Raw genomic sequence first — 72089 nt, 5'->3', positions numbered from 1 at the left:
CCCAAGTACGTGGGGATTTTCTTGCCTTTTGGGAGGTCTGACGTCTTCTGCCAGCGTTCAGTGGGTGTTCTGTAGGAGCAGTTCCACGTGTAGATGTATTTCTCATGTATCTGTGGGAAGGAAGGTGATCTCCGCGTCTTACTCTTCTGCCATCTTGCCCAGACCCCCAAGACCTGAATCTTCTGATTTTGAGTTGTGTATCCTTGTGAAAGTTACTTAACTTCTATGAGTTTCAGTTAATTTGCTACCAAATAAGGTTAATAATCCATGTAGAACACAGTTTTTCAAGGTTTAGCAATGATATCTGAGCTGTGCCTAGCAGGGTGCCAAGGCACAGGAGAGAGTGCTCAGTCAATAGCTGCTCATGTCATTAGATGAGTTAACTTCCTAGGTGTTAAAAATGAGTACACTCATTTTAAATTGGTTAAATTTGATAAATTATTTAAATTATCAGTACTCAATTACATATGGATATGATAGAGATTATCAACAAAATATTAGTAATTATACTGTGTAAATTAAAGTCATTTAGACTGTTTTAAGTATTAAAATTGCATAACAAAATTATTGCAATAATTATCTAATAACGTTTTTGAGATTGTCATTTTAATAGGGTTCTATTTTTCAGCCCCATCAATGAAAATGGGTAAATATGCCACATCAGGTATTTACTACTGGAGATGAAAAAGGGAGGTGAGTTTATAATGTTTTCAAATATTACTATTGAAGTCATAGATTTTCCCTGGATCCTTTATGTTATTTTTATATTTAGATACAGTTATATGTTATACAACTTCAACTTGTCAGGCAATCATTAATTCAAATAAGCCCTTAATCTCTACAATGCAATATTGGCACAATACTCTCTCTCTCTCACACATACACACACACACACATACACAACTTCATTTCCTCTGTTTGGTGTCCTCACTGACATACCAATTAAACAGCTCTTACAGTGATTTAAAATATACATGAAGTGAGCTGAAGAGAATACTTACTCTTCCAACCAACGTTCACATGATTCCTGTATTACTGCATTTTTTGTTCCTGAGAAATAGCTAAAGAAATTATTTTTAACACCCAGGAGGTTTTACATGTGAATTATACCGGGGTTGTAATTTACTTATTATAGCACTCTTTTCTCATCTGAAATCTCCGATCAATAAAATGTTTTGATCCATGGTGGCTAATTTATAGCTTTTAAAAGAGAAGAAAACAAGAGAGTGAAAATGACATCTTAGAATTTTTTTCATTCACTCAGTTGGGAACCAGTTGATTCAGATGCAATTGAACTGAATACACAAATGAACTGGGCCTAACATGGCCTATAGGAGTGCATTTAAAAAAATGTGTCTCAGTGTATTGAAAACCTTTTAGTGCAAGGTAGGGGGTTCTCTGCCTTTTTCAAACCATGACCCCACATTCAGGCACACACGAGCAGCTCTCTTCAGATGTGCCGAAGAATCTTTTGTTCTCCGGGCTTCTCCAAAGACCTGTTCATAGAATCCTACAGTGAGACACTGAGGATGTCATGGGAATTAGCACAAAGGTTATGGGGTGCTCCTGGCACATGAAGAGGTCCTCACTGCAAGTGACAGAACAAATCCACTTCAACAGAAGGGAGGTCAGTGCCTGGGAATGGGTTTCAGCCCTGTGACACCCCTCACCCTGATAAGTTGCAACCCAAGGACCCTGAGATTGAAAATCTCCATGTGGCACCAGTTCCCTGGTTCTGGCCCCTGTGATGGTCCCACAGTATGTGCTTAATTGCTGTTTGAGAAACACTTCGCAGCTGGCAACACAAAGTGTATGGAATGGTCCTCTATTCTCCTGTATTAACTATCTTCAGATTCTGAAGAGAAGTAAGCTTGGGCCTCTTGTGAATATGGCCCCAATGTGTAAATGTGCGTGATAGAGGCAGCCCAGGCCTGTGTTTGGGTTTCCTGTCTTCTTTCATTTATGTATGTATGTATATGTGTATTTATTCATTTTCTTTTCTAAATAGGATTTCTCCTGAGAATTAAGTCTAGCATCTGATGGTGTCTCAGTATTTCAACAAGATGTGTGGGAGTGATCAGGGCTCAGGCAGTAGGAGTGAGAGGTCAGCTCCAAATGCTTTTTCTGGAGGTTTGACTGCACATAAGATCACCCCAGGTTGCATCTTCACTGTACTTATCTCTAACCCAGTCATTTTATGGAGGTGTTAAAAACATGTCTTCATGTTAACTGGAGCTGGTAAAGCAGAAAACCTGTCTTGGATTCATTCTGTTTATGTAGTCAAAGCAGGTCATTACTTGGTGGTTAAAGCAAACCATTTTATTTCCCATATAGTTTATATTTTATACTGAGGGTTTCTCTCTCACTTTTATTTCCATAACAAAATTGTACCTCTTATCTTCTCTAAGAGTTAGGGCTAAAGCCTCCTTATAGTTGGGATGTGACTGGAAAGAAAGTTTTTTTAAAACCTGAAAATTTTACGTTAAGACTGTGACTCTGTAGAGCAGTCTGAGAAAGGAAGGTAGTTGCATTGGAGAAATGTTCTTGCTCCTCATTGTGGAAGGCATGGAAACAGCTTTAAAAATCCATTTTGTATGCATGTACAGATTAGTACCCACACTGCTTTTTTCATCTGATTGTTGGCTATTTCCTAGTAATGTTAGATGTTTGTGTTTCTTTATACTCAGGAATCTTTTTTTTTGATACATATTATTTCTTTCTTTATGGTAATAAATATATTGAGAATGGAAATATTAAATCTGTTTATCATGACACACACACTCTGAGCAAAGTTCTTTCCTCAAAGCATGACACTTGAGGAGAGGGGAAATCCCTGGGATTTGCTTTATATGGGAATACCTGCGCTGTTATCAGTGGAAGTAAAATAGTGGGCAGACCACATGGAGACATACTTACCTAGATAAGACAAAGGAAGGAACCAATGAAGAGACAGGGTTATTAAGAGATTACTGTGGTGCAGGCAATATTCTGAATTCAGAAACAAACAAAGAATTACTAAAGAACATTCTTATATTTTGCAGTTTGCCTTTTGTCTTTACATTGTGACTACATTCATACCTTATGAAAAACAAAAAATTTTTTGGTAGTCCTCTTTTCTTAACAAAAAATAAACATTAAAAAGAAATATGGTTTAACTGATGAGAACCTACTGTATAGCACAGGGAACTCTACTCCATGCTCTGTGGTGACCTGACTGAGAAGGAAATACAAAAAGAGGGGGATATATGTATATATATAGCTGATTCACTTTGCTGTACAGTATAAACTAGCACAATATTGTAAAGCAACTATACGCCAATAAAAATAAATAAATAAATAATAAAATAAAATAAAAAAGAAATATGGTTTACATGCCAAGTTATTCAGTGACTGAATTTAAGTGAGACTTAGCTAAGAGTCTATGAAAACTTGCTTTACCTACAGCAGTGGAGGTGGGATGGAATCTCTTTAATGTCTTCATTTACTAGTAGGTATGTACTGAAAGTAATATTCTTAATGCATATTGAGGCTCCAGTATTAAGGTGTATGTTCAAATCATTCTACATTCTTTCCATAGAATCTAGTATCCAAATCCAAGTCCTTGGAATTTTAACTTAGAAGTGGGGCTACTGTGTAAAAATGAAAAATGGATCAAAGCAAAATGTGAAGAGATACACAAATACAATCATCATCATTACCATCATCATTGCTATTGTTTATTTCTCCTCAATTACAAAGCCCTTTTCTATGAACATTTTCTTCCTTAGTAATTATTTACTTGATAAAATGATTTTGGGACTTGTGTTTGCAGTCAAGAGGGAGGAACTCAGATCAGAGTGATCCTCTCTCCCTATAAACCAAAAATAAATAATTGAATAAATAAATAAATAAATGCAAACTACTTTTAGCAATGGTTTTCAAGACATTGGACATCAGGCAGCAGAGGACATTTACCCCTGAGAAATGGTAAACGAAGGAGGTGAGTCCTATGATTGCTCAAGATCACTGACTTGAGAGAGTTTCTAGGCTGTGGCAAAGGGTGGTAGATTCCCTAAGTTAAGGAGAAGGACCTTAGAATTCAGGAAAACCAGTATAGTTAGAATTTTGAGAATCAAGTACTTAAAGGAGTATCCTTGAATATTCAGCAAAGTGCTGATCTGCCCATAAAACCAGGAGAAGATCCCTCCAAAGAGATTATAAGGAACAGGGCTGGGAGTAGTTCCTATTTCCATCAGCTACACAGGGCATTGGGTAGAGTATTCAGAAAGGTCTTTACTCAGTAATGGGAAATAATTAAGCACAGACTGATAAAACTCTGATCCCACCTAACAAATGTTAAAATTAAGGCCAAAAGGATCAAATGATTTCCAAATAACTTAATTGCATCCCACGGTAAAGCTCAAGAAGTTTATAAAAAGAAAAATATATATAAAGCACCAATAAAGGTAAAGTTTATAATGCCTGGCATCCAAACAAAGTTTACCAGTCATACAAAGAAACAGGAAAATATGGCCTAATAAAGAGAAAAACCAATCAACTGAAACTGACCAAGAACTGATGCAGATGTTAGAATTAGTGTACAAGAACATAAAACAGCTATTTTAGCTGTATTCCGTATGCTCAGAAGGTTAAGTAGAAACATTAAAATATAAATAAAAGACCCAAATCAAACTTCTAGTGGTGAAAACTGGAAGTGAGATTAAAAATATGCTATATAGTATTAACAACTGATTAGACACTGCAGAAGAAAAGAATAGTGAACTTGAAGGCAGAACAATAGAAACAATCCAAAAGGAAATTCAGAAAAAAATACATTGATAAATTTAAAAATAGCATCCCTAGCTGTGGGTCAACTTCAAGCAGCCTAACACACATCTAATTGGAAACCTCTATAGAAGAGAAGTAAGGGAGCCTAAAAAGATATCCAAAGAAACAATGGCAGAAATTTTTCTAAATATGATAAAAGTTATAAACCCATAAATGCAAGCTTTAAAATTACCAAGCACAGGAAACATGAAGAAAATGACACCAAATCATGTCATATTCAAATTGCTGAAAATCAGTAAAGAAAGAAAATCTTAAAGTATTTAGAGAAAAAGTCACTTTAACTTCATAAGTATATAGATAAGAATTACACCAGATTTCTCCTCAGGCAAAATGCAAGCCTGTAGACAGTGGAGAATCAAAGTACTAAAAGATAAAACAAATGAAAAAGACCAATTCAGGCCCTTTCAGAGTTATACACAATAAACCAATAGAGAAAATAAAGTTGAATTGAAAAACACACAATTCTCACACAAGAAGGCAATGAAAGAAAAAAATAATAATTAGAAGAGACCAATATAAATATAGTGAGATAATAGACTTAATCTAAACATGTCAATAATTAGATAAGTATAAGTGGTTTACCCATCCCACTAAAAGGAACAATGTGTGAGTGGATCAAAAAGTAAGACAAGTATATGCTGACTGTAAGAAACATACTTTAAATATAAAGACACAAATAATTAAAAGTTAAAAGTATAAAAAAGACATACTGTTCTAACACTAAGAAAAAGAAATCTACAGTGATTATGTTGCTATCAGATTAAGTAGACTTCAGAGCAAAGAGTATTACCAGGGAAAAAGAAAGCCATTCCATAATGATAAAGAGGTTACTTTGTCAGGAAAACATTACAATCATAAATATCTATGCACCTAATAATGACATTTTAAATAATCAAAGGAAAAACTTATAAAACTGCAAGGAGAAATAGACATTCAAAATAATAGCTAGAGATCTCAATAGTTTTCTCTCAGTTATTAATAGAACAACTAGATTTGCAGTCAAACGCTCTATCCCTGAGCTATACCTCTGTGGCCTAAAATAGATAGCTAGTGGGAAGCAGCCACAGAGCACAGGGAGATCAGCTTGGTGCTTTGTGACCACCTAGAGGGGTGGGATAGGGAGGGAGGGAGGGAGATGCAAGAGGGAGGGGATATGGGGATATATGTATATGTATAGCTGATTCACATCGTTATAAAGCAGAAACTAACACACCATTGTAAAGCAATTATACTCCAATAAAGATGTTAAAAAAAAACAAACCTCCCAGTGAAGCTCCCCCACCAAAAAAAAGAACAACTAGAGAGAAACCAGTAAGGATAGAAATAGAACAAAATTATCAACCCACGTATCCTAATTGATACTTTAACAGTAAAATACACATTATTTTCAAGCACATGGAACATTTGTCAAGGTAGGCTATATTTTGAGCCTTAAAAATCTAAATAAATTTAAAATAATTCAATGCTAACAAAGTATTGTCTTTGACCATCACTGGATTAAATCAGAAATAAATAACACAAAGATCTCTGGAAAATCTACCAAATATTTGGAAACCAAATAACACCCTTCTAAGTTACTCATGGTTAAAAAGAAATCAAAGGGGAAATGAGAAAGTATTTTTAATTAAATGAAAATAAAAACACAACACAACATTTTCTTAGATGTTGCTAAATCAGTACTTATGGGGAAATTTGTACCACTAAATCCCTAATGTAGTGTTTAATGATTAATTATGAATGATTAAATACTAAATGCTTCTCACTAAGACCAGGGACAAAACGTTTTTCATTCTTACCACTTCTACTCAACATTTGACTAGAGGGTCTTGCTAGTGTAGTAATGTAAAAAAATAAATAAATAATGAACATCCAGATTGAAAAGGAAGGAATAAAATTCATTTTACTAAGCAATTAGATGAACAACTCTATAGAAAATTCAATGGAACCTATAAAATAAAGTGCTAAAACTAATAATTGTGTTTAGCAAAGTTGCAAGATACAACATTGTTATATAAAAATCAATTTTATTTCTATATGCTATTCTATTTAAAGTTGAAATTTAAAAACACACCATTTACAATAGCAAGGCTCAAAGCAAAATCCTTAAGGATAAAATGAGACAAAGATGTGCAAAATCTATATATTAAAAAATACAAAACTCTGCTAAGAGAAATTAAAGAACAAATGGAAAATCAAGTTGTACACCTTAAATATATACAATAAAAAAAAGAATAAATGGGGACACATAAAATTGTTCATGGGTCTGAAGACTCAAAATTATTAAGATGTTACTTCTCCCCGAATTGATCTTTAAATTCAACACAATCTCAATCAAAATTCTAGCAGATTTTTTTTTTTGGTAGAAATTGGCAAAGTGGTCCCAAAATTTACAGGGAAATTTAAAAGATCTAAAACATCTGAAAAACTTTGAAAAAAAAGAAGTTGGAAGATTAACACTACCTGGTTTAAGACTTATTATAATGCTGTGGTAAATAAGACAGTGTAGTATAGGTATAAAGATAAACAGATACACCAATGGAACAGAATATAATCCAGAAATATACCACACATATATAGGGACAGTTGGTTTTTATAAAGATGCAAAGACAATTCAGTGAAGAAAATATAGGTTTTTCAACAAATGATTCTGGAGCAACTGGATATCTATGTGCAAAAATAAATAATGCAATATGGATAATAGACCTAAATGTAAAACCTAAAACAACAATACTTCTAGACAAAACCATAGGATGAGGGATGTAGTGGAGAGTGTTATAAACCAGAAATTACAAAGTACATGAGGAAATTATAAAGAATAATTATATTTTGTATTAGTCAATATAGATTTATGCAATTACAAGTGAGAGATCATAGCATGTTTACCCTTCAAATATATTGACACACTCTTCAAAGAAATTTAATATAAGATAATGTTTGGTAGTAAAATTCCAGGAAAAGCAAAGTGTGTTAGAATCTTTCATGATCCTCTTTGGATAATGGTGAAGTTTGTTATTATTTACTTTTTTTCTTTTTCTTTCTGTTTTGCAATTTAGTATTTGAAGGTGTCTGGGAAAATGGTTGCCCATGTTAGAGGTAGAAAGTTTTTATGATATATCAGATAACCAATGAGTTTAGTGTTCTCTCTCCTTCAAGACTGAGGAGACTAATGTTGAATTAAAGCGAAAAAACAAACCTTGCATGAGCCATCCTTCCTTCTCTCTATGTATATATCAAACCACAAGTCCCAGTTTGGGATTTGTGGAACTGAAAACCAACCCTAAAGATTTTCCAAGCTGCTTACTCTAGGGAGACCTGAAATGTCAAAATGTATGTCATCTCAACTGCCGTAGCACATCTTGCTACAGACCATGTAACCTATGAGGACTGCTGCCACGAAAACCCATAAATGCTCCTTCTCTATGAATAGCATCTCTCCAATTAAAGTCATCTTTACTAAGCCTGCTTATTTTCAGACAGAAATATTGATTAACTCACCTATAGTCAGTACATAGAAACATTCCTTAATGAGAATTATAATGACCTCTGAACTCTGCTCTTTAACCTTGTAATATACTCTCTCAATTTTTGGTTAAGCGGTCCAGTAGCATATCACCAGAGATAGAAAGACACTCTAGTTCTTTATTGTTGACAGAACACAGAATGCACAGAAGACATGCTCAAAGCCTCATTTTAATGGGGATAGAGTTGGGAGTGGTGAGTAAAAAGGTCACTTCTACAGAATGCTTTCTCCTTGTTTGACAGGGTCCTACTAATCAACTGAACATTATTGGGGGGCACTTGTCTATCAAATAATATGGTCATTAAGGAGAAACACTATCAAGAAACCACAGATTGAACTTTCAGGTTAACAGTTATTTAAGTTGCATAATTCTCTATTACAATGAATATATTATTTACAGTAATCCCCAGAATAACTTCCAGCTGCCAGGTATAACCCTAGATTACTGTTCGGGAACTGGATGCCATGCCATTAAATTAACACCAAAAATTCATGCACTGGACAATTAAGTTAATACATCAACCCACTGCATCCTTCTCTCATTTCACCTATTTCAAATTTGATCACCATTTTATATATAAGGCATTGCTGACACAGGTTGCTATGATGCCAGTTTACCAAAGAGATCAGAAAATTTGTTTAGAGAGTGTACACACTTCTTCAAAGATAAATGCACACCAGAGAAAATCCTAACAGCTTTTAATTTCCATGCTTTTCAGTTTTATTGTTGTAAATGCAACTGTTTATAGGACTAATGATACAGGCTGGCTCTGTCGAGTCAATTACACCAGTAGGCAGTTGGATCAAATTCTTTACTCATGTTCCATTTACACTATGTGGATGTCTGATATTTGACTAAATTGAATTGCCCCAGAGTGTCATGGTGCTTTCCATACTCTGCATCTCTGAGCACTTTATAGAACAATGAAATAAATGATAATATGCTAGATTCAGGGTGGTGAGTGTGCACAAGCACATGTGGGTAGAGCTACACAGTGAGTAATAGTCAATCGACAGCTTGGTTTGTTATATTAGATGCCTCAACTATGGCAGTATTCCATGGGAGGAACCTTATCAATGCGTGTGTCTTTGTGTGTACGTGCGCGCATGCACGCACTTTGATTTTTAGTTTATTATTGTTTTGTTTGTTTTTATAGGGTAGAGAGGAAGTGGGGTCAGTGAACAGAGAAAATGGAGAGATTTGTGATGTCAAATGCTCATATTAGTGACAGTACAACAGGATTCTGGTAAAGTGCGGGCAGATGCTGAGCCAGCTCCCCACATACTCCTAAATGCCAAAGCACTTTGCTGCTGACCCACATCTAAGCATGCAATGAGACACCCAATGTGCAGAGATCTTGATGGCCCCAACTGATGCCAAACTGTGGGAAGATGCACAATGTAGGGAGGGTTCTTTAGGAGCCTTCCTGTAGCTTGCTCACTTATTGCCTTCAGAAAATATGCCATGATATTGTTACCATCTATTGAATTCTGAAATGTGGACCAGAAACACTATGTAAATTATCTCCCTTAATCCCAATAGGAAACCTCAAGCAAGCAGTAACATTCACCATAATACATAAAGAACTGGAGATTCAGGGATATTCATTTATTTGCTGTAGAGCACCTGGCATTATAATTTGAACCCAGATCTGTCTAAATCAAATCATATTCTTTTACCACTCTTGTCACTCAGCTTCTCCTACAAGCGTATCATTGCTCAGAACATGGTTGTTTTTTAGGTCCAGAGTGCTTATAAAACTCACAACATCATTTTTAAACAAATATTCATTACATTTGGTATTTTATTATTTTATTATTTTATTTTATCAATGCAAATTAGATCTTATTTTTAAATTATTTTTCTTCCAGTTTGTTGAGATAAAATTGACATACAGCACTGTATAAGTTTTAGGAGTACAGCATCATGATTTGACTTGCATACATCAGTAAATAATTACCACAATAAGTTTAGTGAGCATCCATAATAATTTTATTCTTTAAAGAGTACAGCATCTCTGCCCTAAAGTATAGTCAAAGAACAGCACATTAAACCATGGTAAAATATATCCTAACTTATATCTTGGAAAGAATTAGATAATCTAGACTCAATTGGAAAGATCTCATTTGGGAACTGAAATTCAATGATCAATTTGGAATTAATACTACTAATTGGAAGAAGTCACTTTTTTTTTTTTTTTTTTTTAAATAGAACTACCATACGACCCAGCAATCCCACTACTGGGCATGTACCCTGAGAACACCATAATTCAAAAAGAGTCATGTACCACAATGTTCATTGCAGCACTATTTACAGTAGCCAGGACATGGAAGCAACTTAAGTGTCCATCAACAGATGAATAGATAAAGAAGATGTGGCATATATATACAATGGAATATTACTCAGCCCTAAAAAGAAATGAAATTGAGTTATTTGTAGTGAGGTGGATGAACCTAGAGTCTGTCATACAGAGTGAAGTAAGTCAGAAAGAGAAAAACAAATACAGTATGCTAACACATATATATGGAATCTAAGGGAAAAAAAAAAAAAGGTCATGAAGAACCTAGTGGTAAGACGGGAATAAAGACACAGACCTACTAGAGAATGGACTATGGGGAGGGGATGGGTAAGCTGGGATGAAGTGAGAGAGTGGCATGGACATATATACACTACCAAATGTAAAATAGATAGCTAGTGGGAAGCAGTCGCATAGCACAGGGAGATCAGCTCGGTGCTTTGTAACCACCTAGAGGTGTGGGATAGGGTGGGTGGGAGGGAGACGCAAGAGGGAGGAGATATGGGGATATATGTATATGTATGGCTGATTCAGTTTGTTATAAAGCAGAAAGTAACAAACACACCATTGTAAAGCAATTATACTCCAATAAAGACATTAAAAAAGGTATTGAAAAAGAATAGATACATGTATAGTATAACTGAATCACTCTGCTGTACACCTGAAACTAACACAACATTGTTAATCAACTATACTACAATATAAAATAAAAACTTTTAAAAAAAGTCACTTATTAAGTTTTCAGAATTTTATAATCCTAAGTATGTATGTAACTAGGTCATCAAGGTAAATGGACAAAAGCTGGGGATGCTAATTCTGTGTGTGTTCATCAATCTTGGGTTATAATTTATCTATTAGTTTGAACTAAAGGAAGAACAACACAATCATTTTTAACAATCATAGAAGAAAACCAAAGATATTTTTTTCACTCTGTCTCGTAAGCAAACAAGTGGTGTGACCTTGCTCCTTTCCCATTTCTATCTATTTGAGACCTTGCTAACTTTCTTTCTCCAGTGTATTTTCACCATCTTCCATGTATTTCCAGGAGACAATGATACTGGAAATTACCTGCCAAAAAGAGGAAGCAGTTTGGACCAGACTTGTCAGGCTCAGGATGAGCACATGTAGGGCGACACTTTCAGTGCCCACCCCCATCACCGTAAAAATAAGCTCAGCCTGGGGGACCTCACTCCAGACTAAACTTTCTTCCTCTTTGCTGACCTATCAGTTAAAGTTTTACATGAGGAAAATTTTAGATGGCCATGACCGCAGCAGTAGGTCTGTGTTGGGCCCTTACAAGGAATAATGTGTCCATAGCAATTTTAATACAACTCTCAAGGAAGTTGAGTTAAGAGCTACAGTTTTTGCACCAGTTAAGAGCATGGTGGAAAAAGTGTGTTTTAAATAAACACAAGATTTATCACCATTAAATTTTCAAAGGTATATAATGATGTGATTTGATGTGGGTTGGTATATTTTAATAACCACTTTCTCCAGTTTCCAACTGGAGAGTGATAGACAAAATATATAAAACGTATCTGAATTTTAATCTTCTGCAGTAAACTGCTGAGTAAATTTGTGATTGTGGCTTTATCTCTTTGCTTTCATTTTTCTGTCTCCCAGACTTAACACGGTTTGTGGAAGCTTCAAGATAGGTTAGAAACAAAAACAAAAACAAAAAACAAAAACCTCCAGTAAAAACTCTAGTAAAATTTCTAAATAGTAAAGCAATGTCTCAAATGCATTGTCATTAATCCTCAAGACCTGTTGCTCCTTAATAATTGTCTCAGATATTAAGACAATCTGGGAAAAAATTCAAAATGCTTTTTGCAATGCATTATGACAATTATGAACATCAATAATTTTAAATATTTTTTGAGTTCACAAAACAAAGACATGTGTAATAATATAAGATCTGAATAAAGCTGAGCAAATTGTCCTGAGTTCATAGAAGCCACGGAATTCAATAGCATTGATGACAAAACAACCACCAATAGAAATTGAGAACTGGCTTGGAGCCAAGCACCATGTCACGGCAACTCTGAAAAGGGAGCATTTCATTATTTTACAGATGAAGAGAATGGGTTTAGAGAGGTAAAGTACCTTCTCCAAGGTCATTTGACTAGTAAATTTAGGAGAAAGAATTTCTTTACTCATTCCAAGCCCATGTTATCTGTTCATTCATTCCATCCTCAAAAAAATGCATCTTCTCTACCTAAAAACTAATCAGTTTTGTTTCTTTGAAAAAGCATATAAATAAAACTTATGATCCAGTTTTCACCTCTAGTTAGTCTTACTGATGTCTCTCGGTTCCTGAGAGTAAAAGCATTGTGTATCTTTGCTCTTTCCAATATATTGAGGATGCAGTACTGACTCCTGTTCAAGCCAGTAGGCCCTGGGTTCAGATTGTCTGAAGTCAAATGTTGGTTTTACCGCTTACTAGCTGTGTCATGTTGAGCAACTTACTTAACCTCTCTGTGCTTGGACTACCATATCTGTAAAAAGGGGGTCATAATAATTCTTACTCTATAGGATCATTATGCAGATTGGATGAGTTGAATTTACTCACACACACGCAGTAACTACTCAATAAATGTCAGTAAAATTATTATGGATATCAATAGCTGAACAAACAGGGAGACATATGTTAGCAAAGAAGATTCCCACCTCAAAGTTTTCATCTTATTCTTTACTTTACAAACATTCGTGCTTTCTTTCACAAATATATATCTTTTAGGTTTTTACTTTCTTGATGTATGATCCTGGTGATTTTTTCAAATCAGTGGAAATAGTATTTTGGAATAGTTTTGACTATCATCAATCAGCTATGTGAGACAGGGAGTGTCAATTGCCCTTAAAGGCACCCAGGTATTATCTGCCTTATCATTCTAACCAGGGCACTTGATGGCACCCTAGCACCCCAATACAATTGTTTCTATCATAAGGTGAGCCTGATGTGTGGATCTGAGGGAAATTCACTCACCTGATCTTCCATTAGCACTGCTTCACAAACCAGAACATGTGTTATTTTTAGTGAAATGATGACCCTGCTCCAAAATGCAGACACATTAAAGATGCCTAATTATGTACGATGGCCCTGTTTAGTTGCTAACGGGAGTAAGACACGATAGGAATTTGTTAAGCTAAACTACTAAATAACAGGCAAATTTTTTGTACAGGTAACTTGTGATTTAAATATAAGCGATGATAAAAATTCAAACACACAATCATTTTAGGAAATTATTTTATGAAAGAACTAGAATTTTGCATACATCTGGCACATTCTCAGCTAAATTGACCTACTATATTTCCAGGAATATGTCAATTAAAAATGTGCCCTTTGGAGGTGAGGGAAGGAGTATGGATTCCAGGATAATACATACTGGGGAAAAATCAGGATATTGGCTTCCAGCTCGCATAGCAGAGGTGGTTATAATGAGAAAAATAAAACCGGGATTAGGCAGCCATTCAGTATAGTCAAGCTGCTACTGTCCTAGCACTAGACCAGGATGCCTCAAAATTCAACTTTCATCAGTTTGTTACATCTGTGGCCCCTATACTGCTATAAAAGAACCCTCCTCCCATCTCTGTATTTTCTTTATAAATGTCAGTTGCCTTTCTAGACTTCAGTAAACATCACTTTTTTTTCTTTTTCTGATCCAGATTTTTGAAGATTATTTTATGTGTCTCTTCACTAAAAGTCTATCAGGATGACAAAGTGAGAGTTAGGAAGCAAAAACCAATCAAATTCCTTCATGCTTAGTACTAAGATGTGCATACTCTAGATTCTACAACAGTTTGACAAAAGAAACTGGATTTGAAGTAGGTATTCATAAAGAAAAATCTCTCAAACACATACATCATTCTGATTTTAAGACTGCACTGGGAATTCCCTGGTGGTCCAGTGGTAAAGAATCCGCCTTCCAATGCAGAGGACGTGGGTTCGATCCCTGGTCAGGAACTAAGATCCCACATGCCGCGGGGCAACTAAGCCCGCGTGCCACAACTACTGAGCTCATGCACCTCAATTAGAGAGCCTGTGTGCCGCAAATTACAGAGCCCATGTGCCCTGGAACCCACGCGCCACAGCTAGAGAGAGAAAACCCCCATGCCACACCTAGAGAGAAGCCCGTGTGCCGCAAAGAACAATCCCACATGCCGCAACATGACCGACACAGCCAAAAATAAATAAAATAAATAAATCTTTAAAAAAAAAAAAAGAAAGACTGCTATTCACCCTCTGGAGGACTAGGGCCACTGTGGGCTTCTTTCTTTAACCTTACCATCTGTCATCAGGGTTTTAAAGAGAAGTCTCTTTGGGATCTTTGTTTGTCTACATACTTGCTTAATGCACGTACATTTATTTTAGAGACAAGAATAAAAGTTAAATTTTATCTTAGCCTGTGCTATTTTGAAAAAAAGCATCTGGCTGGCTGAAAAAGGCTATGGTGCCATTTTGTTTTATAACTTAGAAGGTGCTGAACTCCATTATAAAGGAATTAAATACTCATGGGGTAGTTTGCTGGTGCTGTCTTTCTGGGAAATCATCATCCCTAGCACTCTTCTTCATTTTCCACCAAAATCGCTTTTTCACCAAATGAAGTCAGGGGAACTCAGAAAGCCAGTGTTACAGAAACAAAGACTCCAATCTGCAACGCGGACCGTAATCTCATTGTTTCAGAAACTCTGAATTGGATCTGCTTGCTAAATTCCCTCTGTAATTTTGTCAGAGGGAATGCTGCTGTACATCTGCAGCTCTGTCTCTGTATCACTGTATTTTGACCATTCAAACACTGTGTGTCCTGTTATTCTTTTCTTTCTTCCTTTTTTCCCTTCTTGTCTTTCTTTCCCTGTTCTCTTTATTTTTTCTTTTCTTTCCTGTGTCTTTTCTTCTACTGGCAGCTGTTTCCCCTGACTTCTTACATCTAAAATGGCTGGGCTGTGTAGTTTCAGCCTACCTCATGGGGCTCCTGCAGAAATTGTCTTGTTTACCATCTCAAAGAAACACTGATTTGTCAATAGATCACACATAATGACAGTGATGATGCTAGAAGCTTCCTCCATACACTGACCATCTTCCTTCCAAGGATGGAAGGCACCTGAGGAGGCAATTTTTTTTTCCCTATGATATTGAATAATATAATTTCTATTCACATCTCAACTACCTGCACTTTACTTCCAGAAACACCCTGCTCCATTTTGAAATTTGGTTCATTCATGTGTTGGGGATGGAGTTAGCTTTTGTAAAGGGAACAGTTTGCATTTATGGGTCTTGCTGAAAGGGATGATGGTCTCCTTATTGCCGTCTCCTGTTAAAATGAGAGGCTTTTGAAAGCAAGCAGAGTTCTCCAGAACTCTGTGTTTTTAGGAAACAGATTTCTCACCATCTTGTGCTGAGCAGAGCAATGCTCACCCTGCCTGACAAGGCTGAGTTGTGGCCACTTCTCCAGAGGAGACAGAACACTGTTTTCACTGTAACAAGATAAGGCAGCCAAGCTGTATCTCCTAAAACACGCTTATTTTTTTTTGCCGCTGCCCTTTCGCCTCTGGTTGCCTCCCCCTGGTCTGCCCTGGATGCCCTCCTGAGAAGCGCACACACTTCGTGACTGCACTCCTTTTTGTGAATTAGAGCTTCCCTAATGCCTCAGCCACGGGAGAGCCAGTGAGGGGCCACAGAAGCAGCAAGGCCATTTCCTGCACTGCTTAGTCTGTGAGGTGACCTGATGGGAGAGGCATTTCATTCCATTCCAACCAATGCCATCTTCAAGGAAGGGAGACATTCTGTTAATTTTACTGAAGGCAAATATTTTATTTTCTTAACATAGTCCTGCATTTTTTTTGATACAGTAATTTTATTTTTACCATTTGAGCCTTCACTGAAATCATTCACTGCAGTCAGAATATTAAATACAGTGCAGCAGATGTATATTTGTACCCTTAAATTTTTAATAGATCAAAGGCTTGATTTTTATCAGTCTTTCTCCTCAACTAGTATCATTTTAGTCCTTAAAAATTGAGGAAGTCTCCTTAATTATTATTTTTTATGGTTTAGCAAGGTAAGTTGATAAGAATTTTTTAAGTAGACAAAGGATCTAATAAAATGTAGTATTTGTGTTAAAACATAATCAGGATTGGGGTGAGAAACCCAAAGGGACTGTTTTCTACATTTATCTCTATTTCTTTAACAGAAGGTGTAAGGAGCAAGGAATTTACAAACAATTTTTTATCTTTTTCCAGAATTCACATTTCCCTTGATCATTTTTTAATGTAGCAGTTTGCTCATTCATCACAAGAATAGATAAGTTGCTATCTAGTTTTAATTTCAGATATCCAAAAGTGTGTAGCAAGCTAAGCTGTTTGCTTCCAATTCTGCCAGGAGAGGATGCAATTCTTTTAGAGGGTTGTGGATGAAAATAAGCCACATTCAAAGGAACAGCCAATCCTAAAACTTGGCATTCTCCAGCTCTGCAGTAAAACCCTCTTACCACTTCCTCAAAGGGTTAATGGTGCCACTATACGGGGGACAATTCATTCTCCTGCTAAACGCAATGACAAATAACCATTATTCTTTCCAACTGCACTGATAATCGGGACAGCTTAAACATTTTCACGAGTATAAGTGAAACCATTAATCCTCTTGGATTTCCTGATAAGTGGTGACTGGGAAATAATGACTGTGTCATTGAAGGCAAGAAAAAATGTTAACAATTAAAATGAGTTAGCCATTATCTTACCGGGTACTAAATCGCTTTCACATTTCATTAGCAATATTGTAAATGATATGTACCTTATTAAAAAGCTCTTATTATCCAAGAAACCTAATTAGTCAAAAATTCTCAGTCACCACTATCATTTTCTAATGATACAAATGTTACCATGGGTATTGCAATGTGGGGAATGTTTCTGTTTATCCATAAAAGATCCACAATATGTAATGGTTTCCCCAGAAATATCATAGAGCACAGGTATAACTCAGTTTTTTAGAATATAATGATGGTTTATTTTAAGCGATCCACTCGGCTATTATTGGACAAAATCCAAAATCTCTTTCTTAGCTATTTAAGCCAAACATTAAGCTTTTTGTCAAAAAATTATAAAAATTTAAGAAAATAACAATTACAATTTTATATGGTGCTTTGAACATGTTTTTTCCTCTCCTCATGTTCAACCCTTAAACATCTCATCAATGAAACTGATGAACTGACACTGAGAATTGCTAAACTGACATGCCTGAAAGGAGGAGTCCCTACATTTCTCAAAAGAAATACCCAAGATCAAGTTTAAATCCAATAGCTTTATTCTCTAGACGTACAAAATCACGAAAGCAATACAACACTTCTGTGGGAAAGAGTATGAATACAGAAAGAGGTATCTGGATATTATTTACATGTGTACTAGAATGAATTAAGCATTTTCAGTCAGGATAATTCTACATTCAAACATGACTATATGTTTTTTCTTTGAAAGTCAAATTAGAAAGGGGGGATGTACGCAATGTATGGTACATATGGTATATCATTCAGCACATTAACATATCTAATACTAATTGAAATGATTCATGTCAAGCACTTAGAATCCCTGACATTTATAAGTGTTCAATAAATGGTAGCTATTTTATAATCATCAATATATCAGATTACTTCAGGAATATAAAATGGAACACTTCCGCATATATCTGAATATGTAACAGATGTAAACGGACTCTCCTACGGAATATGTGTCATGATAGAAATGACAGAAGTCAGAGGTCTTCTTTCTGGAGTCAAATTCTGCAATTGTGTGTATCACCTATCACTTTACAGCATTTTAAAATCTTGCTTTCTTTCCTCTTTCAGTTTAAATTGCTTATTTAGTACTTACTTTGTGCCCAGCTCTGTATTTGGCACAAGAGGGAGGGGAGAATAAAATAAAGCCTCATATGTGGCCCTTCCCCTCAACATAGCTTTTATTTATTTCATGGAATTTTCCCTAGGAGTCTTGTGTTTAAAAGTCTATAAAATTTTGTGCAGATATTTTTAAAAATTCTATAGTTTTAAAGATTCTGTATAAAATAGCTAGAAGCATTGAAAGAAATGGCAGAAAGCCTGGGGAAGGTGAACGCAGGATGAAGGTGGGTGGAAAGAAGAAAGAAGAAATTCAAGAAAGAGGAAGAAAGGCAAAAGGGAGGGAGGAGAGAAAGAAAGAAGGAAAGTGTTTATGCTGAGTGTTTGTGTGTTATGCCATCTAGATGGGTCCTTAAAATCTGTGAAGACAGCATTATTACCTCCATTTTACAAATGAAAGTAAATGCCTATGCTGTTCTGTTTACATTTGAGATGTGTTTTAAAATTAGTCAATTACTTGACTTTATTATATCAGTTCCAGTTGAGGAGATGCTAAGGTGATGTCAAAGACTAAGTTCAAATTCAATAGAGGGCCTCCAATGAACCTACAAAAGCCTGTTGTGATGCTTTTGAAGCCCAGGAGTTGAGAATGGATCTGACCACCTGTTGCAATAATGGTGAACATTGTTCACATTCGCTCTTGAGGAAGGGGTTCTAGATCTTCTGCCTCTAATTACCTTGAGACCAGTTCCCTTGTCTCCTTGATTCCCTAGGCTCCTGCTTTCTTTCTACCAGCACAAGAACTCGCGCTGCTTCCCTGCTAATTGTTACCTGCCACTCAATGCCTAAAGCCAGCTTAGAAAGAAAATAATTTTAAAAAACATATATCAAGGCAAAAAAAATGTATAACCTGGAATATCAAATAACAAGAGTGAAAATAATTCTATCAAGAACTCTTGACTTAGGAAATCTACAAAAGTTGAAGATGCACTTTGGAGCTTCCTAGTGCTGAGAGTAAACATGGAACCAATGCCATCTAGACCTTCTGATCAGATTTTCTCTCCTCTGCTGCTGCCAGGATGTAGAATGTCCCAGGTGACTCCTCTCTCCCTTCTCCAGAGAATCAGCTGACCATTTGGCAAATTCCAAAGTGTTCAATCCTTTGATGATAACAGTAAATATAATGGAAAAAAGTTTCCACTCTCTTGCCTATCCTTCCTTTCTCTCCTTTTTAAATTTAGATCATGCCAGTGATGGGTCTTCCAGGAGTCAAAAGACCACTGTAAATGAAGTCAATATCATGTATGTTTCATAAAAACAAACTGGTCTCACTGCCCCGGCTCCTCTGTCATAGAAATGGGGTGGGAAAAGGGGTCTGTATGGCTTGAATTGTGTCTCCTAAAATTCATATGTTAATGCCCTAATGCCCAATATGACTCTATTTGGAGAAAGGACCTTTAAAGATGTAATTAAGGTTAAATGAGGCCATAAGGGTGAGACGCTAATCCACGTGACTGGTATTCTTAAAAGAGGAAGAGACAACAGAGACCCCACACACAGAGGAAAGAACATGTGAGAACACAGGGAGAAGGGGCTGTGCAAGCCAAAGAGGGGGCCTCAGGATAAACCATGTCTGATGGCACCTTAATTTTGGACTCTCAGCCTCCAGAAATGTGAGAAAATAAATTTCTGTTGCTTAAGTTGCCCAGTCTATGGTATTTTGTTATGGCAGCTCTATCAGACTAACCCAGGGCCTCTTGCATAAAAGGAAAGAAGCTGCAATAGTGACGGTGATGCTCGAAAGAAGCAGTGATGCAAGGAAGAGGCCGTGTTTCCCAAACTGCGTTACTCAGACACTCTTTTCCCAGGATGTTAACAAGGACACAGGAAAAGTGACATCAAAGGAGTTCGATGAACAGTGAGTTGCACATAGTTCGTCAGATTTCTTTACTATAGTCATTTCCCAGAGTTTTAAATAGGCTAACATGCACTGATGTCCCCAGGATGAGGAGATCATGGACAGAGTTTCCCAGAGTGTAAGGAAAGTAAGGACTGATTTTCCTTGTAATATATTTGCATACCTTTAGTGTGCAGGTGGGGAGGAATGAGAGAGAAAGCAACAGCAATTGGTGGATTTGGAGAGAGTCACTTTGATTTTCTCTCCCATGTTTGCCTTCACCATCATGAAGACCTGATCTGGGAACATCTAAGAAGTGAGACCAAGGCAATGAAGGGGATGTGGGTAATATCCCAAGCAATTATTCAGGGAGGGAACTGAAGGTAGGGGTTGAGAACCTGGCTTTGGAATCAGCCATGGCTTTGACTGACTGCATCATGTTTTCTATGCAATCATTCAATTCTGTGTCATTGAGCAAGGGACTGAGCCTTGACTTCTTATTTTAAAAATGCAGATATCAGTGCCTTAGACATATTAATGTGCTCAAACCTTCCACCTGTTGTTTTGTCTTCCTGGAACTGCCATACCTCCATAACCTTCCACCTGCTGTTGGAACTGCCTCCTCCATGCCCTCTTCATCTGACACCTTCCTACTCTGCCTCCATGTCTTCACTCAAGCATCACCTCTTCTCTGAGGCATTGCAAGTTCACGTAAGGTCTGACACGGGTTCTCCCACTCTCTTCTTCATCAGGTGCCCTCCCTGAGCACGTCTTCTTGTAGCCTAATTGCCATCCTGTCTCTCCAATGCTGGACACACACAAGACAACATGGAAACATGAAGAATGCCTCGTGCTCCATGTCCTTGGGGTACTCTGGGCACGTAATAGACATCTGTTGAGCAGAGAGAATAAAGTGATTTTTCTTTTTAAACCTCCAACTGGATTGTGTGATTTTTCTGATATATCCTTGTATCTATTTAAAACAAAACAAAACAAAACAAAACAAAACTCCCCAAAGCTATGCATGTTGAACCAGAGCTAGTTACATATTTGATAAAAGTCTTCATTGAAAAGAATGCATTATCTAAAATCAGACCTGTGTTGGCTTCAGGTGGCCATTTGTACAACATGTGGCAACATTACCCTGTCATATGTAATGCAACTTAGTTCCGACCTTACCGTGCTCACACTACACCTTCCTATTGTCTGAAAGCCTGAGATGGGGTGCTGCCACAGATAAAAACGGAGTGTAACAAGGCCTTTAAAGGAAACAGGCTTGTCAGTGTTAACAGCAATTGACTATTCCCTCATATCCACATTCCCCATGGAACCATTTTCCCTTAGATCCATCTTATAATTTAAGGCATCTGAGATCATGCAGAAGCCCAGACATAAATCCTACTAATGGCTTCATCCCTAGAGAATCCCTCCAGTGGTCCACTGAGAATACTTTCTCCTTTCTTCTCACAAGAAGCCCTGAAGTGACCCTTTTCTGTAGCCATAACTTTCAAGCTCACCTGGCCCCTGGGGGTCCTGCAAGTTGCCTCCCTTATTTCCCACAGCCTCAGCCCCACTGAAGGCAAAGAGTTGGTCTGATAAGACCACATGGTGGTCATGGTCAAACTGTCTGTGGGCAGTACCACTCCTGAGAAGGGTCCCATATTTCAAATCATCACAGATCTCTATTGATCCTTTTAAATTTATTTTCAGAAGAAATGTTCACTGTTTTACTTTTTAAAACTTTGATCACAAAAACTTTCAGGAAATTCATAATTCCCTATATCAGTATATTGATTTAGAAATAACAAAGCACTTCTAAATCTGGGCCTCATGTAACACTCATGACTATATATGAGGATGGATTCCACTGATGAGGAATTCAAGGTTCAGAAAGATTAAGGTATTTGTCAAAGTCACATGGCTGGAAAGGGGTAAAACTTTAATGCAAACATAGCATCTTTGATTCTGATTCTGGTTTTTATTATTACTGAACCCTTTTTTTCCCCTACTTTTCAGATGCAGTTCAAGGCCAAAACTGGAAATGAATACTGGAGGAGACTCCTGTTGAAGGATGTTTCCACTGAACCATTTGCTTTGGAAATATCTGCCATCATTTTTTAATAGGCCTGTGAAGTGAAATGAAGATTATAATAGCTCTTTTTGCTTATCTGTTAACTCGCTTACCAGAACTATTAGTCTGGGCAGTGGAAATCTTCAGACTCTGGCACGTAAGTAGGCATCGACTATAATATCTTCCTGCCAAGTCTGTGTCAGTGTCAGAGTCCGAGCCCAAATGAGAAGTTAGGGTATGATCACAAATGTATGTAACATTGCTGTCTAGCCAGTAATATGCATGGGGAGCAGTCAACAAAATAGAAGTGAACTGATCAACTCATATACAGAAAGGACTTCACTCTAAAGAAACTTACTTAACCTACAAGCGTCTGGGAATGCAGCCTGAGAGTCAAAGTGTGCCATGTTGGTGCAGAAATGCCAAAAGGAAAGATTCCCTGGGCTTTTCCTACCTCACCCCTTGCCAGGTCTGAATTATGTTCAATTCAATTTGCTCTGGCCTTTCTTATTTTTTAAGAGCAAGTAATACATACATGTAATTCTTTCCTTGAGGGTAGACTGCTCAAAGAACAAGCAGTCATTCATGCAAAAGCAACCCCCATGAACACAAACATTTCAGGAAAAGACATGTAACCAGAGGCCCAGTGCTGTGGATTGTAAACCAACGTGCTGCTTCGTGACAGGTCGAATAGAGTGAGAATCAGATCCTGGCTCTGCCTTGGAGTCCCCAGTTTATCAGAGCCCGCCTCAGGTCGTTACTCCTGAGGTGAGTGTCTTGTAACTAAGGAGATGCTACAGGCAAGTGGGCCCTGTCGTGTTCCATCTACTCTCCGGGCCTCAGCCTGTGTCTGCAGGTGTTTCTCTGTATTGAATCTCCCTGGGGAATCCTTGGCTTCACAGCAAAAGCCGGCTGAAGTGAAAGTGATTTGATTTGGATCCTATTACAGGCACTTTACCTCTTCTATTTCCGTGATAATAGCAGATTGGAGTCGATTATTGTACTGGGAGGGGAGTTAATGTGATGTCGAGAAACACTGGGAAAACTGGCAAGGGGAGAGGGGGATAGATAAAAACTTTAGTGCAGATTGAAATCTGCAGCCCAAGCCAGTGCGGCAACCGCAAGCTTTGTGGTGTTTTGCAGAGGGTCAGGGTCATTTCCCTTGTTGGTGCTGGTTAAAAGACAACAAGCGCTATGGCTACTCAGCTTAATGGAACGTACCCTCCTAATCCTTTGCCGCTTCCTCTGCAGCTTTCCCCTGGCCATGCTGCCCATTGGCCCAAAGGCTGCAGGAACCCCAGCCCTGGTGGCCTCCAGTTCTTTTCCCAGGAGGGCAGGAGGTGCCAGCCTTAAGCAACTCACCTCTGATGGTCACACAAGCCACAAATAAATCTAGGCTTATATTACAAGTACTGCTTTATGTTTGTTCCCAAAAGAGAGTGACAAATCTCCAAATACTCCTGCTTGGTATCCAGGCTGCATCTGCAGGGATGCCTATCAACCCTCCCGCCCTGTGGTCTGAAAACCGAGTGTCCAGCATCAGAAGGAAGCAACTGTGGGTTAGAAAAATATTATGCAGCAAATCAGTCATCCATAATAGAATGAAAGAACAATGCTGGCCCAGCTGAAAAGTGAATTTGTCAAACAGTAAATAAATATCCCAGTATGATTTATCCCTTGCATTATGATACCTATCTCTATTTATCCCTTGCATTACAATGATATATCACCATCATCACAATGATCTTATATTGAACATGGTCAAATATATTGTCTTAGACTTGATTTTCACTCCTGAAAAGTGCCCACTTGTAATCTTGCTTTCTGAATGTGCCATCAGAAATGTGCCATAAGATGCATTGTGCATTTGAGACTAGATTTCCATGTCTCTGCAGTTCTATAAAAGGGATATGGCAAACGTTATTTCAAAGGGTAATAGAATAAGGTGGTCAAAGAGAATCTTTTTCACTTTTGCTTTTTTCTTGTTTAACTTTGAAGTATGATATACATACAGAAGAGCCCACATTTCACATGTTTATAAGCTAACCATACCCAGATCAAGAAAGAGAAGTAGGCAAGCATTCCAGAAGCCACCCTCCCACTCCTTGCCTCCACCACCAAAGTCAGTCTCTGTCTTAACATCAAACAGCACAGATTAGTTTGGTCTGTTTTTGAATGGAATCATACAACATGCGTTCCTTTTGTGTCTGGTTTCCTGCACACACTTGTTTATAATATTCATACATGTTGTTGCATATAATTGTGGGTTGTTCATTCCCACTGCTTACAGTGTCCATTATGTGAATATGCCACAATTTATTTAAGCATTCTAATGTTTTGGGCATTTGGGTGGTGTCCAACATCTGGCTACAGTGAATAGTGTTGTCTTCGGGCGAACTTATATAAACATTCATTTTTTAAAAATTTTTATTAGAGTGTAGTTGATTTACAATGTTGCATTAGTTTCTGCTATACAGCAAATTGTATCAGTTATACATATACATATAGCCACTCTTTTTTTAGATTCTTTTCCCATATAGGTCATTACAGAGTATTGAGAAGAGTTCCCTGTGCTATACGGTAAGTCTTTAGTAGTTATCTATTTTATATACAGTAGTATGTATTTGTCAATCTCAGTCTCTCAATTTATCCCTCCCCCGACCCCTGCTTTCCTCCGGTAACCATAAGCTTGTTTTCTACATCTGTGACTAAAATTCTATTTTGTAAGTAAGATCCCTTGTACCATTTTTTTAGATTCCACATATAGCCAGAACATGGAAGCAACCTAAATGTCCATTGACAGAGGAGTGGATAAAGAAGTTGTGATACATATATACAATGGAATATTACTCAGCCACAAAAAAGAATGAAATAATGCCATTTGCAGCAACATGGATGAACCTAGAGACTGTCATACTGAGTGAAGTAAGTCAGAGAAAGACAAATATCATATGATATCACTTATATAAGCATTCTTATTGGGCATATTCTTAGCTGGTAATTGCTCTTTCACACAAGGTAAACATATGTACAGCTTTAATAGCTACTGCTAAGCAGTTTTCCAAAGTAGTTGTACCAGTTTAACTTTCACCAGCAGTGTCCGGTAGATAGCCTTGGTTATTCCATATCATCACCAATATTTAGCATTTTCTGCCTTTGTAACTTTTGCTATTTATTCTTGGTGTGTAGGGTATCTTGTGTGGAATTAATTCCTATTTCCCCTGATGACTAAAAATTTGTGTAAATTTTTGACATGTTTACTAGCTATTTGGATATCCTCTTTTGTTAAACATATATTCAACTACTTTATCAATCTTTCATATTGAATTGTCTCTCATTTATTTGTAGGAGTTCTGTATATATTCTGGATATGAGTTTTCTTGTGAAATATGTATATTGCAAATATATTCCTCAACAATTTTGGGTTCATTTTATTTGCTTAATGGTGGCCTTTAATTAATAGACACTCTTGATTTTAATATAATCCAATATATCATGCTTTTCCTTATGGTTACACTTTGTATTCTGTTTAAGAAAGCTTTGCTTATTCCAAAATATTATATTTCTACACAAATTATCCTGTAGTAATAAATAGGGTGAACTTTTCTTTTTCTCCCCTAGTTTTGGCTGTTGACTATAGCACAAACCAGTTTTATTAGGCAAGCAAGAAATCTGACACAGATTTCCCACATAGTGACATGTATCCATTTTACTGATCTTGAAAGGGAATATACCATAGAACATGTCAACAATTTTTAGCAGACTGAAAAAAGACAGAAGTGAGAAAAGGGACTTTTGATTTTAATCCTGCACCAGCTTCACTACAAATTACATACTTAAGTTTTCAGGCATATATACCCTAGATAAACTTCAACTCTCCCACTTCTAACAGGAGAATAATAATAGCAATTACCTCATTGAGCCATTGTAGGAATTAATTGAGAAAATGCATAGCACTTTCCAGAGCATCTGGTTTAAGTAAACTCAATAACTTTGGGTTTTATTATTAACATTGAAAATAATATATGTAACTAGTGCTTTATAATTTGCAAAGTAAAAACTAATTTAATTGGAAACTCAGACAGTCCTGTGAAGTGGACAGCTATTTTATTTTGTCTCTGGCATTTCATGGAATATATTAAAGCAGTATTTATTGAGCTCCTACAAAGTGTCAGTGACTGTACTAACACTCGGAATCCAGCAGACAAAAGATAGACAGCAGTCCCTGTTTGCATGGAATTTTTATTCTAGTGAGGAGAGACAGAATTAATCAAATAAATAAGAAAAGTATTATGTGTTAGGAGGTAAGTGCTCTCGAGAAAAAATAAAGCAGAGAATGAAGATACAGAATGATGAAGGAGGGATTGCAATTTAACAAAATAGAGAGGGGCATTTCCATGAGGCTTAAGGAGAAACAGGAATAAGCAAGAGTGAAGGAATAGATAGAAGGAAAGAAGGAAGGAAGGAAGGAAGGGAGGAGTGGATAAGATCCAAGAGGTCAAAGGGAGTAGATTAGGTATGCATGGGAGAGTGGGGGTCAGAGTATGGAGTTCTGGTTTATACTTTGAAGAGACCATTGGAAGGGAGGAATGTTTTAGAAAGATAACTCTGGCAGTTGTGTTGAGAAATGACAGTAGAGTCTAGTGTCCACCTGGAGAGACCAATCAGCAGGCAACTGTAATAGCCTGGGTGAGAGTTGATGAGGGTGGCATTGGAGGGGGTAAGACATAGTCAGACACTAGATAAATCTTGAAGGGACCAACAACAGTATTTCCTGAGGTACTGGAGGTGGGCTGTGAGAGAAGAAGAATACTCAGAGATAACTGCAAGAATGTGAGCCTGAGTACTGAAAACATAGAATTTCTGAGATAGGGTGACTGTGGAAAAATGGATTCAAGAGGAAAGATCCAGAGACCAGCCTTTTGATATTGCTACTACTCTGTACTCCCTGAGATTGAGTCTTAATTCCCTAACATCAGTCTCTAAAGGTTTTCTTCTGCTTTCTGATTAATGTTCTTTGTCTCCAAATCCAAAACTAGCATTGTCTCTATTACACAAAAGCCACACACCAAATACAAGATGACCATTTCTCTTGAACCTGCCAGAATTGATGAATTCCTTTGCTTATTCACTTGTAAATGTGAGAATGTAGGAAATGCCACGTGATCTATATAAAGAATGGAAGATTAGTGAGGTGACAATTTTTTAAAAAAATACTAATAATTGTGATATGGACTATTGGATAAAACACTCCCAAAATGATAAAATCCAAGTTGATCATAATGTTTCTTAATTGTTACAGCTTTCCCCCATCTACCTATAGACAGAAATGTAAATGGCAGGATGTTCCATTTATTTAAAATACTATGAATCAGTATTTTTAGAGCGAGATGGCTCTGTCTCCTTCAGTAGATGCATAATCTAGTTGCTGTCTTATTTCCCAATTCAATAATTTCTTTGAAAACGTGTCAGTGTGGTACAAAGATGTTGCTCATTTATAATCAGCTTTCAAATCTTTTCCATAACTAGGGTTGAATAAAGAACAATGCATTACCATGCAATGTGTGCATATGTACGTGTCCCTGAGTGTGGTATTGCTCTACGTGACTATCTTTGCTGGGTGGGATATACTTGAATGTGGAGAGTGTGACAGAGGCTGTCTAGATGCTCACTAATTCTCATTCCTTCCTGATCCTCCTACAGGACATGAGAAGACTACATTTTCCAGCCTCCATTGCAGTATTCTTGGGTCATACGGCTGGGTCCTGGCCAGTGGAATTGGAAAGAACTAATGTGTACCACTTCTTACTTCCAGTCAAGTCATTATTGTAACATAGATTGAACTGTTATTTTTGAGCCAGACCTAGTGAATAGATTGTTGGATATGCCACTCCCCATCTTTAAGGAGCCCCAACTCCCATATAGACAGTCACACTTCATAACTATAGACAAAAAACATTGTCCAGGGCTACAGCTGCCAGGTGTATAAAGAGCTATAGGACCCTTAGAGAGATATGAATTATTTTCCTTTGTCATTAAAGAATTGGAGAAGTAAAGAAAATTTACAGAAATGAATGATACCTGGGGAAGAAGTTAGCAGGTGGAAATGGAGAGGAAGGGCATTACAGGCAGAGAAATGGGTGACAAGTAAGTAAGGTATCAACTGACTTGATAAAGTTGGAGCTGTGTGCAGAAGGAGTGCCTGGCTTTAGGTGGTGGATATAATCGTGAAGCATGTCTTTGTTTCTGCTGTGATGCTGTAGCTTCCAATAAGATCCCTAGAAGAGGGAACAATGGCCAAAAAGAGAAAAGGAGTCAGTGAAAGGACAGGGATAGAGCCTAGAATCACTCAAGGCCAATTCATCATTAGGAGACGATTAAAAGGACAAGTTGGCAAATGCCTATATAGGGCTCGGCTACAAGCCTGGGATAATGAATGGCTGAGGATGACTCCATGGGACTTCTTAAAATTAATTCAGCTGTCGAAGAAGAGGCAGGATGATGTAAGCTGTAGGAATGAGGTAATTTATGAGATTTCAGAGAGTTTTTAGCTTGATTTTTCAGTAATATCTTTAAAGAAGGTCAAAGACAAAAACTCTATACATGTAATTTTTAAAATTAAATGGTTTCTTAAAAAAGCAGACAGGCACGGTTGTTATAAATCAGCTGAGCAGCATATTGGCATGATGTGGGGTGTTGTTCAGGGCATATAAATAAATTTACTGAAATTCATGCTTAAATTTTGACTGGGTTCTGTAGCATGTGATTGTGTTATAGTTGAACACTGCTCAGCAAGGAGCCTTTTTAAACTTCTATCACTGACTTTGTTTTTTCCCATTTTACAGTGTAGCTGTGCATCTTCAATGCATAAGATACTGTGACCACTTTATGAACATCGCATTCTAACATGGATAAAAGAGAATGATTGGCCAAGTTAAAATATCTTTAAGCATTCAGTAAAATAAGTACTATAAGCAGCAAAGTCAAAAGGCATATGACTAATCCAGGAAAATATTTTTAATATGAGAAATTGTTAACAGTGGTTACTTCTTGGAATCAGGAATGGAGGTGAAGAGAGAAAGAGACATTTGTTTTTAAATGCATCTCTCTGTATTGTTTCAATTTTCAATATAAACCTGTTTTACTTTTCTAATTAAAAAATATTAATAGGTAGTTTGAAACAATTGTAAAAAATTATGTAAAAAATGCATCATGAGATTTCCAAGATACGTAGTGCTTTTGGCTTTGAGAACCAGAAACACTTTCATGGAATAGACAGGGTTCAGTCTGTGTTTTGCAGAATGGATAAAGTTAGATAGTCAAGTATATGGCAAATAAAAGTCTCTGAAGAAAATGGAAACTTCAGGACGAGCAAGGCTCCTGAGATGGATAGATGTATGGCATTTAGAAGAAATCGGTTGTGAGTGATAGAAGTAGCTCAAGCGGGGCTACAGGAGCCTGTTATAGAATCCAAACTGTGCAGGTCCTGACTACGAGAGGACATCAGTCAGGAGACAATTTTAGTTGCCCAAGTGAAAGTTAAAAATGATGTGGACAGGGGGTAATAGTAGGTATGTTTCAAAGGGCTCAGGATGTATATTCGTTGACAGACTGGATATGGACTGTAAAGAGTGAGAGGAGTCAAGAATGAGTCCAAATTATTTTGGACAAAACAACTGGATAAAAGTTTATCTATTTATTGAGAAGAGGGTCACTAAGGGTGAAGCGTATTACCTGAGGGAAATCAAACGGTCAACACTGGAACCTTAAGTTTGACATGACTATTGGGCAACTGAGTGAAGATGCTGCATCTGGATTTAGACGAGAATTCAAAAAGTTCAGGACCAGGAGGAAGAAGTTGAAAATCATCAGCTTATACATGCTATTGAAGACTTGGGAATAGACAGGTTCATCTAGGGTGAGAGAATCTGGTCAGTGAGGTTCTGTGGCCATATGAAGTACTAGAACTTATAGACCCTTATTGAGGTGCAGGTGACCGCAGAGGAGAAAAAATTTGAGAAGAATATTTTTAGAAAGAACAAAATATGCCCTAAACCAGTAACAATTAAAATGCCATAAACCAGTAACAATTAAAATAGTTTAGTGACATGTACGGCAATGATGAGGAAACTGAGTGTCTGAAGAATTAAATAACTTTACCAAAGTCTCACAACCAAGTCTCACACCAGATCTTTCTGACTCCAAATCTTAAGCACTCTTCAGTAACGGCAAGTTTTACCAAGGGATGTGGGCAATTTCAAATTCTTTATCTTTCCTTATGACATGTATGAGAATAAATATGAAAGAAAAAGAGTATAATAAAATAAGTCAACCAAAATTAGTTGCATATACAAGAATCAGCCCCAGATGGACTTAACATGTAAATGCCAAAAACAGAGAATTCTAATTTCAGCTTGGACATGTAGAGAGCTAAAAAACAGAAATGCTTATCCTTGCAACAGGAAAAAGCTCATAGGGAGCAAATTTAAAACTTTTCAGGAATCTATCCGATAACTGAGGTCACCTCAATGGTTAATAAATGGCCTTTCCAAAACCTGAAAAAATAAAGGAGATGCAGGTGCCAAGCATAGCAAAGCAGCTCTTTAAGTAAAGCACAGAGAAAAAAAAAAAAGGACTGAAAGATTCTAAGGAGAATTTTGATGAAGCGAGGGATTATTAAATAGTGTTCAGCTATCCCCCCACATTACTTAATAATAGCTAGGGAAAAATAGTAACTATGTAATATGTAATGTAGAAATCAGATGGCACATTGTCTGGGTGGTATTATCTGGATATTATCTGTGTCCAGATGAACATATCTCTTATGTAAAACTCTGAACTGAAATGTATAACCTGAATCTGACCATGAGGAAACATCATACAAACCCTAAATGGAAAGGTTCTATTCTACAAAAATACCAATGTCATATTAGACTAAGAAAAATCACAACATAAAACTTCCACTAATTTTATTAAGTATATATTTGTCCCCCTGTATAGATAAAATAAAGTTAAATTTAATTCATTTACTGCTCACATTAGAGGAAAGAATTTAGATTTGTAAAGTCTGAATTCTTAAAGTTTTATTGTAAGAAAAATTTCGTGATATTACGTTGTGACATAATCAAACCATCTTAAATGTACTGAAAGAAAAAAATTAAATGAAGATCTTCTTATTTAGCAGAATCCTTTTAGTTCCATCTTGTGTGTTGTTCAGTCAACAATAGCATATTTTTTTCACCATTATCTTGTTTATTTTTTCAAATGTAGGATAGGTGCAGTTAGGAAAGCTGAGGTTAAAAATCATACGGCAAATTCTCATTTCAAGTAGCAGAAGAAAAGAAGATGGATATAACACAAATCACTATGTACAATTTATGGAAGAAGTAAAGGTAATTTAATATTATTATGAAAAATACCTGTGAATCATTTGAGCTATTATAGCAGGTCTAGAAATATAAAATAATGTGAACAGAAAATGATCTATTGTTGCAACCTTACATTACAAAGATATTACTGTGCCCCAGCCAATCGTTTTTGTTCTAGCTAAATTTTAATAATGAATTAGAGATAATACATTCATTAATCACAATAGATAAATAACTCTAACAAAATTTATTTAAAACTAAAGAGCAACTACAAAGTGGATTTATTAAAAATAGGATATTTCCGTGTATTTCCATGTATTACTGTGTAACTCAGTGGCTTCCCATCTGAATCTTTAACTTCATTCTAAATATGCTTGCTTTAGGGTACAAACTAGCAGAGTTATGTATCTAAGTTGTAGTTACAAAGAAGCGAATTTCCCTAAATCCTTTGTTATTTTTTTTTTTCCTAAAACAATATTCTTTAGAAAATTTACATGGATAATCTTTTATAAGGGATATACATAAGTGTTTTCATGCACATGCATTTATATAACCTATTTGAAATGTACAGAATATTTATCAACATCAGTGTTTAAAATGCCTTGAGACACACATCTACTTTTCAGACTACGAGAATATTTTACAATAGTTCCTTCTTTTACTCATGAGTTGATAGGTTTAAAAATATAGCTTTGCCATTTGAGATGCTGCATAATTTACAGTAAGCTGGGAGAAGAGTAGATTTGCCTGTGGTGTTCAGGGATTGGCTCACTTCCAGATACAAGCCACATCAACAAGGAAGCCTGTGCAGGATGCTGGCATTCTCCTCCCTACCCTGGAGGCAAAGAAGATTCCAGAGCTCTGCAGGAGGTCCGCCAGAGGTCAAGCTTCCCGTGTTGTTATGGGAACTGTTTCTCACAAAGGAAACCCAGAATGATAGTTTCCTAATTCAAAGAAAGAAAAATATGCTGTTTGCAAACCAGGTATAGAAAGTTGCTTACTGCCTTACTTGCAATTGGAAGATGTTTGCAGAGCTAAGAAGTACTTATTTACCTTGAAGAAGTGGGAGTACCAGTTGGAAGTCAAAATGGTGCCATTTCTTTCCTACCTGCACTGAAATGTGAATGAATTATTTATTGCAATGACCTGGGGGTAATGTACCACATAGTGCTCAGAAGGGCATTATGGACTTGGAGAAATTCAGTAGAAATATACCAGTTTCTCTCACCAACTCTTGGCTTCAGAATAACTGTCTTCAGTATCTTGGATACCTTTCATGACCCCCTTCTCTGCCCTGTTTATTAGGCTTCTCCTCACCTTGTAGAAAACCTTTCCTGACCTATTCATGATGTTCACTTTATTTCTTCCTTCACTCCTGTCCTCAACACTGAACATTTTGTCCAGTTTTATTGGGATAAAACTGACATACAGCACTGAATATGTTTAAGGTGCACAGCATAAAGATGTGACTTACATATACCTAGAAATAATGACAATAAGTTTAGTTAATATCCATATCTCCTATAGGTACCATAAAAAGAAAAACAATATTTTTTTGCTTGTCATGAGAACTCAGGATTTACTCTCTCAACTTTCATATATATCATACATCAGTGTTAGCTACAGTCATCATGTTGTGCATCACATCCCTAGTACTTATTCATCTTATAACTGGAAGTTTGTACCATTTGACCACCTTTTTCCAATCCCCCTCCCCCAACTCCCTGCCTCTGGTAACAACAAAACCTGATCTCTTTTTTCTATGAATTTGGAAACTCAACCCTTTCACGGAGATTTTGACAGCAGAAAGCAAATAAGATTTCTATTTATTTATTTGCTTGTTTGTTTGTCTTTAGCACACATCGGCTCAAATGACAATCTGCTCCCCTATGCCTCCCCCCTAATCAATTTCTTTAATTGATTTGGATGAAAATTTTCGTAATGTGACTAATTTTGCTTTCTGCCGAGCATCTAATAATTTTGTTTCTATCCAAGTCTATTAAATAATAATGTTTATAGTTTTTAAAAGGGTGGATTTGCTTTGTGAGGTCAGACAATAATGTTTAGTTCAGGGAACCCATGGATAGAAATTGAATTCATTAATAAGCAAGGACTACCCCTGAAAGAATAGAAATTTACAGCATGCTTCAAATCGTAGTAGAGAATCAGCAGGCTGTTCATATTTGTTTGGTGCCATCCACTTATACTTTTCTATAATAAAACCAACAATTAGAATTCATAATATAAAACACCCAAATCTGACATTTTTTTCAACTAAGTCCAAGTGAACAAATTTTTTTTCATATACAACAAATATTTTTCATGTACAGAAATAATTTTTCATATATTTTTTCTGTGTCTACATCTTCACCTCTTATCAGCTGCCACAAACTTGTATGACCCTTATTTACAGTGAGAACTATTGAAGAATCCCATCAGCAGGCCTGGTCCCAGCTTAATTTCCTTTGGTAATAATTTTCACACTTATTTAATGAAAACTTATTTAATGAGTCCCGACTATATTCCAGACACTGTATAAGGCACTGAAAATAAACCAGTGAACATATCTGTCTCTCATGAAGCTTGCATTCTGATGGGAAAAGACATTAAATAAACAGGAAAACAAATATTTACATGAGTTTCCAGAAGTGATCAATGCATGTGCTGTGAAGGAAATAAAACAGACAATGTAAAAGTTAAGGTGAATTAGGGGTAGCTACTTTTGATATGGAAGTCAGGAAAAGGCTCTATAGATTACTTTGGCTTCCATGTGGGGAATTGTACATAAGAACAGCCAGAAGCAGCATGAGCAGGGCCAATGCAATAGTCCAAACAAGAGGTCTTGGTGGCATGATCAGGGTAGCAGGGATGACAACAAGAAGTAGTCAGGATCTGGATGTATGTCAATGGAAGAGACAACAGGATTTTCTGACTGGTTGGATGTGGGAGAGAAAAAAGTCACGACAGATTTCAAGGTTTTTTCCTGGCAGAGATACATGGGGTGGGAAAGACTGTGAGAGCAGGAAACTGAAAGGTCAGGGGTATAAATCAAGAGTTCTTCTTAGAACATGCACATCTGCGATGCCAGTTACAGAAGTGGGTAGACTTGAGATAGATGTAAGAGTTGGTAATTACTAAAATGTGTGGGCTGAGAATGAGGGGAAAGTGGAGGAAGTGAAGAGAAGATGACACCCAGGTTTCTGCCTTAGTGGGGGCTGGGTGAAGGAAGATGCCATTCACTGATCTGAAGATCACAGGTGGAAGAGGAGGTGTGGACCAAGGGCAAGTTGGAAAACTCCATTTGGAATATGATGGGGTTGAGACATGTTTGATTTTCAGAAGAGGTTCAAAGGTAGGGATCTGAAGCCCTGGAGGATGCCGAGGCTGGAAGTAACAGATTTGGGTACCAGTAACATGTAGATGGGATCTCTAATCACTGTCTTATATCCCTTCTTGCACTTATTGCCCAATTCCCTCAAAAAGTTGTACATACTCCTAGTTTTCATTTCCTAACCTTCCACTTGCTCCTTGATCCACCATATGAATGGGAATATGAGTAATATCCCTTCACTTGGCAAAACAGATCTTCACCACAATGGCCACAGTGTTGCTAAATCCAGTGGATGATTTTCAGTCCTCATGTTGACGTCTCAGAGCATTTTTAAAGTCAACCACTCCCTCCTTTTCCTTTGATTTTTATGACACAACATTTTTCCAATTCTTCTCCTACTTCTCTTTTTTGCTGTACCGTCGCTGTCTCTTTTGCAGGATCATCCACCTCTACCCAGTCTACCATTTGGATTCTCTCATCCTGTGCTTCTTCTCATTTCTCTCTATTTTTTGCCTTTAAAGAATCTCATCTAAGTCCATGGCTTCAGTTATTAGGGATTCAGATGTCAATGGCTTTTTCAGTGTTGCTTAGCTTAATGTGTGACAACACCGTGCATCCAGTTAGGCAAATGTAGAATTGCCCCTGAATTCTCTGCACCTCACCTCCAGAACTATCCAGTCCATTACCCAATCCTTTTTGTTTCACCTGTCAAATTATTATTGAGTCCATTTGTTTTTTCATTATCTCTACTCCCATTTCCAAGCTGCCACCCTCTCTTTCCTGCAACATTTGACTCCCATAGCCCATTTCCCCTGCAGCTCACATAATCTTTTCAAAGGACAAATATGATGCTGTGACCTCCATGCTTAACACTATTGAAAGGTATCTCATCATTCTTAGAGAAAGAACAAAATCTTCAAAATCCTTCACTTTTGTGTCGCCTGGCCACTTCTCAACTTTCCAGCTGCATCCCAAACCTCCTTCCTTCTCATTCTCTCTCCTCCAGCCCCAAAGTCTCTCTTTCTGGTCCTCTAATCAAATACTCTTCTTTTTTACCATCAGTACTTTACACATGCTTATCCTTCTTTCTCAAACCCTCCCTCTCACCCCATCCAGTTTTCTTCTACCATCCTTTAGATCTTAAGCAGCTCAAGCTACATGTGCTTCAGGAAAGCTTTCTTAGAATCCTTCCATCCCTAATTTACATAAAATTTTCATTATCTGTTCCCATAGAGCCATTTTTCTATCTGTTTTTGCTTCTAGATGCTTTTAGATGTTCATTACTGTGTTTATTTCATGAAGCTCTTTCTGCCCCACTAGAGTATAAGCTACATTAGAACAGAGGGGTTGTCTGGTCACTACTGAATCCAAGCATCTATCCCACATCTTAGCACCTAGTATGTATTCATTAAAGATCTGTTGAATAAATTAAGGAGCCCTGGAGTATGTGTTTTGAAAAATAAAAGAGAACATTCTTTTCGACATGAGTAAGAGTTTTCTGGGCCTCTGTATTATTCCACAAAATAGTCATTATGAGAAGAAGTTAATTTTTGAGAATGAGATGTTAATACTGATAGTCAGAAGTCATGCGATACCTTCAAGCTCCCCTAATAAAAGAATTGGTACATGCTCAATGACATCTGTAAATGCTGAAACATCAGTAAAGCATTCAACAAAACCTGACTCAATGACCTCTTTCCTGACCCCCTAGGTCATATATATTTGGCCTGTCTCTAATCCTTCCCTTTTGATCTTCTCATATTTTGGCTACCACATTCTAGGTCTTAAAAGTCTATATCCCCGGCCAGCCTCAGGGTCTCATCCAGTGATATATGTGAGCTTCAGGGATGGGAGGATAGAAAGAAAGATTCTATTACTTTATAATATTTATAGGGGGCTTCCGCGCAGTCCTTCTCCTGTCTAACTATATGAATAAATGTATTAATGGAGCATATTAGAAAAACAATTATGAAATCTCCTACTTTAACTCTTGCTTTTCAAAAGGTGCTAGATGAACATTTTTTTGAGTCAAGATCTAATGGCTCATGGGAGGCATCATATAGGCATACAAAAAACAAAATACTATTTCATATTATAAAAACCCATGTAAACCTCCAAATAAGTAGGTTATGCTATTTATTGAGAGCATATTATATTCTAAGCACTTTTCCTGCACTATTGTTGTCCTCAGGAAATTCTCATTAAAGAGATATTGCTATCATTCCTATTTTTACATATGGAAACAGAAGTTTAAATAGGTTAAACACCTTACCCAAGGAGTACACAGCATTAGCAAGTGGAAGTTGGTTGAATCCAGTGCTCTTAATCACTATACTGTAAGGCTACTAGGGAGAAAGCAAATGAAAAGAAAGAGCAGGCAGTCTCCTTGTAGCCATAACTTTACTTCCAGAAAAGGCAGAGTCATATAATTGAATGCCACTGAATTTAGAATCAGGAAAAAAATGGGTCTGAGTCTTCCCTCTAATCCTCATTAACTTTGAATTAATCACTTAGGCTTGGAAGGTCACTTTTCTCAAATGTAATAGTGTCCTTATTCAGGATGGTAGTGTGAATTATCACATGACCTGATGACATCACATGACATCTGTGACATCACCAAATCTTACACTCATTACTTTGTCAACCTCAAAAGCATGACTTAAGCCTCAAAAGATAATGTTATTAAATATTATACAGGCGTATATAGCTACATATGTATATAACATATGCATATTTATAGGAGAAATGCTTTATTAAATTCAAATGTCATGATTAGCTATATAACACAGCTCCCTCCTTGCTCAAAAAGAGAGCAAATTCCCCAGCCATTTGACCATCTGCGAAATGTTAAAGCTTCTGCCATACACTTCACAAGTCCAGTCTTTTTGTCCCTAAAGCCCACTTGCTCTGCCTGAAGTGGGCAGGCAGGCTACACACACAGCCCTGCAGAATGGAGGGTTCAGTGTGGCTACGGGAAAGCAGCCTGCAAAAACGCTTAAGGAAAAAGCATTACGTCCCATCTCGAAAATTAATATTAACTTCAGATATTCAGATTTGAGTGGGGAAGGTCCTGGTCTACTTCAGACAGGATCCAGTTATCTCACTTAATAACACAGTTGTAAATCTGAACAAAATTAAAAAGAGATCAAACCCTGTAGACAAATGCATTGGCTAAATGCCCTCTCTTGTGATCTGAATACCAACTACTGTGTTGTATAGTCATTTATAAAGGGGCTTGGAGGTAGGCAACAGTGGGTGGAAGGGGTCATTAATTTCAGCCCACCCAGAAAGGTGTTAACTATGCCCCATCCTTCTGGCTAGATGATAATTAGGCCTCCTCTTTTGTGCCTCCCCAGAGGAGGCATATATACTGTATTACTCTACAACACAGTTAGTGCAGTGCCATTGCAGTGAATCAAATCTTGTTTATCCTAAGGATGGGGCGGGCTCACTCAGCTAGGGGTTTTATTTTTAATTGGGGTTCACGGCAGAGTGAACACCCTCTTAGCTGAAAATTCTGGATAGCTCTGGGGCACGTATGTTTAACTCCCTCCCTGCCAATCTCTTAGAGATTGCTGAATATCATCCATACAAATACTTCCTCCAACAAAAGGTCTAGCAGACTTCTCATGTGACAGGAATTCTCTCAAGTCTTTCCCAAGAGCTTATAATATCCTCAAGAGACTGATTAGTCTTCACATATTACTTTTATACTTAGGATCATAAATTAATTTTAGCATCTAAGACTGTGTTAAGTATTTTCACATTCATTTTGCATACTACAATCCTGAAGCCTGGAGATGTTTCAACAACTTGTCCAGTAAAAGAAGCCAGTTAATTGGAAAGCAAAGTGTAGGATCTCCCCACACACGTGGGCTGAAATAACATGAACTCTGTCCTGGGGACCTCCGAGCAGTGGTTTTGGGTGAAAAGAGAAACAGTGCCTTGGATTGCTTTTAATTTTGACTGAAGCCACAGTCTGGCCTTTCAGTCATTGTCAGGCAGGCAAGTACAGTTTGGAGATGAAGGGTGCTGTTTGCTTTGATCCTAAGAACAATGAAAAGTAGGAGCAAGACCCCAAGTAGCTCCAAGACTCGGGAGACCTCTGCTTTGTAGTCCTACAAGGTGTCACCTGGTACGCCTGAGGCCTCCATGCTTCTTTGTTGAGTGGCTCATAAGTGATGTACCAGATCTGATTCAACTAAACTCCCTGAAACTCAGTTTTGTCATTTGGTAAAAATGAAGGTAAAATATAAATTTTACCAACTTGCAACGATGACTCAAACAAATAATGAATGGAAAATGCCTGGCACCTAACAGGTACTTTATTCATATCATCATTTTTTCATAATTCTCTTTTCATGTGTGAATGTATACATTTTACCCCTTACTTGTCTGCAAGTATCTAAATGCAGGGTGTGACAGATTCATCTCTGATGGTCCCCAGTGAGGAGCTCAGTGAATGTTGACTGAATTAACACTAGCATTCTAAGTGATGTCTAAATAGCATTTCATTGGGAAAAGAAATTGCCAGAATGCACCATATATGATGAATAATAGTCCAAACCCAAGGCAGGGGTGGCCATTCATTATCAAAGTGGAGTTTAATGAATCCATTTCAGAACTGAGAGGATTAAGAGACCAGCTGAAAGAGAAATACAAAGTATTTATCAGGATGGAACTGGGAATGGACTGAGAATGTAAGGTTTTAGGTGGGACCAAAACAGAGGAGTGGTTGTTCTCTGGAGGAAAAATGTAGAGGAAAATTTTGGAGGCTAAGGTAAAATGAAATGATGCTTACATGAACCATGGAGGAAAATGTGTGCTTTAAGTACATGTAATATAATGTTCTACATCTCAAAGAGACGGTTGTGAGATGCCCAAATGAGAGTGGGTTGACTGGTGAGAAATCCAATCATCAACATTTCAAACTAGGTTCAGTGGGAGTATCCTTGTCAGCAGGACTGAAGTAGATGGACTCTAGAACCCTCATCCCCCAGGCTCCTATCCCATCTCCTCTTCAATCAGACCAACTCACATCTCATTTTGCCCCCTTCAAAATTGGCTTTCTACATCAGTTTGCATTAGGAAAAAAAAAAGACTTTATAAATAACTGACCATCAAAATGACTGGAAGTGAATAAAGAATTTGCACTTCTGCCGCAATGATGATAAGGTTTAAATTCAGAGTTTGGTGTTCCTAAAATTAAATGCTTGCACCTACCTGGCAGGTTTCAAAATACATACATTTGAGCAAAACATCAACAACCACAGAACCTCTTAGGAGAAAGGAGTGAGAAAGCAAATTCAAATCTCTGGGCCAGTGTTTCTTTGGGTAATGTGCTACCTGACACGGGGCATTAATATTTCAGATGCCAGAGAGGAACTTGCCTGTCACACAACGAGACAGTGACCCAACTTCTACTAGCCCCATGCTCGGCAAAGGGCAACCAGGGAAAGGGGAAAGGAAGAGAAGACCCTGAGGCAAGCTCAACATTTAACTGGCTCTAAACAAAAGGAAGACTATGTAGATCAAAGCAGAATTTAGAAGAAATTAACAAAGATAAATGTAAAGGAAATTTAAGTATTGCTTTTAGAAATAAATCAGCATGCTTCTCTGAGGGAAGATACTTATGTGTCTCAACAACAATGCTGTGCCTTATTTCTTTAAAAATTTACATGAGAACAACGCCTTCAGTTGTAACAAAGTGAAGCCACAACAAAACACAAGGCAATGAATACTCAAAATGAGAATAAGAGTAAATTTAAAGACATTGAAATCTTTCTACTTCATTCAGTGTTGCAGTTTTTGCAAGTCCTACCTATATATCTAAATATAATTAAAATTGAGTCTAATATTCTCTTTGGACAAGCAGAAAAAAAAATATGTATTCATCCTCCCTAACCTAGACAGCAAATGTCATTTTGTTCAACTCAGACATAGCCTGTGTCTGTAGGACAAGTCTGGGCTAAATCTGGGCCAGTGAGAAAAAAAATACCTTCATTTTTCTTAGTTGTTTTTTTTTTTTTTCTTAATTTTAAAAGGGGACTTTATATTCAGTTCTAAATTCTCTGGAACTCATACAGCACATAGAATATAATAGATTTTCAAAAAAATTAATCATCATGGTGAAATATACATATCATAAAATTTACCATTTTAACCTCTTAAGTGTAGAGTTTAGTGGCATTCAAAATATTGTGCAACCATCACCAGTACCCAGAACTCTTTTCATTTTGGAAACTAAAACTCTGTACCCATTAAACACTAACTGCCCATGCCCTCCTACCCCCAGCACCCCACAACCACGCTGCACTTTCTGTCTCTGAGAACTTGCCTGCTGTAGGAACTCATGTAAGTAGAATCATACAGGATTTGTCCTTTTGTGTTCAGCTTATTTCATTTAGCATAATGTCCCCAAGATTCATCCATGTGGTAGCAAGTATCAGAATTTCCTTCCTTTTTAAGGTTGAATAATATCCAGTTGGATGTATATACCACATTTTGATTATCCATTCATTGGTCAATGGACATTTGGATTGTCAGACATATTTTTTGAATGAATGGAGGGACAAAGGAATGGATGAATAAACCAGTGAATGAGTGGAGTGGAAAGAACTTACACTTTGGAGAAAAACAGAGCTAGGTCAAGACCTGTTCTAACACTACGGACTCTGCAAACTTGGGTAAAGGACTGCACCTCCCTGAATCTCATTTCCTCATCTGTAAGGAAGGGAGGGGATTCAATTAGAAAGATAACCCTTGGAAAATGTTAGTTACCCTCTGTCTGTGAGGCACCAGGACTAGAAAGGCTGGTCATTCTCCCCTCAGCTACTCTCACTGAATGACAGCAGAGCTGGCCAGGTTGATCTCATTCTCTGCAGCAGAGAATGAAACAACCGTTAAGTCCCAGCATACACTATGCCCCCTTCGAAACCTCTTTCACCCACTGTGAGAAGAGAAGTAACCTATGAACCATTTGCACAGGAATAAAATTTTACCCATCAAATCCATACACACCAGTACTTACCTGTCACTTGACAATGTAGTGTTTGTAGAAGGATGATCTCAGGTAAACACACCAAAAACTCCTAGACTAGTATTTCTATGGCAGTCCTTGCAGCGGTGCAACCTCCTGTCTTTCTCTAGAAAAGTCAAAGAGACTCTTCAAAGCTTATATAGAAAACCTATCTTACCTGGGGAACCCTATAATACCACCCTGTTTCTTAGGATGAGCGTTTGTCTAGACATTGAGGGTATTCTGTGTCCAGGAAGATGTTCTTTGTGAAGCTTAAATCTGTGCCTATTTGAATAACCACATCCTACTGTCTTTCCCTTTTGGCCCCCAAGAGCACTCCAGCCATTGAAGAGAGGCCAAAGTAGGTTCCATTTTCCTGTGAATCAAGATAGCTGCTCTCTCCCAAGTGAGGTGGACAAGTCAAGTGATTCAGGTTTGGTTTCTAGTCAGCCTAGGCTCCTCTGGGAAAGGCAGAAGGGCCGGCTACCTCAGTTTCCAAATATGTCAAACGAAGTGCCAGCCTTTTGTGAAACAAGTGCCCCCCTGTACATAGATGAAAGATGCTCTGAGAGTGGCCATATTTCTTTTTATTATTACTTTGTCATCAGTGATTGCCAAAGCCCTCAAGTGCTTATGTGCTTGCCTAGAAGCAGCAGTGCTCAGTCCCTGCTTGAAAGCGGTCGACAGTATGTAAGTAGTTAACCCTTGCCCTGTTGAGCAAGCCCAATGTGATCACACACATATAAACATTTTCTCCATGTGGACGAGCAAAGAGGAACAGCTATTTTTGCTGGCGGATGCTGTGCAAGAGGTCAGCTCCACCTCAAAATCAAAGCCTCGCAGGTAGTTAGGTGAAAACCCCACGGAGAGAAAATAAAACTGGAGCTACAAAGCTGATCTCAGTTCACAGACTGTTTTAAAAAACTGGCCCCATCTTTTGAAAGGCCAGTTAATGGTGCTCTTTTGCAAATTACCACTCATTTGGGTAGTGACCAGACAGATCAAGATCATTTCGATCCTGTTACACTTGGGAAGTCGAGTACTTGAAATTCAGGATCATTCATTCTTGCTGCGCGTGCTGAAGCCCCCACACTTTGATTTTCTTTCGGCTTCTGAATGTCCAGCTGTCCCTAAGGCCAAATGGCTCGTAGGCTTATCTTTTTTTTTAATTTAAATCTAGGTGATGCCCCAAATACAAAAATCACTGACGCCCCCCCACCCAACACACACACACACACACAAACACAGTGCTGGATTATTGCATTTACCTCCTCTCTAATTAACTAGCATTGTCTAAGTCGACAAAAATTTTTTTCTCAATATATTGGTTAAAAATTAAATAAACAAGGAGAAACTGAGAACTATAAAGGAAATGTGCAAGAATTATCAAACCAGAGAGCAAATTTGCTCTGCTTAAACCAGATGAAAACTGAGCTTTATAAATTTGATAGTGGCAGATTTATACATATATATATATATATATATATATATAATTTTTTCTTTTTGGATTTTGCAGTCTAATGTTTAAAAATGAAATATTCAGTTATTTGGCGGGGGGGGGTGGATGATTTTAGGCAAAAAGGTTTATAATTTAGTAATTATAACTCTCAAAATAAAATAGGGAAAATGAAGGTCTAAGATGACAGTCTTTATCAAAGTGTTTATAGAGACATTATATGTCCCCGTAATTGTTTAGGCCAGTGAATTAATGAATCCTCTCTGTAAGTCTCCATTTGAAATGATTTCGATGGTGTCTGCTGCTCCGCTGCTTTGGAAAAGCCTGTTGTCTGCAGCTCGGGAGAAGGGCCTTGAACCCTGCCATTCAATCCCTTTCAGCCCATCAGCTGAGTCTAATTGCCAGAAAGCACACGAGACCCCCGAGCCTGATTGTTCCCCCACCTCCTTTGAGGTTTGGAGGCATGAAAAGCAAAAGGGAAAAAAAAGCTCCCTTTTGATCTTCTGTTTCTTTCTCTCTCCCTCTCCCTCTCCCTCTCTCTTCCTTTTTTTGTCTGCCCACTCTTACTCTGAGAATGACACATTTCTTTATAAGGCTTCTTCTCCTTCTTATAAAGACAATAATTAATAAGGCCTTTATAAAATGAGGCTTGAATTGGTGTCACCTCAGGGGTGGTCTGGAGCTCTGAAGTGAAACCTCGGTGGGCCCCAGCCTTGTCTGGCCTCTGCACAGGTCAGGTTTAAATACCCTGACCCCAATTTTCAGTCTCTTTCCCTAATGAGGCGATTCGCACAAGGATACAAAATTATACGAGAAGGGAAAGAAGACAAAAGAGCCAAGGTGTAGTTGACACCACACTATCCACATTTTATTATTATCTTTGTGCCTGTGACATCACAGCTGTGTATGTCCTTAAAGCAAAGCGTTTTCCCCTGGTTCCCATGGTGAGCTGTGTGGAATGACTTCACAGACCCCCGTGAGCTTGACAAGCTCCGAGAGGAATGGCCGGCAAGAGCTAGTGACCAGTGCCCAGGCCTTCCCCGGCTACATGAGTATTACCAGGGGCGCTTTCTGAATTTCTGCACCATCGCTTTCTGTCAATGGCTTGGGTAAAACTGTATTATTTGTATCCATATAATTTTACAGGCTTATCATGTTGACATCAAGAGTTTAAAATGTTCTCCCGTGCGTGTTATCTGTCCTGGATCTGGCTAAAAGCAGGCTGGCTTTGAACAGAGCAGGATGGGGATACGGCCTCTTGCCAGAATGTCTAAGAGGCTTTTAAAATAGCTGAGTAACCTTAGTAAATTATATGCATACTTCGTCCAGAGTTGCTAATCATTGGGTGGATGACTTGTATGAATTATGTCTTTTCGGCTCAAAACATTTTTTTCACTAATAAAATGATGTGATTGAGGTAAAGGAAGAAAGAGTAAAATGGGAGTTGTAGTAGGAAATATAAAGGTAAGTCTTTTTCTCCTTTGCTATGACTTATTGCATCTGATACTTTTCAATCAATTTTGAGGGGTTCTCAATTCAGAACCAAAAATAAACAGAAAGAAATCTACATTAAAAGAATCCGGTGGAATCCCGATATACAGCCAAGTTCCAAATTCTAAAAGACTATGGAGTCCAGAAAAAAAAAAAAAATGTTGCAAAATAAATACTCTAAATCCAGTTATACCAGTTATACAAAACGAAATGAATCGAGATGTTTTTGTTTTTAAATGATGTTTTTCTTTTTTGTTAAATGGGTAGATCTCTTTCATTTCTGCTCATAAGGAATGGTATCAGATACTTTCAGATAGATTACAGAAAAACAATCACCATCCCCAAAGAATCACTACACACTGACTTCACACAAATATGAGTAATTAAATAAGAGCACTGTCTCTGAATAATGAAGGAAAGAAAATGTATCATAATAGTAGATTTTATTATGATATGGCAGATCCTTAATAGCCTTTATCTAATAGGAAGTGTGGGCTATCAGTGTATTCTGGTTAAATTGCTTTCATTTCAGAATTTTGTTCACTGGTGCCACAATGGTCTAGGATTTTTAAAAATTTTTTTTAGATATAGGCAAAAAGAAATGCCAGTGAACTCGAGGGGAGAAAAATCCCTTGAGTAAAAGGAATATAAGATGGTAAGACAGTTAAAAAAGAGAGGCGGAGGTCTCTGCCTCCCAGGCCCATGGTAGGAGTGAAACTCTTGGCCGCCTTGTGAGAAGGTGGGTCCTGTGAAAAGTTCTGGCCAATGAGTTGTGAGCAAAGTGATGTGTGCCATTTCTGGATCAAACATTTCACTGCCAGGGCAAGACCCTCAGGAGACCTTTTCCCTATGGTGTGATGACCGACCATGTTTAAGATGGCAATGCTCAGTCAATCTGGGTGTCCTACAAGTAGAGCATCTGTGTCACAGCAGGGACTTTGGATGAGGAATTAACCTTAACTATTTCAAGCCATTGACATTTTAGGACTCTGTGTTACTGCAGCATAACCTGTATGTTCTGGTTGGATTGGACAAATCCTACTCAGTTGAGCTGAGTAAAGTACACTGTCTCATCTTGGAGTAAGGGGACAACAAAAAGATGTGAAGGGGTCATATGTATGGTAGTTTTCCTACAGCTCGAAATTGTTGATCATCATATGATTTCACTTATATGCAGAAACTAATAAACAAAGCAAATGGACAAGCAAAACAGAAACAGACTCATATATACAGAGAATATACTGTTTTTACCAGAGGGGGGGCAGCTAAGGGGATGGATGAAATAGGTGAAGGGGATTAAGATGTATAAACTTGCAGCTATAAAATAAATATGTCACAGGGAGGAATACACAGGAGGAATGTACACCTAGGGAATATAGTCAATAATATTATGACAACTTTGATGGTGAAAAATAGTAACTGGACTTACTGTGGTGATCATTTCATAATGTATAAAAATGTCGAATCACTATGTCATATACCTGAAACTAACATTATATTGTATGTTAACAATAACAATAAAAAAGCTATCTAAGCATGTGTCAAGACTAAAGGATGTCAACTCACCAAATAACCCTTAAGCCACATAAAGGTTACATTGATTACATTAGAATTGGAAAAATGTTGAAGAACGGGAAATGAAAAAATAAATATCCATAATATTTTTGAAGAATCACTTTTGGTTTTTTTGGTTTGTTCTGTTTTGCTTTTAGGAAATATTGCACATGAACTTGTAAGGATGAACATACCTGATAAATAATATAGTACTTTGGTTAGTAAAATAGAAATCATCAGTTATAAATTTAAATACCGGGGTGGGATCAATCAGATAACATAGATTTATGAATTATTCATCAGGAAACTATAAAACAATAGAGGTCATGCCTGTGGCAGCTGGAGAGACCTGTCATGCCTGAAGGTATTTAAAATAACAATAATAATAATAATGATAATGGAATTCAACAAGGGACACACCAAATGTGCGGTCTGAATTCAGCCCTTCTGACACCAGTTTTCTACCCCTAGGAAATGATGTCTTTGGATTGAAAGTATTTTCGAGACTCTCTCAAGAGCTTCGAGTATACATCACAGAATCCTTCATTAAAACAACATTTTACTATGAAATTGTTTTATAGTAGAAAGATTTTCATGATTGAAGATTGGTTGTGGCTCACGTGTGAGACCTGAAGTGATACTTTCAAGTAAACTGTTGTCACATAGACCTGGGCTTTGATTCCAACTCTGCCACTTAGACTGATGTTACTTAGGGCACTAAACCTGAGTCCCATTTTTCTCCGGTGTAATGATGAGGGGCTGGGGGTACACCAATTCTCAGAATAATAACACCTACACAATTGGAGAGCAACTGTAAATAAGGTGAGGGTCAGTAGTTCAAGCATTGGTCCAGAGTCCCTGGGTCCATGGCCTGCAGGCTGGCTGGCTGGGAGTCAGAGTCGCAGATGCACAGCTGCTAGTGGAAGAGAAACATCAAAGAGCTAGAGGCAGCGTCTGCAATGCAGAGGCTACCAGCTGAGGACAGCACTTTCTTGTGTGTGGCTACAGGACCTTACAGATTGGAAAAAATTATCTTCTGATTGAAAACCCAAGTATTTAGGATCATAATAGGTTTGTGTCCCCCTCCTTCAATAGTCTGGAGAAAGAAGAATTTTTAAGGATCAAGCCCCTTGTTCTGTGCTATTTCATCATGCACACAGCAACTGGAAGGGAGCCTGACCTTTGGCCTTATTAGCTGGGCGCCAACCCAATGAGCCACCAGCTGCACCCCGAGAGTCCACAGGCAGTCACACCAGATATTTGCCTGATTTTTTATGAACAATTCTATTCTTCTTCCATCATTTGTCAATGTTGCAATGTTAGTTGTTCTTTTCAGCTACAGTAGTGTTCCTTGAAATAATTAGGAATATGGGAAATAAAACATGTTTTAGAATAATTCTTTACCCTGAGTGTCTTTGTAAGTCTTATTTACTTTTATGATTTTTGTCAAAATTTTAATTTAACTAATTGTTTTCTAATTTGAGAACTGGATCCTTACGTCTCTACACATATCTTACACCCTTGATTTTTTTCAACAAGATTTATAGTGGAGAAGACAGATCACTGGATTTCTCAATGAATAACTTCTCACACTGTAATGTGCATTTACAAATTACCCAGAGATAATCGTTAAAATGCAGATTCCAGCTCAGCAGATCTGCAGTGGGATCTGAGTTTCTACACTTCTAGCAAGTGCTTGGTGATGGTGAAGTTACTGGTCCCAGTAAGTGTGGTCTGTTTAAAGACCACACTTTAAACAGTAGAGGTTTAGACAAGTTTCTCAATGTTTATGTACCAAATCTGTAAATGGATTTAATAGCAGCCACTTTACAAGGTTTTGGGTAATATAAGCACAAGTTAAAATGTGGCTTATTTATAAATGAATATCACATAGATAAAATATAAAACCCAAGATTATCAGACCCAGCAGTGCTTTCTCAATAATAATCGAGGAGAGTACTGTATAAAAAAAATTTTGAACAATAGAAGGGACTTTGGGGAGTAGTACTTACTACCAAATGACAAAGCTCACTGTAGCTTTAATCTTTCTGTTCACATAAGAGTAACAGGGAGAGAACAAGGCATGCTAAGAAAAATAAGGCTGCAACCTCTGCTGTGCCCAAGGTGAAGGACTGGACCCCTCAACAGCCAGCACCTCAGAGGCCAGTGAAAGTGGAAATAACCACCTACCATTGTATGAAGGTCTGTGAAGACTGACCTCACAAGGATAACAGAGAGATAGAAAGTCCTAGAGGTGAGTAACATGGGGTCAAGAAAATGGTCAGTCTAGCTTGGATCACTGGAGAAAAGATCTGGTTTGGGACAGAAAAGTAGGCCAAGGAATTTTTTTTTTCTTTTCTTCTTTTTTAACATCTTTATTGGAGTATAATTGCTTTACAATGGTGTGTTAGTTTCTGCTGTATAACGAAGTGAATCAGCTATACGTACCCATATATCCCCATATCCCCTCCCTCTTGCATCTCCCTCCCACCCTCCCTATCCCACCCCTCTAGGTGGTCACAAAGCACCGAGCTGATCTCCTTGTGCCATGCGTAGGCCAAGGAGTTGATAAGTCAGATCAATGACTGAAGAAAGAAATTCCTGAAATAAAGGTCCATAATTGTTTATCTGAAACTCTCAGAGCCAGATGTACTTCTGAATTCAGATTTTGGAAGAGGACATTACATGGTAGCCTCAGTGAGGTCTGGGGCAATCCCCATTTCCCTACCATTATTCTAATGTAATATTTCTGATTAAAATACATGGCCAGTCACAGTAAGTTGGAGAAATAGAGATTACAGTAGCCTTAGGGCAGTACACATCATGTTCTGTCACCAGATAAATTATGGAGAAAAAAACTTTTTGTTTTGGAGCTTTTTGGACTTTGAAATTACAGAGGGGAAATTGTATACCTTCATTAATTGAGGTGGGCTTGATAGTGCTATATGATTGTAATTGGGTCAGTTGGTTACTCACCATTGCTCTCTCTCTCTCTCTCTGCCATCCATCCACATGAGTACATTAACAATTTAGTAAACCTGCTAGTACATATCATAGATGAGTTTTGTCATTTTGTTCACCATACTCCTTTTTTCATGTATAAACCCTGACTTCCAAACCCCCCGCACTTGTTGAGACATGTGTCCTGAATGTAATAAAGGAGAGATGCCACAATAATAAGGAAGTAATCCCACAGTAAATTGGCCACTCCAGCAGGACCCTGAAAGGAACACCCCTAAACAATTCCTGCTGCCACTCCGAGAGTCTCACGTGCCCTTTGTAAACTATCATGTGCCCTGGCATGGAAGAGGGTCCTGCAAATAATGGTGCCCTTTCATCCCCTGTCACAGAGGGTATATTTCCAAATCTACCTCTAGGAAAAGGGGAGAGTTTCATTTTTATATATTGGGTTGGCCAAAAAGTTTGTTCTGGTTTTTCTGTAAGATGTTACGGAAAAACCCAAACGAACTTTTGGGCCAACCCAATACAAATAACTGTATCAAGACCTATTTTACATATCATATAATGGAGAGGGATACTTTATAAATGATCATTTATCTTCACTACTACAAACTCAAAACTTGAACACCAGGTCACTCTTGTGTTTGAATCAGATCCGCTAATCTGATCTGAAAATTCCAAAAACTATTCTGATACATTTTATAGCTTTTTCTGGTTTGTTAACTTAAAATAGCATCTTCTTATTTAATTTACTAGGTGATATATGCTGTTTTCCAATTCTGAGGACATTTTGTGGCATATGCCAGTTAAGATGTGGGTCCTCTTCTTTCTGTACATTGCTCTGTGTGTGTGTGTGTGTGTGTGTGTGTGTGTGTGTGTGTGTATCTTCTGAAATATTTGTTTTTGATGAAAAAGGCAGGGAAGAGGATTGCAAAGAGAATGTATGTAAAAGATCAGAGAGGTGTGAGGAACTAAGATTTTAAACAAACTTCTCTTGTTTTTATGCAAATTAATTCCCTAATGTAAGCTTATAACTTTTATATACTTTTTGAACAGAAAGAAATCTCCCTGGTGTCAAAGTACTAATTTTATAATTCTGTTTTCACCCTTGCCAACTCCCAGCAATGGTGTCAAACTTAATTAACTTGTGGCTTAACCACATTTCCAGTGTTCTTGAGCCAGTTTCTATTAAGCAAGTGACTCAAATCAAGAGTCAGGTCTATTTTTCCCCCAAGTAAGTCACTAAATATACTCTGCTGTATAGGTGGACATAAAATCGGTGAAAGTATGCAAAGTCACTGAGTTTGTAATGGATTCTCTTTTAAAAAAAGATTTTAAAATGAGTTTTCTCTTTTTAATTTCCCAAATGAATGTAAGGGAAATGGCAATACAGTCATAGATTGAAAGAAAGCCCAACAATTAGGTACTTCTTTTTCTCTCTGACTGTGCTTGTTACCAACACAACAGAGATAATACTGAACTCTAGTTCGTGATTCCAATCTAGTTTTAAGTGCTTATATAACAATTCGCTTTAATGAACCTGCCACTGTCTCATTTGATATGAAATTTCATAAAAACAGTAAATGTTTAATTGTGTAGCATTTGCTTTTCATTGAGAAATTGAATGATGACACTCAAGGTAAGATTCAGGACTATTGCAAATGTGTGTGTGTGTGTGTGTGTGTATGTATGTGTATATATATATATATATATATACACTCACTTTTCATGTAAAAAATAGGATTTCTACCATTATGGTCACCCTCACAGAAATCAAACTACTTATTGCAAAAAAAAGCAAATCAACCTCTCAATTTCCACCACTATATAAAGCACATATTTAAAGTTATAACTGAAACTGCCAGAGCTAAAAACAGACAAGCACTTTTCACAAGTAAAATTGCAGTAATAAGAAAAAAACTTCATCACTTCATTTTATTTTCAAAACACACGAATGAAATTTACAACTTAAAAAATTCTGTGTTATTGGTACAACAGTTTTACCAAGTGAAGTAGTTAAATCAGAATGAACTGATTCTCCAAACTTCAGCTTATTCTGCCTGAAAACACCTTATGATTATTCTCACGATATGGAAATTGCTTGTTGAAGAGGGATGTTTAGTGGAAGTGGACTCATGATCTGTTTATTCTGAGAGTATGTATCTGGAAGCCGGCATCCTTCCTCCTAGAGTCAACACAGATTCTAAGAATCAGAGAAATCGCAATACCGCGTCCCTCCTAGTGAGGTCACCCACCGCTGATGAGCACAGTAATAAGCACAGATTACGCATCAGCCCACTAATGCTCACCTGCCAGGGTCCCCTCTAGGGAAGATACTTAGACTAAAGCCTAATAAAGACATCTGTGCTTGTCTTCCCTAGATGCAGCTCCTAAAGAAACAGACATTGGTAAGGATTCTTTCTTACATGCCATAATGTTCTTGCACATTAAAAAAAAAAAAAAAAAAAGTCAACATATCTGTGGACTAAAATATTTGAACACTATATTCTCTGGGATGAGCCATTATTCCTTTGATGATATGATTTTTTTACTTAATTCTCCCATGGACTTTCTTTATAAAGTATAAAACGCATGCTTCTCCACAATAAGTAGTATTTGAGCAGAGAGTAATTCTTCCAGCCCCTGATTATATCCATAAATAGAAAACAAAATGGGAATTTGGTGCCACTGAAATATGCATCCTTCAAAATGTTGGCTTCAAACTTACCTTTGCACACTCAGAAAACTTTGCTTTAATTGTTGTACAGAATCAAAGACATACTTTCTCATACTCTGAGGTATAGGAAAAATCAAGAAACGCAATTTTAATTCTATTTACTAGGAAGACTGTCTAGAACTGTTTCCTCATAAAACATATGCTTGTAAACAATTTAATATGTAGATATACAAGGTTTATGCAAATACACAGAGAGATTATTTCAATGGCATTATGGGCTTATTTTATTGGGATTAATATATTCCAGATGCTTTTTCTTTCAACTTCAGCCATCACTATAGAAAATGGAAAAGTAGATGCATTTTAGTTGAAATTCAATGGTCAGCCATCAGGTCACACTTGAAATTGTGTTAGGTGCAAGGAGCAGGGGAGAGAGAAGGCAAATGCTATACAGTTCATCAGCTCTGATTCCTGCTCTGTGGGGAAAGTAGGTTAATTAATTAATTAATTTATTAATTAATTAAAAGCAGCTTGAGCAAAAGAGGGTCCCACTTTTAAGGCTCTGCTCAGAAGAGTGATAGGGATCAATGGACATTATTTCTACTCCAAAAACTCTGAGAAAGATGTAAATTTTTACTAATGGTTTCCTTGAGGGCATAATAATGGAAAAGGGTTCATTCAACTGAGAACAGTAACACTTCCTAACAGTTGTCTTTACTGGTCCCTCTTCCCAAAGTTACTCCTTGTAACTTAGGTCTCTCTGTCTCTTCAGAAGTCCCAATCTCCTCCATTGCTTAGCCTCATCATTTCTCATCTCTCCTCTTTCCTACCTCTTGCTTCCACTTCATCTTTTTCTCTCTTTCTACTATGCCTCTCATGCTCCACGTGAAGCAATTTTCCCTGCTCTCTTCAATTTTTCATCTCTACCCATCACCATGATGAACTCAATAGAGACCAACAGCAGAGTAACAAAGGAAAGGCTGCAAACTGTGCTAAAGTCAGGCTTATCAAGGTGTAATTTACATAGAGTAAGACTCATCCTTTTGAGATGTAGAGTTTAATGAATTTTTGTAGATACGTATATTATGTACATATCTACCACCTCCATCAATAAATAAATGTTCATTATCCAAAAAAGTGCCTTTATGCCTCCTTGTAGTAAATCCCCTCCTTCTATCCTCTTTGGAAGCCATTCATCTGATTTCTGTTCTATAGTTTTGCCTTTTCCAGAAGTCACCTGAATTAGTTTCCTAGGGCTGCTGTAACAAAGTACCACAAACTGGGTGGCTTAAACAATAGGCATTTATTGTCTCAAAGTCCTAGAGGCAAGAAGCCTGAGATCAACTATCAGCAGGGTTGGTTCCTTCTGAGGGCAATGAGAGAAGAATCTGGTTCAAGCCTCTCTCCTTGGTGTGTAGATGGCCATCTTCTCCCTGTGTCTTCACATCATCTTTCCTCTGTGAATGTGTGTCTGTTCCCAGATTTCCCCTTTTAATTAGTATACTAGTTATTAGATTAGGACCCACCCTAATCTGGGTGACCTCATTTAACTTGAATACCTCTGTAAAAATGCTTATCTCCAAATATGGTCATATCAGAGGTACTGGGGCTTAGGACTTCAATACATGATTTTGGGGAACACAATTCAATCATACATCATGAAAATGACATAATACAATACATAGCCTTTTCCTTTGGTCTTCTCTCATGTCACGTATTACTTTTGAGATTTACCTTTTTACCATTTTATTACATATGTCACAACTTTGTTCCCTCTTATTGCTAAGTAGTATTCCAATTTATGAATGTACCACAATTTTATGTTCATGTACTAGTTGATGGATAGTGCAATTATCTCTAGTTTGGGGTTATTATTAATAAGCTACCATAAACTTCTGCATATAGATCTTTGTGTATATATATGCTTTTACTAGGTAATATTGAAGAGTGGAATTGCTGGGTCCTATAAATGAGTGTTTAATTTTATTAGAATCTGTCAAACTATTTTCCAAAGTATCTGCAGTATTTTGCCTTCTTATCAGCAACGTAAGGTATTCCAATCCCTCCACGTCTTCACCATCACTTTGTATTGTCCATTTCCTTTACTCTCACCATTTTAGTAGATATATTGTGATATGGTTTTAGTTTTCATGAGCACTTTGTGATGTGCTTGTCCTTTTGTCCTACTTTTATTGCACTGTTGTCTCTTTTATTGAGTGGTACATGTTGTCTATAAAATCTGAATATAAGACTTTTATAGATGTATGCTTTGCAAATACTTCCCCACGATCTGTGATTTGTCTTTTCATTTTCTTAATCATGGTTTTCAAAGAGAAGAGCAACCAGTCCTCTTTTAATATTTTGATCTTGTCACAGAAACAACTAGAAGAGAGACTTAAAGTCTGAATGAGTGTTAGCAAAAAATGTTTACTAATGTCCCATATTGGATAAGTGTTTAGTGAGAAAAAATGAGAATTTTGTTATGATAGCTCTTTCTTCCTCCTTGGGATCCCTCCAGTTCCTCAAAGATTTTACCCCCTGCTCATTCGTTGTCTGCTGCATTAATACTACTCATGCTATATCTTTGGTGATTTTAGTATCCATGTAGTTGATTGCAGATTTGACATAGTTTGCCTCTCTTTTTTTCTGCTCTCCTCCTAGTCCACTGGCTTCACCTTCTGAACACTCTTCTCAAAATCCTACTCAGCTCCTTGACTCCTAAGCTTAAAGAGCACCAGGGCTCAGCTTTGTGCTTGTTTCCTTTCTATCTACACTCATTCTCTAGGGACAAGCAGTCACTCATGGATTTAATACTATCTATAAAAAATGTGACTCCCAAATCTCCTCCCCATTATTCATATAGTTTTCAGGCAGCAAAAGCTATTATACTTTTCAAATAGAGTGTGACCATTCCATGTTTCGCCTAAGTCCAGAATACAATGAGAACTTATGTAGCAGCTTGAATAAAGACCCCCAAAGATATTAGGACTTAATCCCTATAATGTTATTTTGAAAGGAAAAGACAAAGTAGATGTGAATGAGACCTTGACTTGGGAAGATTATTCTGGGTTATCAGGCTGGGCCTAAATGCAATCTCAAGTATCCTTATAAGAGTAAGGCGGAGGTACATTTGAACACACACAAAGGATGATGCAATGATAAGACAGGGACAGAGATTTGAATGAAGTGGCCACAAGCCAAAGAATACAGAAGCCACCAGAATTAGGAGATGCAAGGATTATTCCCTAGAGCCTTGAGAAGGAGTACAACCAACCCTGCCAACACCTTGATTTCAGCCCAGTGATACTGATTTTAGACTTCTGGACTCCAGAACTGTGAGAGAATGAATCTCTGCTTTCTTAAGCCACCCAGTTTGTAGTCAGTTGTTACAGCAGCCACAGAAAGTGAATACAACTTACCCTGGACATTGTTAGCATAGCAATGAAGATTGGGCACAGATGTGGATGACCTGGCAGACTGAGGGTCTGTTATTCCCTGATTGAAAATGACGATCCTAATAGAGATTAGAGATGACACTAGAACATCAGGGTGAAGAACTTTCAAGAAACCTGAGATCCCTCTTTGAGTTTTTGACACTTGCTGTGTCACTTTGGACTTGTCACTTAACAACTCTGGGACATATCTACCTCACCTGGAAAACTCAATCTTAACTATAAATATTTTCAACTCTAACAATTTATGATTTCATCTAAATATTTTCACAATTGCTTATGCCTATTACTTTCAAGATGTATTTTCTTCATAAACAGCCTTTGTCTCAGAATCCCCCCAATCAGGGGCTCCTGTCACTTCTCTCACACTGGCTTTTCTACCTTTGGCAAAAGCTGAGCTACCCTCAGGAGCCTGCCTTGTGGAGAAAGTGGAATCCCATTGAATTCTCTTATTCCTGACCCCAGGGTCTGAGTAACATTTCCACCTGGTCCTAGTTTTCACATTAATCTCAGATGAGCAAGATTCTCTTCTGGTTTTTAGATGCCATAAAACTCTCATAGTGAGTTTCCCCATCACCTCCTGACAGAATTTGCATAATTCCCAGAGAGTTAATTATGTCTACAAGAGTTAATTTGTGTAAGTTAATTACACTCTATTTCTGTTAAAGTCAGCATTGAGACGTAAGTCATCCTAACTCTGATACCTGATACTTTTGTAGTTTTTATAATATTTTCAATACTCTCTCTCTCATTCTTACCAACACATAAGCATTTTCTCTCTCTCTCTCATTCTCTCTCTCCCTCTCTCTTCTCTAACACTCTCAATCAAAACAAATTTCAATATAAAATATTTATGCATGAATTATCCCCAAATTGAAATACTGTATTCACATTCATATCAGAAATGTCCCCAATATACCTTCACTGATTTTTTTTGTCTTCTGTTCTTGTCAGAAGTACTGGCTATTCCTTTACCTTCTGTGAGAAACCCACTTTCCCTTTGAAGATTCCATTAAACTGCTCTGTTCTCTCACAAGAATGAAACAGGTTCTCAACAGAAAATTATTTAAACACATACCTTGTCCATATATATTAATAGACAGAACAAAACAAATACATACAACTGAATAATGGTTCAGAAGGATCATGATGTATACCCACCATGTCCACACAAGAGCAATAATAACTCAGGATTTTTCAGACAGCAGAAAGCACAGAGCAGAGATATAGGTTAGATCTACTGGATTTCATACTATTGGATGCCATTGATGGGATAAAGTGTGAGGAAGAAGTTGATTACCCAACAGCGGAGATCAGAGAGACCAACAACATTCATAGCTTGTTGGACACTGCCATGTTTAGCATGAGGCATGAGGCAGACAGATTGACTCTCTTCCTCAGAGAGAGGAAAAATAATATGTTCAAAATAGAGTTTTGAGAAGTAGAACAAAGATATGGGAAGAAGAAGTTCTTACCGTGATGCCTTAACACAGCAAGCCCTCCATAGACATCATTGGTAGTGACAGCAGCAGCAATAGCTCTTATCGTGCACCAAGCAGGGGTCTGGAGGTGAGGTGTTGTACAGGAGTGGGAGGGGGCAACAGAAGGGTAGACTCACCAGGGTTAATGTAAAGCATGCAGATAAGAGAGTAATGAAACTCAGACATCTCGAAGAAGCCCATTTTGTTTTGAGGTGACTCTAATTTTTTAAATCTCCATTTTTAGAAAGACTGAAGTCCACATTACTAAATTTCAAACTTCTGGTTCAAATGATCTTCTTTGAAACAATCAGAACCAAATAACACTATCCTAAATTTATCCAAGAGCCATAGTAATTTGACAATATCCCTCAAGAGTTCTAAAGAAGTTTTATACTATGACATTGTTTGTTATCCCACTTCTAGGATCTTTTCAACAAAAAATGTTCAAGATATAGATAAAAATATCTACAAAATGTTTATCTCAGCACTCTTTGTTATAGAGAAATCTATAAACTACTTTTTTATAGAGGAAACTACTTCATTATAGAGAAAAACTAAAAACTACCTAAATAACCCACAATAGAGAAATGATTGTTAGTTGTGATATAGTCATGATAAATTATTTTATGTCTATTTTTAAAATTTTAAACATAAAAAAGAAATATATACATAGAAATATACATATTCATATTATATCAATCACTGCTCATTTTTGGATTGTGTAAACTTGGGTAACATCTGCTTTATTATATATATATGTGTATATATATACACATATATATATACACTAAATATTTGTATTTCCAAAGGTTCTTTCACTGATAATGCATTTGTTTTATAAGTGATATCAATTATATAATTATATATTATATATTATATAATTATATAAATCAGTTAAAACTGTAGAGCCATGTTATAAATTATGAAGTGGTCAATTAATGTGTGTTTCGATGTTTATTGAGTGCCTAGTATGATCCAGTCCCTGGGAATACCAAAATATATAAGGCATTTTAAACATTAGCCCAGAGAGTAAGAAAATAGCCCAGAGAGTAATAAAACTTCGTTTAAAAGTTTTATTCATTTAGTCACATACGTTTACCAGTGCACATCTGTATAGTGTCAGTATTCACGTTAGGTCCTTGACAAAATGCACACTTCTGACAGAAAGAAAAAACATCATCAGCATGAATCATTAAGAAATTGATGATGAACAAAACTGAGTACACAATAATTATTTTAAATTCATCTGCATAGAAAAAGACAATGAAGAATGCTTCAAGTGGCAAATATAAATGTTTTTACAAACAATTATGGAAAATATCATTTAAAATTTTTGCTAACAATGAGATCCAATTAATAAATGTATTGAAGAATTCTCTAAGATGCATTAATGTGTATGATCTAGAGTTCATTGCTATGAATATCTTCATTTCAGACACATATTAATTCAATTTTCCTGTATTTCTGGATATAAAATGCATTTAATCAATACATTTTGATATCAAATTAGCAAAACTTTCATTTTTATTCTGAAAGGTTATGTTATGTATTTTAAATTTTATTATATTTTTCTTATGTTTCTCATTTGTAAACCTTGTGATTGCTTTGTTTAATATAGTCAAAGGTCAAAGAGAAAGAGCCATGAAATTATTCATGCAAAATATGTGCACCACAAAAGATTCTCATAGAATTAGACATAGGGTCTGAAGATAATGTGTTGGATTTTATTCCTTACCATGGTGCCAATTTTAATAGAGCACACTGAATATTTTCAGAAAAGTTTGCTCACATTAATAAATTGTTGGGTGTTTTGTTCTTCTGCTCAGTAAAGCTATTTCAGAAAAAAAAAGGAAGCAAGATTCTGAAACATGGTGACATGAACATGATCTCCTCTCCTCTCACTTCCAACTTCCCTAAAACAAACAGCTGCTGAAGCCCATACACGGGCTCAGTTGAAGTCCTAGTCTGTGTTTTATCTTCTGCAGTAAAAATCAGTGTAAGAGCCTTCTCTTTCCCACAAGATCTCCAAGATAGCTTAGGAAACCAATCTTAAAAAGCCCTAACAGATGAACTTCTGTTATAGCACCCTGAGGAGTAATGCAGAACAGCTCCCAAATAAAACTGGTAAAAATTACAACAATGACAATTTTAAAAATGACAATTTAAAATCTCTGAAAATGGTCCTAAGGACATACAACCAATGAAGAAATATTTAATTGAGAAAACCTACTAAAACTAAAGTAAAAACAGTGAGTCTGTGGCATTTGAACCATGGCCCATTCCCTCCATCTTCCATCCCAGCTCAGTGTTATGGAAACTCTACTCCAGACAGGTGCAACCTAGCATACAATGATTCCTCTTCAACAGCTGTCAGTCAAAGAGCTATGGTATCTTTCCAGGAGAGGCAAGGCATCAACATTTCCAATCATGCTTCAGTTAGCTGTTGCAGAGACTATGTTCTAGGGAAACACAGTCAAGAGTCAGTTCTTATGTCCAGTTCCTACTTGTGGGATAGAGGCTCTATCTTGAGTGAAGCAAATTAAGAATACTGGGGCCCAGATAACCTATATTTCAGTTTGTTTCCCCTGCTTTATAAGAAGCAAGTGGAGAAGACCAGAGGTTACAACCTGGTCTATAACCCTCCATCCCCAGTTGAATGCTTACTGGATAATGGATATCTCTCAGAGAGAAGTATATCTTTGTCCCCATCCCCAACTCCAGAGCCTTAACAGATATTTTGCCTCAGGGTAGAGGCAGTCCATAAAACAGAGAGCTCTGAATCTCTTCCCAAGGAACTGACTCAATTGAAACGGAGTGTTGGGAATTAAACCCAAGGGAATTTTCAAAACAATGGAAAGTATGGTGAAAAGTAATTAAAAGGAAACTGGTAGATTCCTTAGAAATATAAGCTACACTATTATATGACTAATTTTCCAGGAAAAAAAAAAAAAAAAAACAGGGAAAGAGACCAAAACAATTTCAAATACAGACCTCAAAAACTGTCCTTGTAAAGGTGACTGAATTTCATTGAATGACTCTGTGAAGCAATTTATGTCCCAGGTCATTTTCGAAAATGATAGAGAAATAAGCTAGAAATTAGCGGAGTTTAACCTCTAGGTGTTATTACAAAAAACAAACATACAAACAAACAAACAAACATAAATCATCATCCCAGGATGACAGTGCTCATACCCAGGACTTCACCTTCATGTGGCAATGCCAATGGCTCACACTGTGGGGGTGAAATAGACTTCGCTAAAATAATCCTTCTAGTCACTAAAAATATTAATGAACAAATATCAATAAATCCCAGGGGGTGGAAAGGAGAACAATATCCAAAGTTTCTACAACATTAAATATATATACATATGCATATATGTATTTAATATATATTTGTGGGGGCGACTATATTAAAAACTATATTGTAACAACTATGTCAATGTTATAGCAATTTTATCAGTATGAGATATATATAGATATAGTTATAGATATAGCTATATCATGGAAATAAATAGGAAGTTCTGACACTTACACAGAAAAAAAAAAACAAACTGGGCAATGGAAAAATAGAAACTCCCTGTGAGATCAACCAGATGTTAGATTTAACAGTTAAAGGCTTCAATGTAGCCATTATAAATATATTTTAAAAACTAAAGAAAACCATGCTAAAAGAAGTAAAAAAAGATATGATGATAAAGTTGTAGCAAATAAGACATATTAATATAGAGATAGAAATAATATTGTAAAAACAATAGAAATTTGGAGCTGAAAAAAACAATAACTGAAAGAAACATCCCCTAGAGGGATCCAAAAGTAGATATGAATTGACAGAAGAAAGAATTAGTGTACTTGAAAATAAATCAGTAGAGCTTATGCAATCTGAGTTATAGAGAGAAAAAAATAATGAAGAAAAATAAAAAGGTGCAGAGAAATGTGGAAAATCATTAAGCTCACCAATGTATGCACAAAGCTATTCCAGGAGAACAGGAAGGAGAAAAGGAGGAGAAAAAAATATTTAAAAAATAATAGTAGAAAAATTTCTAAATCTGATGAAAAACTTTAATCCACTCATCCATGAAGCTTGAAGGACTCTAAGTAGGATAAACACAAAGCTATCCAGAAAAGTCATAGTAAGAAGATCAATAAGGAAATAGAAGACTTGAACAGTGCTATAAACCAAATAGACCTACACAGAGCTCTGTAGAACACTCCATCCAAAACAGTAGAATGTATACTCTTCTGAAGTGCACAAAGAGAATACTCCAGGATAGGCATACAGTAGGCCATAAAACAAACCTCAATATATTTTAAAGAATTGAAAGAATATAAATGTTTATGCTCTTATAACCACAGTGGAATAAAATTTAAATCAATAATAGAAAGAAATTAAGGAAGCTCAGAAATACGTGAAAACTGAAACAGCACACTCCTAAATAACTAATGCATCAAAAAAGAAATAAGAGAAACTATAAATTATTTTTAATGGAATTAAATGAAGACACAACATGCTAAAACTTATGGATTTCAGTGAAAATAGTGCTTAAGGAATTTTTATAGCTAGAAAGGCCTACATTAAAAAAGAAAAATTCAATAACCTAATCCTTCAACTTAAGAAATTAATAAAAAAAAAAACATACCAAAAAATGAAACCTATGTCAAACAGAGGAAAATAACAAAAATTAGAGCAGAAATTAATGAAATAGAAAATAAAAAAACAGTATAAAAATCAACAAAGCCAAAAATTAGTTATTTGAAGAGATCAACAAAATGGCAAAACTTCCATTAGATTGACAAAGAAAATAAGAGAGAAGACTCAATGAAAGAAACAGAAATAAAAGAGCAGATATTCCTACTGATTCTACTAAAATTAAAAAGAATATGAAAAACTGTATGACAATACATAAGATAACTTAGAAGAAATGTACAAATTCCTGGAAAAACAAAAATAAGCAAAGCTGAATCCAGAAAAAATAGAGCATCTGAATAGTCATATAACAAGTGAAGTGTTTTAATTACTAATGAAAAAACTACCAACAACAACAACAAAAAGTCCAAGCTGATATGGCTTTCCTGGTGAATTTTACCAAACATTTAAAAAATTAATACTATTTCTCCACAAACTATCAAAAAAAAAATAGAAGTTAAGGGACCCTTCCCAATTCATTTTATAAGGCCAATATTACCCAGATATCAAACCAGATGAAGACATAATAAAATAATAAATCTACAGAATAGTTATCTATTATAAATATAGATGCTGAAGTGCTCAAAACAATACTAGCAAATCAAATCCAACAACATATAATATAGGCAAATTTATAGAGACAGAAAGTAGAATACTGTTTGCCTAGGGCTTAGGGTATGGGTGACTGGCAGTGGGGTGATAGTTAAAGTGTATGAAGGGGGAGCTTCAAGATGGCAGAAGAGTAAGACGTGGATATCACCTTCCTCCCCACAAATACATCAGCAATACATCTACGTGTGGAACAACTACAGAACACCTACTGAACGCTGGCAGAAGACCTCAGACCTCCCAAAAGGCAAGAAACTCCCCACGTACCTGGGTAGGGCAAAAGAAGAAAGAAGAAACAGAGACAAAAGAATAGGGATGAGATCTGCACCAGTGGGAGGGAGCTGTGAAGGAGGAAAGGTTTCCACACACTAGGAAGCCCCTTGGCGGGCAGAGACTGTGGGTGACGGAGGGGGGAAGCTTCAGAGCCACGGAGGAGAGCACAGCAACAGGGGTGAGGAGGGCAAAGCGGAGAGATTCCCGCACAGAGGATCGGTGCCGACCAGCACTCACCAGCCCGCAAGGCTTCTCTGCTCACACGCCGGGATGGGCGGGGGCTGAGAGCTGAGGCTCGGGCTTCCGAGGTCAGATCCCAGGGAGAGGACAGGGGTTGGTTGCGTGAACACAGCCTGAAGGGGTTAGTGCACCACAGCTAGACAGGAGGGAGTCCGGGAAAAAGTCTGGACCTGCCAAAGAGGCAAAAGAGGAGAGAGGATTAAGAGCGCCGCATAAAGGAGCTCCAGAGACAGGCGTGAGCCGCAGTTATCAGCGCGGACCCCAGAGATGGGCATGAGACACTAAGGGTGCTGCTGCAACCACCAAGAAGCCTGTGTGCAAGCACAGGTCACTATCCACACCTCTCCTCCCGGGGGCCTGTGCAACCCGCCACTGCCAGGGTCCCATGATTCAGGGACAACTTCCGTGGGAGAACACATGGCATGCCTCAGGCTGGTGCAACGTCACACCGGCCCCTGCCACTGAATGATCACCCTTCACTCCGTACCCATCCCTCCCCCCAGCCTGAGTGAGCCAGAGCCCCCGAATCAACTGCTCCTTTAACGCCGTCCTGTCTGATTGAAGAACAGATGACCTCAGGTGACCTACATGCAGAGGCGAGGCCAAACCCAAAGCTGAGCCCCAGGAGCTGCGGGAACAAAGAAGAGAAAGGGAAATCTCTCCCAGCAGCCTCAGGAGCAGCGGATTAAATCTCCACAATTAACCTGATGTACCCTGCATCTGTGGAATATCTGAATAGACAACAAATCATCCCTATTTGTGGAGGTGGACTTTGGGATCAACGATATATATATTTTTTCCCTTTTTCTCTTTTTGTGAGTGTGTATATGTATGCTTATGTGGGTGAATTTGTCTGTATAGCTATGCTTTTACCATTTGTCCTAGGGTTCTGTCTGTCCCCAATTTTTTTTTTCTTTTTTTTAGTATAGTTTTTAGCACTGGTTATCATTGGTTGATTTGTTTTTTGGTTTGGCTGCTCTCTTCTTTCTTTCATTTTTTTTTTTTTAATTACTTTTTCAATTTTTTTTAAAATAATTACTTCTGATTTTAATTATTTTATTTTATTTTATTTTTCTTTCTTTCTTTCTTCCTTCCTTCTTTCCTTCCTTCCTTCCTTCCTTCCTTCTTTCTTTCTTTCTTTCTTTCTTTCTTTCTTTCTTTCTTTCTTTCTTTCTTTCTTTCTTTCTTTCTTTCTTTCTTTCCTTCTTTCTTTCTTTCTTTCTTCCTTTCTTTCTTTCTCCCTTTTATTCTGAGCCATGTGGATGACAGGCTCTTGGTGCTCCAGCCAAGTGTCAGGGCTGTGCCTCTGAGGTGGGAGAGTGAAATTCAGGACATTGGTCCACAAGAGACCTCCCAGCTCCGCATAATATTAAACAGAGAAAATTTTCCAGATATCTCCATCTCAACGCCAAGACCCAGCTCCACTCAACGACCAGGAAGCTACCATGCTGGACACCCTATGCCAAACAACTAGCAAGACAGGAACACAGCCCCATCCATTAGCAGAGAGGCTGCCTAAAATCATAATAAGGTCACAGACACCCCAAAACACACCACCAGACGTGGACATGTCCACCAGAAAGACAAGATCCAGCCTCATTCACCAGAACACAGGCACTAGTCGCCTCCACCAGGAAGCCTACACAACCCACTGAACCAACCTTAGCCACTGGGGGCAGACAACAAAAACAATGGGAACTACGAACCTGCAGCCTGCAAAAAGGAGACCCCCAAAACACTAAATTAAGCAAAATGAGAAGACAGAGAAACACACAGCAGATGAAGGAGCAAGGTAAAAACGCACCAGACCTAACAAATGGAGAGGAAATAGGCAGTCTACCTGAAAAAGAATTCAGAATAATGATAGTAAAGATGATCCAAAATCTTGGAAATAGAATGGAGAAAATAAAAGAAACATTTAACAAAGACCTAGAAGAACTAAAAAGCAAACAAACAGTGATGAACAACACAATAAATGAAATTAAAAATTCTCTAGAAGGGATCAATAGCAGAATAACTGAGGCAGAAGAACGGATAAGTGACCTGGAAGATAAAATAGTGGAAATAACTACTGCAGAGCAGAACAAAGAAAAAAGAATGAAAAGAATTGAGGACAGTCTCAGAGACCTCTGGGAAAACATTAAGTACACCCACATTCGAATTATAGGGGTCCCAGAAGAAGAAGAGAAAAAGAAAGGGAATGAGAAAATATTTGAAGAGATTATAGTTGAAAACTTCCCTAATATGGGAAAGGAAGCACAGAGCCCAGGAAGCACAGAGTGTCCCATACAGGATAAATCCAAGGAGAAACAGGCCAAGACACATATAATCAAACTATCAAAAATTAAATACAAATAAAAAATATTAAAAGCAGCAAGGGAAAAACAACAAATAACATACAAGGGAATCCCCATAAGTTTAACAGCTGATCTTTCAGCAGAAACTCTGCAATCCAGAAGGGAGTGGCAGGACATATTTAAAGTAATGAAAGCGAAAAACCTACAACGAAGCTTACTCTACCCAGCAATGATCTCATTCAGATTTCACGGAGAAATTAAAAACTTTACAGAGAAGCAAAAGTTAAGAGAATTCAGCACCACCAAACCAGCTACACAACAAATGTTAAAGGAAATTCTCTAGGCAGGAAACACAAGAGAAGGAAAAGACCTACAAGAACAAACCCAAAATAATTAAGAAAATGGTAATAGGAACATACATATCGATAATTACCTTAAATGTAAATGGATTAAATGCTCCAACCAAAAGACACAGACTGGCTGAATGGATATAAAAACAAGACCCATATATATGCTATCTACAAGACACCCACTTCAGACCTAGAGACACATACAGAATGAAAGTGAGGGGACAGAAAAAGATATTCCATGCAAATGGTAATCAAAAGAAAGCTGGAGTAGCAGTTCTCATATCAGACAAAATAGACTTTAAAATAAAGATTATTACAAGAGACAAAGAAGGACACTACATAATGATCAAGGGATCAATCCAAGAAGAAGATATAACAATTGTAAATATTTATGCACCCAACAGAGGAGCACCTCAATAGAGGAGACAAATACTAACAGCCATAAAAGGGGAAATCAACAGTAACACAATCACAGTAGAAGACATTAACACCCCACTTTCACAAAAGGACAGATCATCTAAAATGAAAATAAATAAGGAAACACAAGCTTTAAATGATGCATTAAACAAGATGGACTTAATTGATATTTATAGGACATTCCATCCAAAAACAACAGAACACAGTTTCTTCTCAAGTACTCATGGAACATTCTCCAGGATAGATCATATCCTGGTTCAGAAATCAAGCCCTGGAAAATTTAAGAAAATTGAAATCATATCAAGTATCTTTTCCGACCACAACGCTATGAGACTAGATATAAATTACAGGAATAAAATCTGTAAAAAATACAAACACATAGAAGCTAAACAACCCTACTTAATAACCAAGATATCACTGAAGAAATCAAAGAGGAAATCAAAAAATACCTAGAAACAAATGACAATGAAAACACGATGACCCAATATCTTGGGATGCAACAAAAGCACTTCTAAGAGGGAAGGTTATAGCAATACAATCCTACCTCAAGAAACAACAGACATCTCAAATAAACAACCTAACCTTACACCAAAAGCAATTAGAGAAAGAAGAACAGAAAAACCCCAAAGTTAGCAGAAGGAAAGAAATCATAAAGATCAGATCAGAAATAAATGAAAAAGAAATGAGGGAAATGATAGCAAAGATCAATAAAACTAAAAGCTGGTTCTTTGAGATGATAAAGAAAATTGATAAACCATTAGCCAGACTCATCAAGAAAAATAGGGAGAAGACTCAAATCAACAGAATTAGAAATGAAAAAGGAGAAGTAACACCTGACACTGCAGAAATACAAAGGATCATGAGAGATTACTACAAGAAACTATACGCCAATAAAATGGACAACCTGGAAGAAATGGACAAATTCTTAGAAATGCACAACCTCCTGAGACTGAACCAGGAGGAAATAGAAAATATGAACAGAACAATCACAAGCACTGAAATTGAAATTGTGATTAAAAATCTTACAACAAACCAAACCCAGATGGCTTCACAGGCTAATTCTATCAAAAATTTAGAGAAGAGCTAACACCTATCCTTCTCAGACTCTTCTAAAATACAGCAGAGGGAGGAACACTTCCAAACTCATTCTATGAATCCACCATCACCCTGATACCAAAACCAGACAAAGATGTCACAAAGAAAGAAAACTACAGGCCAATGTCACTGATGAACATAGATGCAAAAATCCTCAACAAAATACTAGGAAACAGAATCCAACAGCACATTTAAAGGATCATACACCATGATCAAATGGGGTTTATCCCAGGAATGCAAGGATTCTTCAATATACGCAAATCAATCAACGTGATACACCATATTAACAAATTGAAGGAGAACAACCATATGATCATCTCAATAGATGTGGAGAAAGCTTTTGACAAAATTCAACACCGATTTATGATAAATACCCTCCAGAAAGCAGGCATAGAGGGAACTTACCTCAACATAATAAAGGCCATATATGACAAATCCACAGCCAACATCGTCCTCAATGGTGAACAACTGAAACCATTTCCACTATGATCAGGAACAAGACAAGGTTGCCCAGTCTCACCACTATTATTCAACATAGTTTTAGAAGTTTTAGCCACAGCAATCAGAGAAGAAAAATAAATAAAAGGACTCCAAATCAGAAAAGAAGAAGTAAAGCTCTCACTGTTTGTAGATGACGTGATACTATACATAAAGAATCCTAAAGATGCTACCAGAAAACTACTAGAGGTAATCGATGAATTTGGTGAAGTAGTGGGATACAAAATTAATGCACAAAAATCTCTTGCATTCCTATACACTAACGATGAAAAACCTGAAAGTGAAATTAAGAAAACACTCCCATTTACCACTGCAACAAAAAGAATAAAATACCTAGGAATAAACCTACCTAGAGAGACAAAAGACCTGCATGCAGAAAACTATAAGACACTGATGAAAGAAATTAAAGATGGTATAAATAGATGAGAGATATACCATATTCTTGGACTGGAAGAATCAACATTGTGAAAATGAATCTACTACCCAAAGCAATCTACAGATTCAATGCAATCCCTATCAAACTACCACTGGCCTTTTTCACAGAACTAGGACAAAAAATTTCACAATTTGTATGGAAACACAAAAGACCCCGAATAGCCAAAACAATCTTGAGAAAGAAAAACGGAGCTGGAGGAATCAGGCTCCCTGACTTCAGACTATACTACAAAGCTACAGTAAGCAAGACAGTATGGTACTGGCACAAAAACAGAAATATAGATGCATGGAACAAGATAGAAATCCCAGAGATAAACCCATGCACATATGGTCACCTTATCTTTCATAAAGGAGCTAAGAATATACAGTGGAGAAAAGACAGCCTCTTCAATAAGTGGTGCTGGGAAAACTGGACACCTGCACGTAAAAGAATGAAATTAGAACACTCCCTAACACCATACACAAAAATAAACTCAAAATGGATTAAAGACCTAAATGTAAGGCCAGACACTATCATCAAACTCTTAGAGGAAAACATAGGCAGAACACTGTATGACATAAATCACAGCAAGAACCTTTTTGACCCACCTCCTAGAAAAATGGAAATAAAAACAAAATGAACAAATGGGACCTAATGAAACTTAAAAGCTTTTGCACAGCAAAGGAAACCATAAACAAGACCAAAAGACAACCCTCAGAATGGGAGAAAATATTTGCAAATGAAGCAACTGACAAAGGACTAATCTCCAAAATTTACAAGCAGCTCATGCAGCTCAATATCAAAATAACAAACAACCCAATCCAAAACTGGGGAGAAGACCTAAATAGACATTTCTCCAAAGAAGATATACAGATTGCCAACAAACACATGAAAGAATGCTCAACATCATTAATCATTAGAGAAATGCAAATCAAAACTACAATGATATATCATCTCACACCAGTCAGAATGGCCATCATCAACAAATCTACAAACAATAAATGCTGGAGAGGGTGTGGAGAAAATCAAACCGTCTTGCACTGTTGGTGGGGATGTAAATTGATACAACCTCTATGGAGAACAGTATGGAGCTTCCTTAAAAAACTAAAAATAGAACTACCATACTACCCAGCAATCCCACTACTGGTCATATACCCTGAGAAAACCATAATTCAAAAAGAGTCATGTACCACAATGTTCATTGCAGCTCTATTTACAGTAGCCAGGACACGGAAGCAACCTAACTGTCCATCAATACATGAATGGATAAAGAAGATGTGGCACATATATACAATGGAATATTACTCAGCCATATAAAGAAACAAAATTGAGTTATTTGTAGTGAGGTGGATAGACCTAGATTCTGTCATACAGAGTCAAGTAAGTCTGAAGGAGAAAAACAAATACCGTATGCTGACACATATATATGGAATCTAAAAAATAAAAAATAAAAATAATGGTCATGAACATCCTAGGGGCAAGATGGGAATAAAGGCACAGACCTACTAGAGAGTGGACTTGAGGACACGGGGAGGGGGAAGGGTAAGCTGGGACGAAGTGATAGAGTGGCATGTTTATATATACACTACCAAATGTAAAATAGATAGCTAGTGGGAAGCAGCCGCATAGCACAGGGAGATCAGCTCGGTGCTTTGTGACCACCTAGAGGGGTGGGATAGGGAGAGTGGGAGGGAGGGAGACGCAAGAGGGAAGAGATATGGGGATGTATGTATATGTATAACTGATTCACTTTGTTATAAAGCAGAAACTAACACACCATTGTAAAGCAATTATACTCCAATAAATGTGTTGGAAAAAATAAAATAAGGTGTATGAGGTTTATGTTTTGAGGTGATGAATGTATTCTATAAATGATCTTGGTAGTGATCAGTAACTTTGTGAATATGCTAAAAAACAGTGAATTGTACAATTTAAGAGGTTGTGTGAATTATATCTGAAAACAGACGTAACCAAAAAAGATACTCTACTGTATAATAAAAAGGTTACATTTGTCAAAAGCTTTTTCTATATCTATTGAGATGATCATATGGCTTTTAGTCTTCAATTTGTTAATGTGATGTATCACATTGATGGATTTGTGAATTCTGAAAAATACTTGCGCCACTGGGATTAATCCCACTGGATCATGGTATATGATCCTTGTAATGTATTGTTTCATTCATACTGCTAATATTTTGTTGAGGATTTTTGCATCTACATTCATCAGTGATATTGGCCTGTAAGTTTCTTTATTTTTGATATCTCTTTCTGGGTTTGGTATCAGGGTGATGTGTTCAGAAGTGTTCCTTCTTCTGCTATTTTTTGGACGTTTCAGAAGGATAGATGTTAACTCTAAGTATTTGGTAGAATTCCCCTGTGAAGCCATCTCGTCCTGGACTTTTGTTTGTTGGGAGTTTTCAAAGAACTGATTCAATTTTGTTACTGGTAATTGGTCTCTTCATATTTTCTATTTCTTCCTGGTTCAGTCATGGAAGATTGTACATTTCTATAGACGTTTTCCATTTCTTCTAGGTTGTCCATTTTATCGGTGTAGAATTTTTTGTAGTAGTCTCTTATGATACTTTGTGTTTCTGTGGTATAGATTGTAACTTTTCAATGTTTTGTTAATGAGTCTGGCTAAAGGCATTAATTTTATTTATCTTTTCAGAGAACCAACTTTCTGTTTCATTTATCTTTTCTATTGTTTTCTTCATCTTTATTTCATTTATTTCTGACTTTTATAATTTCTTTCCTTCTTCTAACTTTAGGTTTTGTTTGCTCTTCTTTCTCTAGTTGCTTTAGGTGTAAGGTGAGGTTGTTTATTTGAGATTTTTTTTATTTCCTGAGGTAAGATTGTGTCACTATAAACTTCCCTCTTAGAACTGCTTTTGCTGTGTCCCACAGGTTTTGAATCATCGCGTTTTCATTTTCATTTGTCTCTAGGTATTTTCTTTTATCTCCTCTTTGATTTTTTCAGTGATCCATTGGTTGCATATTGTTTAGCCTCCACGTTTTTGGGTTTTTTGCACTTTTTTTTCTTGTAGTTGATTTCCAGTCTCATAACATTGTGGTCAGAAAAGATCCTTGATATAATTTCAATTTTCTTCAATTTACTGAGGCTTGCTTTGTGGCCAGCATGTGTTCTATCCTGGAGAAGGTTCCAAGTGTACCTGAAAAGAATGTGTATTCTGCTGCTTTCATATAGAATGCTCTATAAATATCAATTAAGTTCATCTGGTCTCATGTGTCATTTTTAAAATTAATTTTTATTGGAGTATAGTTGATTTACAATGTTATGTCAGTTTCTGCTGTACAGCAAAATGAATCAATTATGTGTATATATATATATATATATATATATATATATATATATATATATATATATATATATATCGACTCTTTTTTAAATTCTTTTCCCATATAGGTCATTACAGAGTATTGAGTAGAGTTTCCTGTGCTATACAGTAGGTTCTTATTAGTTATCTATTTTATATATAGTAGTGTGTATATGTCATTCCCAGTTGCCCAATTTATTCCTCCCCCTCCCCTTTCCCCCTTGGTAACCATAAGTTTGCTTTCTACATCTGTGACTCTACTTCTGTTTTGTAAATAAGTTCATTTGTACCATTTTTTTTAGATTCCACATGTAAGCGATATCATATCATATTTTTCTTTCTCTGTCTGACTTACTTTACTCAGTATGACAATCTCTAGGTCCATCCATGTTGCTGCAAATGGCTTATTTCATTCTTTTTTATGACTAAGTAATATTCCATTTTATATATGTACCATACATTCCTTGTTCATTCCTCCACCTATGGACATTTAGGTGGCTTCCATGTCCTGGTTATTGTAAATCATGCTGCAATGAACATACAGGTACATGTATCTTTTTTTTTTTTTTTCTATTGTTTTTTTTTGTTTTTTTTTTGTTTTTTTTTTTGTTTTCACACACACTGTATTTTATTTTTACAAGAGATAAATAGA

Source organism: Eubalaena glacialis, chromosome 2, assembly GCF_028564815.1.
Source record: "Eubalaena glacialis isolate mEubGla1 chromosome 2, mEubGla1.1.hap2.+ XY, whole genome shotgun sequence".
Classification (NCBI taxonomy): domain Eukaryota; kingdom Metazoa; phylum Chordata; class Mammalia; order Artiodactyla; family Balaenidae; genus Eubalaena; species Eubalaena glacialis.
Note: the sequence above shows the minus strand (reverse complement) of the source record.